The sequence below is a fragment of the Taudactylus pleione genome, unplaced genomic scaffold (genome assembly GCF_031769625.1).
Source record: "Taudactylus pleione unplaced genomic scaffold, aTauple2 ptg000089l, whole genome shotgun sequence".
In the NCBI taxonomy this organism is placed as follows: Eukaryota; Metazoa; Chordata; class Amphibia; order Anura; family Myobatrachidae; genus Taudactylus; species Taudactylus pleione.
In genome coordinates, this window is record NW_028284491.1 from 3,079,159 (window position 1) to 3,140,106 (window position 60,948).

The window sequence follows — 60,948 nt, forward strand, 5'->3', positions numbered from 1 at the left end:
CCCAATTGTATCTGAAACCACAACACACTCATCACCAGTATGTACATACCTTATGTACTTACACATCTAGTTTAGGGATCTGTTCATTATTACTTAATTTCTACAAAAGCAGATGAAACTGAACATTTTCACCTGCTTTTGTAGAAATTAGGTGTCCGGGCCATTCATCAAAAAGGTAAAGCAGGAGATATCACAGACGCCTCCTGCTTACCTTTCACTCCCGATATTGTCCGCTGTCCCCATACACTAGTATGGGGACAGAAATTCATCACTGCGAGAGCTTTCGCCACCTTCAGATGGCGTTTGCTCCCGTTCGCAGTGCACACCCCACTCTTCTCTATTGGAAGGAGTCCCGGGTTGCGAAGAGCGATCCTTTTGGATCCCCCCGCCCCTCTCCGGCTCCTTCTGCCAGACGCTGGGGCTTTATGCACCTGCATGAACTCTAATTTATACAAACACTGCAGACACATAATGTTACTTTATGAATAATAAAGTGGAGAAAGACTGGGACAAGTGAGAAAGGAAGTTACAAGTCACTGAAAGCAGAAGAGTAGAGAGAAAAGACATGAGATAAAATCACTCAACTAGGCCATGGTGTATATTTACTAAAGGTCGGTTTTGGGTTTTTGGTCATTTTGCCATTGGGTTTGCAAACCGACCATTTACTAAAGCCAAAACCGACTTTTGAACACTTTAGAACAGGGGTGGGGGAACCTTTTTTTTTGCCGAGGGCCATTTTGAAATATATAACATTATTCACGGGCCCGATGCAGGCCACGCCGCCTCAGTGTGATGTTACATCGGGGAGAGGCCACAATTGCCAGTGATTACAGCAATACCCGAAGCATCCTCAGGATGTTCCGTGGAGCTGTAAGGGCAGCACTGTGAGCGCCTGAAGCGTCCTAAGGATGCTCCACATGGCACTTCTGAATAGATTCTGGCTGCTGGGTGCCATTCTAGGCACCCTGCTAACCAGATAAGGCTAGCAGAAAAAAGCTCAGAGTGCCAGATCAAATGATTCCGCTGGCCTTATACGACAACCGGACAGGAGGTTCCCCATCCCTGCTTTAGAACATCAGACCAGCAATCAATATTTTCACATAAACAAGACTAGGAACCATAGATTTACTAACGGTCGGTTTTAAAACCAGCCACAATATGACCGCAAACCCACCCAAACAATAGACCTGTCTGTGGAAGGAGAGTTTAGGAGCAGCTCTGCTCAGATCACTATGACCTGTGCAGGCTTCGTAAGGTGTAAAAGCATAGAAAGACTTCAAATTAAAAACAAAAATGGGTGTGTTCCCCTCAAATCCATAACCAGCCCCGGACCTCTCAGCCAGGGCTGGAATGGGAAAATAGGGGGTAAAAACGGCTTAGGGTTCCCCCTATTTTCCCATAACCAGCATCAGGCTGAACCGGGGAGGCTGGTGCTATAGAATGGAGACACAGCATTATGGCAACAAGCCCCAAACTGGTCAGCCAAGGGCTGAATTTCCTCAGAAAGTAGGGCGTCCCCAGAAAATGTGGTCCCCTCTTCCGAGAATCAACCAGCCCAGGGCTATTTTCCGCACCCCTGGTATGAAATTCTCCATGTCAGTCTCCTGTACATCTGCCTACCTTGCTGGATCTGCACCTAGGACTGCTGGTCTCTCTCTGTTGCCGGGGTATGGTTCGTCCAGTGCTTTCCTGAACACATGCTCGGCTTTGCCTCTCAGCATTCAGCTCGTGTGTTTTCCTGAATACCTGCATAGCAATTCTCTACAGCATTCAGTATGGTCTAAACATATATATCAACACTGAGGCTTAAGGGAGGAGTGATTGATGTGAAGTGCCCTACACCAAATCTGCACCTGACATTGATGAGTCCGCTTATACATCAGTATTGAGGACGAATTACGGATTGAGAACGTAATCATGGTGACAAACCTTTCAAAGTACTTTACCAGTGGGAAGACACATGCTCAGAGGTTATTATTATATTTTAAGGACGTGGAATTAACACCTCTATGTCTAATCATTCACTTTGTTTGATATTAAATTGTATCCGTCATGTAGTATTATTATTTGGTCAATGTCACCACGGATAGCGTCTGTGTGGGTCTTTTTTTTAAGTATATATTAATGGAAGCTTTTATGAAGGATGGTGAAACTTCTTATTATTGTCCCTGTGGCTGCAGTCCTTTGCGCATGTTTTTAAGGGTGTCATTTTTTTCAGTGTTAGTACAGCAACTAGGCAGGTTTTCTGTAAAAGGCACATGAAGGGAAAAAAAGTTAAAAGATGACATTAAAGGCCAAACTACTACCACCACCTTAATTTCAATGTTTTATATACTGTACATAGGCTTGCCGTTAGTTCAGGACACATACAAATTATACAGATTCTGTGGCTGGCTGACTTCAGGGGAATTCAATTAGTTGCAGGGAAAATTAATTAGTCTATAGAAAGCTGCTGAATTAATGGGTTTTCCCACGTGTTAAACCCCTGATGGTGCCTTTTTCTCGCAGACTTTTCCTCGCAGCGCCTAAAGCAGTGAGGAAAACATTACCTCTGGGAGCCCCGCTAATTGAATTGACGGCCGCTAGCAATTAGCCCATCCACCCTAAGTCTCCATTACACCTGGTTTTAATCAGCCATAGAACCTGTGTAATCACGTGTCCCAAATTAATGAGGTGATATGGCAAGCCTATATTGCATGTATGTCTTAAGGTGGGTACACATTAGGCGACTGCCCGATGGTGCCGATGAACAACATATCGGGCGGTCGGTATACATTGCACGATCCAGTGACCGCCTGCCCGATATGTTGCTCACCGGCACCATTGAACTTGCCAGCATCGGCAGCTGGGTCGCTCATGCACGGACAACGAAACGACCCAGATGTTGAGCAGCAGGGTGCGCATAGTGGGTATACACTAGACAATATGCCCGAAATGTTGGCCCAATCCGTGGGATCAGACGACATATGGTTTAGGGTGTATCCGGCATTTCGCTGTGGGGCCCATTCTATATTTGCGCCTATAGTCCTTTCAGAGCCTGTGTCCCTGCATGTGCCAAATGATACATCCAGGCGACATGATCGCATATTGCAATGCAATCATGGGCGGTACTGTCATGCTAAAGATCGCATTGCAGTTAACAAATGGGGGCATGTGTGAGGAAACACCAGGACCATATGTAATGCCCCACGTTTGTGTGCCTTAAGCTTTTACTATTGCATTGGTCAAAGAAATGAGCTTTTCAGCAAAAGTGCAACTGGATGGTGCAGAATGTGCCCCATTACTGATATACACCTCCACTCTAGTGAGCTAACATTCCCCCTTCCCTCTATACAACCCTGCAAAACTTTACCAATACAGGAAATTTGGAAGGTATAGTATGTACTTTCCCCACAAAGCTCAGCAATATTGCACAAATAATATGTATGTTCTTCACACATGCCCCTTGTTATATACAGCTGCATTACCTACTACCTGGAATAATCCAAACTTACAGTATATAAGACAAAAGGAGGACGTGTGCACACACTTTACAATGCGTGACCCAGCTGTACCGCTAGTTAGCTGGCACTTTCTCTGCTCCTACACATTGCACACAGTGACAGAACAGATATACCGGGGGGCGGGATATGCGGCACCAATAGCTACTTTCCGGGACACGCGGACCAATCAGCGCGCGTTATTTAAGCTCTTGCTGTTCTGTGCTGTGCTCTTATCTTTATCAGGCACAGGGAAGTCACGTGACATGTCATTTGCCGCCCGCCCCCGACCGGTGCCAGGGACTGGCCGTCGTCAGCGGCAGAGGATAGCAGGGAGCAGCCACGCTTCTCCGGCGCAGTCCTGCTTTCACCAGAACTGCAGAGCCTGCCGGACGGCGAGTCGGATCACCGCTGCTAGGAAGGCAAGCTCTCCCTGCCCCGTGTCCTGTCCGCTTCATCCGGTGAGAACATAGGCTGCCAGATCTGGTGTCAGTGAGTTCAGGGCTGATTGGGGCTACTACCCTGGGACTACTTGCACTTTGAGGTTGGCAGAGCATGATGGGACTTGTAGTTCCACGGCAGCCGTAGAGTGTAGTATGGGACTGAGTGAGGCTTATTCTCTGTGCTGGAGGCTATAACAAATTTCTGTCACCCGTTGGGGTTACAGCAGGGGAGCCATGTACCTCCTGGGATTAAGCGATTGTAATGCAGGTTCGCTGTTCTTCTGTTGTGTCTCAGCACAGCTATCAGTCTGCAGCCAGGCAGGTGTCACTTTTCTGCTTAAATAAATATTTGTGGGATGTGAATGGCATGCAATGGGCACCATGTGCCATTGGAACTCGGGCTATGGAACCCTAAAATGCGCTGGGTTTTTGCCCGTAAACTGGGTAATTTTTTATTTATTTTTTTATAAAAGAAAAACAAATTAATTCATCATGTAAAGGCTACTACCTAGGAGTGCACTAAATTGGGTATTGCAAGTATTATCCCTAATGCAATTGACCACTTTGTATGTTTGGCAAATTGAGCTGTATTAGTATGACCTTGGATAAACCACACTGTTTATGAACTGCAGCTTTTGGGGAGATGTGGACACACTGGTGTCCAGATTACTATTCGTAAATAGGTGCTGCCATCAGATTTCTAATACTGCTAGTTGCTATAGGCTAAAGCTGCGGCCTTGCATGTTGTATGCACAGTTCTCATAAGTTTTTCTTTTGAACTGTAGTCGTAAATGAGTTGAGTTAGTATAGAGGGTGGCATCGCATTATGGCAGGAAGTTATTTAAAGGGCCTGTTTCAAAAACTTGGGAAGATGAAAATTAAAGCTTCATTAATCTGAGAACAAAGTTTTACTTATTGGTCCAGTGATACAATTTGTAGCCCTACATCCTACCAGTTGCTGTGGGAAAATGCTTAATTCTGTGATTTACTTCTCAATATGCACTTATCCTCTTGTACCCACTTCCTTTTACTTTCAGTTGTAAGTTTGCGAGCAGGCCACTCTTATCTCATTATTACCCAGTTTTGTTGTATTAGTTTTGTTCCCAATTGTATAGACTAATGGAATAGGCTGACACCTATATAAATGTTAGTAAATTTGGAATATGAGTAATGTAGCTTGGGTTCCCAAGCCCCCACCCCTTCTTTTTTTTTTTTTTTTTTTTTTTTTTTTAAACCATTACTAGGGATTTGAGGCTGATCATGAGTGCCAGGCGCACCTTAACTGCAGTGCGCCCCATGCTAAAGGTGCATACACACTAGACAACGTGTGTTGGCAGAGAAGCTATCTCCGCTGACAGGCGACATATTGAGTGGCCCGTACACACTAGACGATCCAGTGCCCGATAGGTCTACCCCTGCTCCCTGCCGCATCCTGTTGCATGAGGGTCATCAGCTGCATCGTCAGGTTGGCCTGCATGTAGGGTTACCGCACGACATAGTGGGTATACACTTAATGATTTTAACTATTTGTCGTTCCGATCCGTCGGTTCAGGCAAATCGTAAAAAAAATTAGTTTAGTGTATGTGCATCCTTAGTACGGAATCAGTATGGCCGGCGGTTTAAATCCCGACCCCGGAAGACCGTCGGGAGTGAAGATCCCGACAGGGGATTAAGGTAAGTAAAACCAACCCTCCCTTAGGGGTGCCTAACCCTCCTGTGGGGGGTGCCTAACCCCAACTCCCTATCCCCCTCCCTCCCCTATGCGGCTGCCTGCCTTCGTTCGGTATGCTGATCGTCGGGCTCCCGGCGTAGGGATAATGTTAGGTGTCGAAATCCTGATGCCTATCATTAGACCCCTGCCCGTCATTTGACCGCCGGGAAGCCGGCGGTCGTCATTTCGACCGTCTGCTTCCTGACTGCATCCCCCTTAGTACGACAGAAGCTGCTTGATTCCGTGCGTTAGTCCCAGAGAATGCAGCTGTTGTGATGAGCATGGGGCTTGTTGCACAAACAATTGAACTAGCTTTTGGTTGCTTTAGCCCAGGGGTGTCAAACTTGGGCCATCCAGTTGCAGTGGAACTACACATCCCAGCATGTCCTAATAGCAAACTGTGGCAGTTCATGCTGGCATGTGTAGTTCCACTGCAGCTTAATGGCCAGAGTTTGATAGCACTTTAGCCGGTAGTTAATTCAAACCATTGAATCTCCCCCTAATGCTGTGATTTGATAGCGCTGAGGCTTGGGATGGGAATTAAATCTGAAGTAATTGAAAACACTATTTACAAAGTGCAATTTGCTATCCATATTCTGTTTTTCACATTGGTGTGTATTTAAAGATCATAAAAACAAGGTTATGAAATGAGGTTCTCCACCCAAATGCACAGTTTACTACTCTGTGGGGGTAGATATATAAAAATAACGGTTTCTCTTCCCTGCTCATATTTCTTGCAGAATAAGAAGTATAATTTCACTGTGATCACATGATCAACATCCTGATCACTAGACACCTTCGCCGGCATAGTATCCAAACATAAATCACTCACCTGCAGAATGTCTCTGCATTCTAATTACAGCGGCTAAAACAATCTGAAGTTATCGGGACATAGTCTGGAAGCTGACTGTCTAAATGCCAGCTTCCAGACGTTCTAATCCCGGCGTGGTACTAATGACAGGCTCCAAACTCTACGCCTGTCATTAACCATACGCCGGAAGACCGATGCCCGGGAAGGTTAGGCTAGGGTAAGGGGGGGTTACGGTTAGGCAGCCCCGGGGGGACTTAGGTTTAGGCAGCGGGGAATTTTAGGTTTAGGCGCTTAGAGGGGGTATTAGGGTTAGGCACCCATAAGGGAGTAACTGGGGTGGTACACCTGTAAAAACGTAATGCAGGTGTCTTAAGGCGAGCTCAGGGAGGACAGAAACCTCCCGTGGAGCAAAAGGGTTAGGGGGTAGAATTAGCGACACCTACCTTGGGGACGATCACGATTTTCACCCTTGCCGGCTGCCGCTATTAGGTAATGCCTACTATATTTTGAGTTTTTAATGGACAATTTATTTTCCTGGGTTTTGTGCAGGAAGCTTATGTGGGACCTCACTGAGGCTATTAACTGTCTTACTGGCCTGGTTATTGGGTGTTGGTCAGTATATCATTGACTGCAATATGTTTTAATGCTTTGGAATGGGCATTACCTCCAAGATGGAATTTAAAGGAATAGGCAAATGTACTTAAATAAGCTATTAAAAGAGCCTTTTCCTTCGTAGTGTTGCTACATCACTGTAGCTGATGCGAGACAAGGTCGAGACATGGTGGATTTTGGAAAGTGGCCTTTATTCACGTTGCTTTCATCCCAAGAGATATTATCCATCCGGCAAACATGTGTTTTTGGTACTTGTGCCAATGAAGTGATTTATACTACTGACAGTAATGAGGTAAGATCTGCCTGATCCTGGTGTTCCTATACATCGGCTATGTTTGTTTTTTGCCTCAATCTATGTGGCCCAGGATAAATTCTGTTTTTCCTGCTCTTGTGGGGAAATGGGATGACTATAATCAAGAGGTATCGCCTACAGATCGAAGGAGGAGGGGGGACAGAGTTCGGTCAACCCAGCAGTATTTATTTATTTATTTTTTTTCTTAAACCAACTTCCCTCCTCCTCAATGGGTAGAAGGCTTTGGGACATTGGTGTTGCCCTTTCCTCAGAGGCTAGATAGAAGATGGTCAAGTGAAAAGTGAGTCCTGCATGGGTACCTCCCGATCTATGTGATCTTGTGCCTGATAGTAATAAGTCATTGGGGACTGGAGGTGGGTGATGTAAGAAACTCCTCCAGAAGGGAATTGGGCTGAGAATTCTGTGGGACTACTTTCATGTCCCGCTATCACTGAAGTTCTGACCGGGCCATGTTTGCTCTGCTGGGCTGACTGATTTAATTCTCAGAGGATCCCACTGAAGTATAGGGAGATCGCGTGACTTTTTTTTTTTTTTTTTTCATGGGAGGCTTTATTTGAGGGGGAACGGCATGTGTAGAATTGCCGATGAGCGTGGTTAAGGGGAGGAGGAGACCATGTACCACTTCTACTGTGGGTGTCCCTTTAACATAAAAGTTTCTAAAGCAGTTTCAAGACCTCTAGGTATCTCGTACCTTTCAGGGCCAAGTTACCCTGAATGGACCTATGGCGCATTGAAGGGATATAGGAAGTTTGCTTTGAGAACTTTTTTTTTTTTTTTTTTTTATTTGTTCGCTTAGTTATATTATGCATATGGAATGCAGTGTTGGGTTTCCCTTAAGGGTAAAGTCCTCCCCTGTGTGTGTTGGGGGTTGCATTTCTACACAAGATGAAACTGATGTTGATATGGGAGGGATGGATGCTGTCAGTTGGTCACTGTTGTGGCGCCATCTGAAACCCCCTTGAGTGGCTAGCCAAAGTCTCTTCCCTTATTGTGCTTGTGGCTTTCTTCTATCACATTCCCGGTTGTTGGAAATTTTAGTGATGGGAACGGTTTGCATACAACTAAAATGCTTTGCTTATACTTCCGCTACTTGGGGTTTAAGCTGGTAGGTGGGGACAGGTGTGGGGGTTTAGCTAGGGATAGGGCATACAGAGTGGGGTAGATTCGGGTGAAATGGTGATGTGTGAATAAATTTGCAATATTTTATGTATTGTTGCAAGTATTTTAAATAAAACAAAGCCAATACTTGTATTTATTTGCATTTAGTCTTTGTTTTTTTTTCCCTTTAAAATTTAATTAACTTTTTATTTTCCTTCTGACAGTTGTTAAAATCTGCATTCATGTATGCATTCCGTAGTTTTGACAATATCAAGAGGTGTGTGTGTGTGTGTGTGTCATCTAGTGTAGTAATTAAATCTGTGCTGTCACACAAATACATATATAAAAAAACAGAAACCTTCCAGAGATATGAAGTAAGATGGCTTATCACAGCAAGCTCCTCTTCTTTGATAGCGTATGATCCATATAATCCAAAAAACACGATGTGATAAAATTGTAATTATTAAATATGTCTTGACTCATCAATGCCCAGCCCAAACCCCTGGACCAGGAAACTGGACCTTTCCCATTTTGTAATCTGATATAGCAATCCTGAAATGGGTAACCCTTCTTTTGGGAAAAAGCCTGTTGGGTTTAAAAAAACCAGCCTGTAATGCTAACACTTTAAATATCAATTTAGAATCTTGTACTTTTCACTTAGTAACTGTTGCTCAGATTACAAGGATCGCTGCATATTTGTTTTCTCTTGCAGGTGTTTACATTTGGGCAGAATTGCAGTAATTGTCTGGGAACTGGAGATAATCAAAGCACTATGATCCCAAGAAGACTTGATGTTCTTTGTGGCAAGAAAATAAATGGCATTAGCTATGGCAGTGGCCCACATATCCTGGTCTGTACTGAAGGTATGATACATTGTCCATGGTTGTATTTCTTCCCTCTGCCTTAATATACTGCAGCTAATTAGATGGCTCTGTATCTTCTATTTTACAATAAAACTATATATTTGAACATTTTGAAAGGGCGCTTATAATGGTTAGTGTGAGCTGTAAATGGGTTCCTCCCTCTTGCTTAAGTTCCAAATTGGCATTTCTTTAAAATTTCATATTTTTATAGAAGATCCTCTATTAAGATGTGTCCAAGGAGACCGTAAATTGCATGTCAGTTATCAGAATATCATATTCATGAGATAAACAGTCAGAAAACCACTGCACTCGCCACTCCCAGATTTGGGGCGCAAACCTGCACTCGCCATTCCCAGGACTGGGGTGCAAGTGGCCTGTGACCACATTGCTTAAATAAATAAATAAATAAATACAGAAAACTCAGCACTCACAATAATAAATAATGGGGTTTTGGTTCATGGATTGATCAATGCATTTAAGCCTGCAGCCCTCATCATACTACCAATGCATTGATCAATCCATGAACCAAAACCCCATTATTATTGTGAGTGATTTAACAATGGTGAGTGAGTTTTCTGTTTTTATTTAAGCAATGTGGTCACAAGCCACTTGCACCCCAGTCCTGGGAATGGCGAGTGCACGTTTGCACCCCAAATCTGGGAGTGGCGAGTGCAGTGGATTTCTGACTTTATTTGTTTGGCTAATTTTTAATTTTACCTTTTTGTGATCATAACTTTCTCATGCACCCCTGTGCAAGCTCATTTATATTAACCTGTGTCAGCTGCCTTTTTGGTAGTATGATAGAAGCTATGTTTGGTGACTTTCCTTTTAAAAGCCATAAGTGGCAGGTAAGCTTTAAACCAGTTAACATTTTTTCAGTTTAAACTCTGATAGCAGCTACCAGGTTCCCATAGGTATGATAATGTAGGACCTGCAGAGAAATGGGATCCCATGATGAAGACTGCAGGCTTAAATACATTGATCAATCCATGAACCAAAACCCCATTATTTATTATTGTGAGTGATTTAACAATGGTGAGTGCTGAGTTTTCTGTTTTTATTTATATTCATGATATATATATATATATATATATATAATTTTTTTTCTCATAAGCCGCCTATTGACTGTTATAATAACTTATCCATAAATAGGGGTAACCAATGCACAAGTTTGATCATAAATTCTCATGATTATATAGGGAGTTCCCCAATAAGATCCACTTTCATTTTTTTTGTTTTACAGTAGTTCTTCTTTATTTCCCATATGGATACACACTAGGGTGATTGCGTTGCATATAGTTAGAAACCTCTTAAAGGGGTTTTTGTTTCTTTTCTTTCTTCCTCTGTTTCCACTTCAGTTATCTTTCTGCCTGAGTTTCAATCTCGTATGTCTGAAGCAAATATTCTATTTTTATCATTTACCTGAAAGGTTATAATTAGGATAATTTTCATTTCATAAAACATTGCACGCCAGATGTACTAAAGAGTGTATATAAACAAATTCATGCTCATTAATATTCGTCAACAAGTGTAAGGCCCCCATACACTGTGCAATATGCACCTAGTGATGCGATGGTCGACATATCGGGTGGTCCCCACACACTGAGCGATCTGGTGCCCGATATGCTGGCACACCCCGCTCCCCACATAATGCTGTATGGGATTGTTCATTGATCCCTCCCCAGATCAATTGAACAAGCCGATCAGGAGGAGTGATGGACGACCCCACGGGATGCGCACTGGCCGATATCTTACCCACACACAGAACGATATAGCGGCGATATCGTTCTAATCCAGCGGATCTGGTGCTATATCGCTCCATGTGTGGGGGCCTTTAGTGTGGTGTTAGGTTGTCATTCATACATACTATTATTACACCTATCATTTGGGACTGTAAACCATCACATTGTTTAAATTAATCTAGCATCTTGTTATATACTAATCAGATATAGTCTCACTGTCCAAATGCATATACAGATGTGCCCACATATATCTATCCTCCATGCACTACAAGTCGCGCCACAACACGGGAGCTCAGTGTGACTCTGTAGCACTGCGCATCTTTTCGTGCATCTTTTTACCTTCAAATGCATCTTATTTGCAGAACGATACGTATAGATAGCACAGGCAGCTTCTGCTGATTAAAATGATATGCAGCATGTCTATATTCTGAGTGCGGGTGTAGCTGCATGCAAAATGTTAAGTTAGGGTCAGCTACTGTAACGTAGTGTTTAGCATGCAGATACACCCGCAGTCACACACAGACATGCTGCATATCATTTTAATCAGCAGAAGCTGCTTGTGCCATCTATTCGTATTGTTGTGCGAATAAGAAGCATTTGAAGGTAAAAAGACACTCGGCGCTACTGAGTCATGGCATGGCGCGACTAGAAGGGCTGTTTAAAGCACCAGGAGACTAGATGTATGTGGACCCATCTGTAATAGAATCCCCCTATTCATATCCAACAATGGGATTTATTGCATTTAGCATATGATCCTCAGCTCTGTATTCAGGGCTCAAAGTGCTCGTGTAATATTGTAGCACACAGTCACTATCCACACGGGATGTAGTCAGGAAGCCGACTGTCTAAATCCCGACCGCCGGCTTCCCAACTCATATCCCACCCCGGGAGACTTGGGTTTAGGCTGCACAATGCCCACAGTAGTGCCCCTTATACAATGCCCCCAGTAGTAGGGCCAATTATGGAATGCCCCTTGTAGCTGTGCCGTTATGCAGTTATCCCTATAGTTGTGTCCATTATGCAAAGTCCTCTGTATTAGAGCCACTTATGCAATGTCCCTATAGCTGTGCCATTATGCAATTACCCGTGTATTAGAGCTCCTTATGCAGTGCCCCTTATGCAATGCCCTTTATGCTGTAGTGCCCCTAATGCTGTTCCCCAAGTAATGCCCTTAATGCTGTGCCCCCTCCCCTGAGCAGTACTTGCCTCCCTTCACGCAGCTCAGCGCTCCCACGTAGACGCTGCCTGCCACTGACTGGATCTAAGTAGATCCAGGCACGCAGGCTTATTGTGAGAGACTCAGATGACATCACCCGTGCACTGCATCACTGGGAACGCTGGCCTCTGAAGTGATCAGAGACTAAAGAAGCCTCTGGTCACTTCAGAGACCAGCGTCCCCAGTTCCTGCAGCTAGTTGGTCGCGATCTACCGACAACAGCTACTGGTAGATCGCTATCGACATATTGGCTGGCCCTGGTTTAAATTAATGTGGTGGTTTACAATCCCAAATAATAGGTGTATTAATAGTACATATGTGTGACATCCCAAGAATACACATACACTAGTTGACTAATATTAATGAGGTAGCTAACTACAGTATATGCAATGCAATCACTCTAGTGTGTATTCGTATGGGAGATAAAGGAGTACTGTATCAAAAATGAGTGGATCTTACTGGGGATTTCACTATCATGACAATTTGATTCAACCTGTGGATTGGTTACCCCTATTTATGGATAAAAGAATACATCTACCCTAAGGGAGATTCGTTTCATGTGTGATCTAAATGAACTATTGAGTAGTCAATATTTACAATCAGTCTTGAAAGCAATATACTTGTTTTTGTATCACGATTTAGCTTTATTTTAATATTTAGCTGGCATTTATTTTAGTAAAGTAAATTTTTTTTCTTTTACTTTATATTATGTCGTATTCCGAACTGGTTGTAGCATTGCTACCTGACTAGAAGTTATTGAGATTTGTGAATGCCCCATATAGGAATACTTTCTTTTCTGCTGATAACTATTTATTTTTTATTCCTGGGTGCACCTCCCTACCATGAGAATAGTAACAATAAATGCACAATAGGGAAGAACCATCTGAGGGGCATATTCAATTGGGTGCAAAAAGTACCGGACTTTTTGCATGCCGGACTTTTCGCTGACATCGCTGGTTTTGCATGCAAAACCATCGCTATTATCCCCGTATTCAATTAGAAATCGGCGAAAACTTAGCGAATTGCAAACAGGCAAAGTACTATCAGATTTGGGGAAATCAGCCTGACACCCCCTAAAGATGCACTGACATTGGGGATCGCTATAGATACCCCCGAATAGTAGTCCCAGAAAATTTGGGTTACACTAAAATGGGTGCAAGCATATTTTAAAGTTGCTAAAGTGAAGGTTTTTTTTTTTTTTTTTTTTTGTAACAAGAAAAACACCTGGGGGCATACTTGGGGACCTCCCTGGAGTCTATTTTGCTTGTTTTTAATTTTGTCCCCCAACTTTGGACGTTTTCGGCCCCAAAATGAAAGGTACTTTTTTTTAATCTAAAATATTTTAAAAAATTTTTTACGCAGGTTACCTTTTGGTGGGGGACTGTCCCAAGGGTGCAGGGGGGGGGGGGGTTTCCAAGGTTTGCACCCCAAAACCCCCAATTCAGCACTTTATTTTTTTTCGAGACCTATTTATAGGCGACAATTTATTTTGCCGGTTGCATTGAGTTTCCGCACTGGCGAATAGTTTCTTGAATTGAATATGGAGGAAACTTTTCGCATGACGAAATGACGTCACACGTGAAACTATCACCGAAAACTGCTTTTCGCTCCTAATTGACTACGGCCCTTAACTTTTAATCTGTGCATGTGTTTTGTTTTTCATATACTTGTCAAGTGAATGTTATGGACACAGTGGGCTCAATCCAGTTAGGTGCAATCTGCCATTGCAACGGTGTTAAAATACCTGCAACGGCCTGGCACATTGCACCCTTCGCAGCCTGACTCGACACTGAAATCGCCTGACTTTGCTCGCTGCCCTATGGGGCATCGAGCACTTTCAGGCGAAACCAGGCGGCCGTCAAGCAAAGCCACTGTTGCTATGACTCGCACACGTGAGTACATCGCACCTAATTGGATTGAGCCCAGTGTGTATAGCAGGCCTGGTAAGCGTCCTAGGGGTAAATTTACTAAAGTTGGTTTGTTTTTTAGAAGACATGTTGCCCATAGCAACCAATCAGATTCTAGCTATCTTCTTCTAGAAGGTGCTAGTTAAATATTAAGTAGAATCTGATTGGCTGCTATGTGTAACATCTCCACTTCTAAAATTTGCAATTTAGTAAATATACCCTCTAGTACCTAACAGTTTGGTTTCTGGAGTCTTTACAAGCATCTTATGTTTATGGGCCTAGAAAGTGTGAAAACAGTGTTTTACTATTCTGCTAGCAATGTAGATTGCCATGTGCGTGCCTGATCTTATTACATCCCCTGCTGTTATTTCTTGGCCATGTGGTAATAATGCTGCTGTTGAATGTTTGTGTAGATGGTGAGCTTTATGCATGGGGACACAATGGTTATAACCAGCTTGGAAATGGCAATACAGTCCAGGGCACTGCTCCTATTCAGATCTGTGTTGAGTTGCTGACAAAGAAGGTGACGCAAGTGACTTGTGGCTCTCATCATTCTATGGTCCTAACGGCAGAAGGAGAGGTAACAATACATTTAATATTTATGCCTGACTAACCAAAAAATTGTGGCAGGGCATGCTGGGAGGTATAGTTCACTAGCAGCTGGAGTGTCACAGGTTGCCTACCAATGGGGTAGGGTATTGAGTAAATGCAGCGGTGTGCGGAGCTTGATGGAGCATGGCAAAAAAGATAGATTTTAAAGAGAATGTAAATGAGAGGATGTGGTAGTGGCTTATTTTTAAAGGGCACGCCTTGGTTGGGGCACACCATCTCTTCTACCTTGCCAAAGAACATGAATTTTTTTTTTTGTACCAGCTCAGCTGGCAGTTTGGGATGTTGCTATTTATTATTGCTAGTGAAATGCACAAAATTTACAGGATGAGACACAATCAGTCTTATTGATGTATAAGTGATTTTACCAGGAATGTATAAGTTGAGTCCTGAACACAAATCCTTTTCTAAACAAAGTTCCTTACATACTCCAACACTTCCTAGTGCATATACCTGGGAGCATTATTAGGAAGCAGGACCAACATCTCTCCACCAATATACGTGTGATGGAAGGTCAAAGTTCAATTGTTATCTGCTGTACCCAATTGGTGGTCTACCGCTATCTCTAATTTTAGATGGTTCGATTGTGCCTCTACCCCACCTGCAAACATAGATGGAAGGGACTGGAGTGGTCAGTGATATCACACTGTTTGGTGTGAGCCCCAGAGGTTCTGCTTTGTTTTATTACTACTATATTGTGCTCCCAGAATGACTAACTTAAATGAGAGGGGTCTTCACTGTAGGATACAAGAGGAGTCTGAGATTGTTAATGTACATGTGTGCTGTGTTTTCTCAACCTACAACTTGGTCACAGCCAGTACATGTCAGTGCCATTGTATAAGGACACCCCTGTAAAATGTTTCTTCCAAAGCGTTGGGTCTTGCAAACTAATCCACACCAAACGTTCTGATCGATAATGTGGGAGGGGGAAGATTATCACACACTGGACTAACGCTGAGTTTCTTGGTATATGTAACACTGTATTAGTATTATTACATAGGTCCCAACTTTGATAAGTCATCATTTTTATCCTATATAGGAACACTCATTCTATGAAATCTCAATGTGCACTAGTTGCAAATGCATAATTAAATATAACTTGATCACTACATGATGATGATGATGATAATGATTCCTTTATATGGTGTCCCAGGGTTCCCGCAGTGCCTCAAATTGCATTAACAAGGAAACGAGAAAACAGTGACTTACAGTACAAAACAATGCAGGACAAGGACATAGTTTATAGACATTGCTGCAATAGCAGTCATAACACTCAAATAAGCAGTAGGGCGTTGGCAGCCAAGTGTTTGGTGCCCTTGTGGGGAGTTGGGAGTAGAAGTTAGTATGAGTGAGGGAAGGAGAAGCACATGAAGGAAGAGGGCCCGGCTCATGAGAGCTTGCATTCTAAAGGGATGGGGCTGACAGGAGTAACTCAGATGAGGTAGACGGTGGAAGAAGTATGGAGCACAGGGATAGGATGAGAACTGGAAGGCTTTGAAGTAGTGGGTCTTGAGAGTCAGTTTGAAGATTTGTGGAGAGTCAGAGAGTAAGTTCCAGAAGTAGGGAGCAGCACTGACAAAATCTTGGAGGTGAAGTGGGGGGGGGGGGGGCGTACATGTTGATTGAAGTAGGCGGGCAGGAGTGTGAACTGAGATGACATCTGAGATGTAAATGGGAGAAGATTGGGTGAGGATTTTGTAAGTGAGTGTAAGAACCTTGAATTGGGCTCTGGAGGGTAGCCAGTGTAGGGCTTGTAAGAGGGGGGAGGCAGATGTGGAATATGAGTCGAGCAGCTCCATTAAGGAGAGATTGGAGTAGGGGTGGGAGTCAGGAATGCCAGATAAGAATTGAGGCACTTAGTTTGAAAAGGATAAATTGCTCAATTCGCATAAAATTAATTAAAAATACATTTATTCATACAACATAATTTGTGCTGTAAAACTGGTCTCTCAATCTATATAGGTAACATTCAGGGGAACATACCAATACACATCTCAATTGGTTTATCTAAATCAAAAAAGAAATACAGGGAACATGTTGGAAATGTATATTGATCACACTGTCAATATTTTGCTGGTAATCTCTGATTGTTGTTCGTTCTCCTATGGATGTAACATAAGATGAACCCCAAAACGATGAAAATCCATAGAAGTCCAGAAACCAAAAATATGTATGTAAAGTTCTGTATCAAATAAGTCCTGTATTCAAAATGTTCCGTGCGAGCAGTATATTAAGACCGCAAATGAATTACTCACAATAGGTGGTTATATCAGCGTTTCAGCCGGTCCTCTGTATCTCCGTGTATGGGGTGCTTCCACCGCTCATCAGCGGGAGTGACGGCTTGGACTGTTTGGACAGCAGCTCGTCCCCCAGGGAGAGTAGGTAGGCTGTAAGTCTCCCTCCGACTGCACAGCCCAGTGTATCCGCTGGCTTGTGGAGAGGGTAGTGATGAACAATATAGAAGTTGCTGAACCACCAGAGTGTATGGATCGCTTAACTGCAATCCGTAGCGATGCTGAATACGTGGATGAACCAAATCTCAGATGAGAGCACGGACAAGAATCTTGACGCGTTTCTCCGGGTTTTAGGGCTCCCGGTTTCTTCAGAAGAAACCGGGAGCCCTAAAACCCGGAGAAAGCTGCCGTCCAAGCCGCAACTCCCGCTGACGAGCGGTGGAAGCACCCCATACACGGAGATACAGAGGACCGGCTGCAACGCTGATATAACCACCTATTGTGAGTAATTCATTGTGCGGTCTTAATATACTGCTCGCACGGAACATTTTGAATACGGGACTTATTTGATACAGAACTTTACATACATATTTTTGGTTTCTGGACTTCTACTACGGATTTTCATCGTTTTGGGGTTCATCATCTTATGTTACTATATTACATCCATAGGAGAACGAATAACCATCAGACAGATTACCAGCAAAATATTGACAGTGTGATTAATATATATTTCCGACATGTTCCCTGTATTTCTATTTTGATTTAGATATAAACCAATTGAGGTGTATTGGTATGTTCCCCTGAATGTTACCTATATAGATTGAGAGACTCCACACAGTTTTACAGCACAAATTATGTTGTATGAATAAATGTATTTTTAATTTTATGCGAATTGAGCATTTTATCCTTTTCAAACCAAGCGCCTCAATACATTTTTATTTTTGTTGTTTTTTAGTAGGATTCACAGATCCTATTTATTGAGGCAGCCATTTTTGAAAGGTATATTGACCATCTGGGAGGTGCACCTACCATTGTTTTAATGCCAGATAAGAGGTTACAATAGTCCATCTGGAGATGACCAGTGAGTGGATGAGGGTCTTGGTTGCCTCCAGGGTGGGAGAGGGTCTGATCCTAGAAATATTTTTGAGAAAGAAGTGGCAGGGCTGTGAGAGGTACTGAATGTGTGTTTTTGAAGGAGAGGGAGGAGTCGAGGATAACTCCAAGACAGCGCACTTGGGGGCTAGAGGAGATGGTTGTGCCGTTAATAGATAATGAAATTGTGGGAAGTAAGGTTATATGGGTGGAAAGATGATCAGCTCAGTCTTAGACATGTTAAGTTTAAAAAAGCGCTGGGACAAGTGGCTTAACCAGGATATTTGGAGTCCAGGGCAAGATGAAAAATGGAACCCAATATACAGTGCCCCCAGCAGTAGTGCCTTTTACACATAAGACACACCACACAATTTAGTTAGCAGAATCCCTGATCCTGTGGCCGCTGTCCGCTGCTCCCGTCCAACTTGGCACTGGTAGAGAAGTCATGACTTCTCTCCCTTCACGCAGTGCAGGAGCCAGAAATCGGAGCTCATGAGTAGGCTCCAGGCCTGGGTGCAGCAGCCAATAAGAGCGTGACTCTTATTGAGTGCAGTGCTAAAACAAACACACTGCCGGCAGCGTGTGGTTGGTTGTGGTGTGTTTAGTGACCTGGACTGTGGCCGACTGCCCAGGGCACATGCCCTGCTCAACCCCTCCATGTTACGCCACTGGCTGGGACATCCAGGATGTAGGAAGAGATGGCAGAGAGACAAGCGGAGATACGTGAGGGGAGAGGTTGGGTAGAGGATGGCCAGAAGAGGGCAGTATCACACAGGCCAAGGGAGTGAATGATTTGCATGAGGAGAGGGTGGTCCACAATGTCAAAAGCAGCAGAGGGGTCAAGGAGAATGAGCAGAGAGTAGCTAATCTATTTGTGTACAATATGTATAATCCAAGCAAACTCTCTACTGCTTTTGTAATATACTTAATTGAAATGTTAGTGTTAGGTAGGGGGGAGGGGAGAGAGTTTGCTTGCAAAATGGATTTATTTGTAATATTTCTAAGTTGCAAAACAAAATAAACACTATATAGCCTGTATGACTAAAATGCAGCTACGATTTGCTCCTATCTTAAACTTTTATACCTATATTAAAGTTTATTTTTCATTGTTTATTTGTGTTTTCAACTAGCTATTTGCTTGGGGATATAATAACTGTGGGCAAATTGGTTCCGGCACCACTGCAAATCAGGCAGTTCCCCGGAGAGTGTCTGCCCAGTTACAGAGCAAGATAGTCATAGCTGTTGCCGCTGGACCGACTTGTTCTATGGCAATAACTGACAATGGCCAGGTGAGTTCAATGCATGTTTTATAGTTTGTCTATATGCTGACAGAAAACATTAACTAGTGCAGGCCTGGCCAACCTGTGGCTCTCCAGCTGTTGTGAAACTACAAGTCCCAGCATGCCTTGCAACAGTTTTAGCATTCCCTAATAGCAAAACTGTAGCAGGGCATGCTGGAACTTGTAGTTTCACAACAGCTGGAGAGCCACCAGTTGGCCAGGCCTGAACTAGTGTATAACTTGGGGGCATGGAGAAGGCTGAAGCTGACAGAACCACATGCTACCTGCTGCTTGTGGACCTGGCTGGTTCAATGTGGGAAAACATGAATACAGCTCTGTATTTTGGGGAAACTGGGACGTTTTTGGCACGCAAAGACCTTTTTTTGCTTCTATTAAACGTTAAAAGGGATGCTGACTGGAATTGTTTGCCTTTTAAGGGGGAAATTCCATTGTTTTCTGGGCGGTGATAATGGGCACCCACTGGAGCAATTCAATTGTTTTTGGATGCCCATTAATTATCATGCTTGTCACACCAGGTTTAGCTGGGTTGGGTACACTATCCTGGTGCACAGAATCCCTGCAGCAGATTCTGACTGCTGTTGGGATTCCGGCGTCTGGATTTGGACCGTCGGAATTGTGTGCGACGGCATGATGACCGCATACAGGTATAGCTGTGTAAGGCGGCACACCCATATAAAGTCATGATTAGGGCACGAGTCCAAAACACTGATTCTTGGCACATTTCTGCTTGCTACATCAGGAGGCTGCGAGCAGAAATGTCTGCGCCAACAGCACTAGCACCCGATCGAAGCAACAATTGAAGTGCTTCATCGGGGGCCATCAAGAGATGATGGTGGAGTGAGCGATAGAAAATCTGAGTGGGTGGGACAGGTGGTAGAGCAGCCCCATCAGGTTGGCCATTGTGTACATGCCTATTCTAGCAGAGTGATCCCTGGGATAACCCTGTCCTTCACTGTGGAATATATCTGGAATAGACCAAATGTCTTGACTTATAAAGTGAAGAATCGCTTGATGTATTAGAATGATGAATATGTGGTTACTTTAATGTTTAGTGTATGTTGTATAACTTCTAAACCTGTTGCACTTTCTACCAGGTTTATGGCTGGGGATATAATGGTACTGGGCAACTTGGAGTGGGCAGTACTGGAAATCAGCTGATCCCCTGTAGAGTGGTGTTTGTTCAGCCAGTGTGTGTGGTTCAGGTAAATTTTGATATATTTCCTAAATTGATCCAGTGTATTTGTCATGCTTTCCAGTGGTACAACGGCTGCATACTTTAACTTTTCTAGGTCTTTTATGTAAAAATGTAATTAACTTGCATACTAGACCAGTGTATGACTTTTTATATTAAGTTGTGCAGTGGATAGCCCACATTGGTAACCTTGTAGGAATGTTTATTCTATTCTCACGATTCATCTGCTGGAGATTGAATTATATACTGCATAGCTCTTCAGACAATGGTTTGATATATTCATATGCTAGAAAAACAAGATGTACTGTAGTTATGAGACCCTCTCAATAACTACATCGGAATCCCGGCAAAGGACTTAACGTTGAAATACCGGCGTCTATCTTAATCCCAACGCCGGAACGCCAGCTGGGACAAGGAAAGTCCTGGGCGCCCTTAGCATTAGCCGCGGGGTGGCAGAGTTAGGTTTAGGGAGTCTACCAGGGTTGGGGTTTGGGGGGGTGGGAATAAGAGGGGGAGGGATAGAGTATTTACCTGCTCTGTCGGGATCTTCTCCCTTCGGGCTGCCAGCGTCTGGATATGAACTGGAGGCTATTCAGCCACCGAAACTTCATACCCATTCTCTGAAAAACAATTGGTCTCTTTCCATATTGAACCAACTAGAATTTTTAAGCTGAGTTAGGGTTTTTTTTTTTTTTTTTTCTTTTCTTTCTAGCAGCATTTATGGCAGTCTCCTGCAAATAGGAGTGCCCCATCTGGACTCCTGCTGTGTATAATTGATGTGAGTGCTGACTAGTTACCTTGTGTCTAACAGCGTAAAATATATCTGCACACAGGGATGTCAAACTAGACACATAAGCATGCATCCTATCCATTCTAGCTACTACTGAATTGCCCGAGTATTTGTACAGTCCACAAACAATCGCATAGACCAGAGCTTCCCAGACTCTGCCATTAAAGTGCAGGTTTTAAGATTATCCATGCTTGAGTTCAGAGGGTTAAATCAAATTGACTTGGACTAATTAAGTCATCTGTGCTCAAGCATGTATATCCTTAAAACACTGTTAGAATGCCTTGAGGACCGAGGTTGGGAAACGCACACTGCCATACACTAGGCAAGATTCCCAAATTCTGCCATTACAGTGCATGTGTTGGGCACAGGTGATTTAATTGTTAAATCAAATTGACTGAAGTACCAATCTGTACTCAAGCATGGTTTGCGTTAAAGCCTGGACTGTAATTGGAGCGTTTGGGAACCACTGCACTAATCCAATATCATTCCGACCAGCCAACTAGTTGGCTAACTGGAACAATCCACGTGTTGAACTTTTATAAACAGTCTGATTTCTCCTGCAAGTTGGACAAGTGTTTGATTTCTCCCAACTAGTTTCACAACTATCGTTAGTGTAGGGGGAAACACCTCCATCAGGCCAGCTTGTATTAGGTCTGGTTTCCACAGGGGAGTCGGGCAGGCATCAGCTGGATAAGTGCCAGTTTTGGGATGTGTTTAAATTGCAGACCGCAATCTCCTCCCATAAGTAACTGGTGTAATCTCCCACAAGGTGCATAGAAACCCCCCCCCCCCCCCCCTTCTGCACTGCTCTCTATAGTGTGATCCTACATGTACCATGCTGGAGTCTCCACGTTTGACAACTTGCTAAATTAAGACTTTAAAACTTGATTCCATAAAAACAAGTGTCCTAACTGCAACAGTGCCATTAAAAACCCAAATCTAAATGTCATTTGTAAATAAACCCAGGAGTGATGTATTGATGTAGCACTTTCTGTATCGGCGTGTGGTTTTTAACCTTCCAATTATTTCATTATTTATAGCTGGTGTGCGGCTATAGTCATACCATGGGTCTATCTGATAAAGGTTATCTCTACTCCTGGGGAGCCAACACTAATGGGCAGCTGGGGATTGGAAACAAGAGCAACCAGCTTTCCCCAGTCAGAGTTGCTATAAGTGAAAGGTACTGTGGTGTATGTGTGTGTGTTTTAGGATCTAAGATGCCCCATCACTTTCTTGATTAAAGTAATGTATTAGCCACCTCTCTCCAAGATCCAACAAGGAGTTTTTGGCATGCATGTCGGCCAGACTCTCCTTTCCAGGACCCCACTGTTCTGTGCCTGTGTTCTAGACCAGCCACAGTTTGCATCTTGCTATTGTACAGTACATGTGCACCACAATTAACTGTACCATCTGAGACTCATGTGCACTTCATACACATTGCGATAAAGGTGACCAGAACAGGGGTGCCATGCTGACCACTAAACTGACACATTTGCCTGTACTGCAGGCAGATCACTTTCAGATTCTTGGCCCCCTGGTGAAAAATACAAACCGTTGATTATCAGTGGCCACATCTGATTGGCTGAATATATCAGTCTAATATTATTGGAGTGGAAAATTTTAATTTAATTATTTATTTTAGATTACATCTTTGCAGTGTTACTAGTTCAGTCCACAATGTCCAAGTTATTTGACTTTATCCACTTAACTGACTATTTTTTCCAGCAAAACCGGTCAGAAATTGCCGGGTCCAGGGAGTCAGGATGTCTGTTCTGCATATGTGTACAACAAATTTCCTCTTCAAAAACACAGCGGGGAGGTGCAGTCGCACCTTGTCAGCTAAAGCACAGCTGGCTGCATTTGCATCCCATAAGGCCACGTCTGTTAAAGGGGAAGGCGACCTGTGTATATTAAAGTCTATTTACACTTGGTATTTGAATCTTGTTTGATTTTGATGGACATGTTTATTGCAACTTTTTATTTCTTTGTATTGTGAACATCTCCTCTTACCATGGCTCAAGCCATATATGCTTGTGGTGGTTGCAGACTGCATATGCTGGCCTGCCAAGTTGGCTGTATCCTGTGTTTTTGACCAGCCCGGCAAGCTTAGCAAAACATGGAGGTTCTTTTGTTTTATACATGTGGGTTAGAAGCAAATTCTGCATACTGCCACATTGTGAGTATTGAATGGTAGCAAACTGTTTTTGGCTACTTGTCTCACTGCAGCACAATGAACATCAGCACTAATGTTACAGAAACAGTCTGTGCTCAGCCAATAATTTATAGCACTAATATGGCCACATTGAAAGTAGTAAGCCCATATCCAACCTGATAATGGCACACTGCACATGGTGTAGCCTTGAAGTTGCTTGTTTTGGCATATGTGTACAGTTCTAAAAACACATGTTGTAACAGGTTACCAATATCAGTCCTGAAATACCAGCACAAAGAATTGGCAAGCTACAAATATGTAATAGAAAAGATTAGAATTTACTTAGTAAAGGTATCCTAATTATGTGCAACATAGGCTGACTAGGCCCTCTCTATTCAATGGCAACTGTGGCTGGGTACACACTTGGTGACCTGCCAAATGCCCAGTGGTGCCTATGAACAATATATATCAGGTGGCTGGTACACACCGCACAATCCGATGAATGACCGCCTGATATATCGTTCATCGGCACGATTGAAATCGTCTGCAGCTGGGTCGTTCCATCAGCCGTGCACGTAGGCCGATGGAACGACATCAATGAATATCCTGCAGGAGTACGCACACTGGGTACGCTAGACTATGTGCCTGATTCACAGGATTGGACGACTCCTCGTCTAGTGTGTACCCAGCTTAAAGGTATAGTCTGATCCTCTGTGCAATGCCTTCTGTGTTGTGAGTTCCTCTTTGAATCACTGTTTCATCTTTATAAAAAATCTGCTAGCCGCCTAAAAATCTAAATCTATTCTGGATTTGTTATAGTATGTCCATTTTTAAAATGTGCGTGTATACATCTTTATACAGGATTGCGGAAGTTGCCGCCTGTCATTCCTCCCATACCTCTGCTGCCAAATCCCAAAGTGGACAAGTTTACATGTGGGGCCCATGTCGTGGCCAAATTATTCTTGCTCCTCACCTTACAAACTTTACTAGCACAGATGACGTCTTTGCCTGTTTTTCAAACCCGCCTGTGATGTGGCGAATGCTCTCTGTAGGTAAGTCGTCACTGGGACAATAAATGAAGGAATGTGAGTGCATTATGGTTAGTGACATGCTGTCTGCAACCCGCTACACACTGCAGTTTTCATACAGTGTGTGATTTACTATGCTGCAGAATGGCGTTGGGAAGACTCAAACCTGTGTGTGTGTCACATTTTTCAATCCAGCCCAAACTGCAGGATGTATGTACAATCTGGCTTTACCCCTTCCGTCATGTACGAGTTCATCCTACTGGGCAGCAGAAAGGTACTGTAGGAGAAGGGGGCACCAGAACAGTAATGTTAAAATATATTGTGCACTCTTTGGTATTACTAGTACCAGCATTTACATATAGCAGCGCATGCTAGCCCTTGTAGTGCTGCAAGAGTGCGTATGCTTTGGTGTGACTGATTATACCTTCACCCAGCACCTCACTCTGTTCTACAAATCAGAAGACTGCCAGCTATTGCTAGACCACCCAATAATGGGTGCACTGTTATGATAAGCTTACTCAGTACCACTTTTTGGTGAAGGAAATCAAAGCAAGGCGCTGGCGATGGGGTAAAGTTGGCTATTGCTGGATGGGTATCAAATATATATTTTAGTGACTCTTAAACAGACTGGTGGCCAGTGAAGGGGCAGGAATGTATAGTCATATTGTGTAGTATGTATTCTAAAGCCTATATTCTGCCTTTTTAGTCTGATCAATTTCTATTGTTGTGTACTTCATATATCACATGTTACAATGAGCAAAGCTGCAGGATATTGATCAGACTTCTGCTCCTTGTTACCTGCAGAACCTGAAGACTTTCTAACTGTTGCTGAGTCTCTGAAGAAGGAATTTGATAGTGAAGAAACTGCAGACCTGAAGTTCAGGGTTGACGGCAAATACATACATGTTCACAAGGCCGTCTTGAAAATACGGTAATCCTGGTGATCGCTGTAACAGACCCAGATTTACACTTTGTAGCAGCCTGGTGTTTAGGACCCTTTTGTAAGCCGCAAATCCTAGGGTCAAATCTTCCTCTACTACTACTACTCTGACAGCTGGAAAACTTTTACCTGTTGTCAGGGCTCGCCCCAGCTGCATGGGTGTGATCCAACTATTGCAGCCTCACATGTAGTCTGTGCCCCAAAAGCAATCCACTAGAATAGAATAGATTAACCTGTCCTAGTGTGAGAGACATGTGCTGGGTTTTGCTTTTGAATAGGTACATGGTAGGGAAAGGGTGAATACTAATTTTTTTTTTTAACACTAATGCTTGTATGGCTCTTGCTGATGGCGCTTATTCTCAGAGCCCAGTTATGGGAAGGAGTTCTGGGGATGTGAAGAGGGATCGGAGCAGATCCCTCCACTGCCTCCCTAGAGGCATTGCTCATGGGTGACCAAGTCACACATACGCAGAAGCTGGCGTCTGGGACAGGTAAGTAGCACTGCTACAGAAGTTGTAGTGTTAATGATCCAGGGGACAGCTGCTTTTCAGAATTGCTCTGGTGAGAAGTATCCCCCGTGGCCATTTAGTAATGAAAAAGATCACTCTTCATTTGTGAAGGCTTTCAGGGGCCTGAATGCCATCTCAGGATGGAGCTTGTTGAATGGCATAATTTCTACGTCCCCATACTAAAGTATCAGGAGAATTGTAACCAGGAAATATGATATCCTGCATTACATGACTGAGTGTGACACTGTATATGCAAAAGTAAGTGACATATAAGTGATTTATGAATAGACCCCAGAGAGCTGACAGTTCAGTCTCTCACCCCTGAGTCTGCAGCCCCAGTGAGATCCATCTGGGCCATATCATACAAGCTCCCAGGCACATTGTGCAAGCCAGTAATATACTGCACTGAGCCCGGGGAGTGTCTGCCATCTACACGTCCATCCACACTTAGAGGCTCCATTTTTGCTTTAGATCTATACAGAGCAATAAAACACTTTGGGAAGCTTTCATATTTATAACAGTGACCTATCTTCACTTATCAACATTAAGAGACTGTAAAGGACAAAATAAGTGGACCTACAAATGTGTCCTTGTACATCTTTGCCAGTCTCGCTGAAAACCTCTCTGCACGTCAGATCCTGTGAGAATTTGTTGGCATTGTGTTTTGTTTTTTGTTTTTTTTCTTGCCGAAAATTTGTCTCAATGCGATGAGACTAGGGTGCACCAGCAGACACTACTGAGTAATTTGATGTGACGCTTGTATATCTGTGTACTACTGAGTCTATATGATCCACAATGGAACTTGGAATGAACTTAGATGCCGCTAAAGCGTCTGGACTCATTGCTGTGTCAGTCTGTCCAATCTTCACTAAAATATTGGAAAGTGTTTAGCATTACAGAATATTCTTGTGCGATTTTTTTTTTTTTTTTTTATTTATTATATATGTAAATAAGCCCTGTATCTAGCAGTGCAGTCATGAATAAACCTTCTTTAATAATCATTACTTATTTATTTATTTTTTTTTAGGTGTGAGCACTTCCGTACAATGTTCCAGTCTCATTGGAATGAAAACTCTAAGGAGGTCATAGAAATTGATCAGTTTTCATACCCAGTGTACCATGCCTTCCTGCACTACCTGTACACTGATACTGTGGACCTGCCGCCAGAAGATGCTATAGGTATCATCCGTTACTATAATGGATTTGCACATTGCAACATAAATGTAATGTGCCTCTGGGTAGAAGTATCTGGTCTACATATTTAACTACACTTTTTAGAGACTTCAGATGTTTTAGCAACATTTGCCTTACTTTGTGTACTGGTATGCGAGTGTTATGAAGGTTATTTTCACAAATATGCTTTTAAAATGTTTTTATGTGTGCTTAGTAACTGTGCCCCAGCCTTTCCAGATTGGGCCTGTTTCTGTTTCTGTTTTTTTATTTGTATCTATTAAGCATTTACCGTGTATGTGTGTGTGTGTGTGTGTGTATGTATATATATATATATATATATATATATATATATATATATATATATATATATATATATATATATATATATATATATATATATATATATATATATATATCTGGTGTTTTTGTGCTAAATGCCCATCCCACAAACATTTCTAGACTATTTCTGTAAACACGTCAGTATGCCCGTTGTGTTAAATGTTTCACTTGTTGAGTGAATTAATGTGTTTGCAGCAATTGCTACTTTAATGTTGCACAAAATATCTGGCTGCATAACTAATGGTGTGTACACACATAGCAATTTTAAAGAACTATTTTAACTATATCGTTATCATTCAAATCGCTCATTTAAAAGGACTACCAACTTATACCCCTTTTACACCGGAGCTAAAACCCGGGTTATTGCAGGGTTAACCCGGGCAGCTCCTTGGTGTAAAAGGGGTGAGGGTTGGATCGCCGGGGCGAGTGACCCAGCAATCCAACCCAGGTAAATAGGGTTTAACACTGGCGTAGCCCGTGAAATCCTGCCGTGTACGGCGCACTCTGGGTCTTGATGACCTGTAGTGCGCCACAAGCCGGCCGATTTGGTCTGGCTTCAGTGGCGCTTGGCGATGCCGTCATCTCGAAGCGTTCACGCCGGAAAAGCCGGGTCTATGCATACCCGACTGCTGTGTGAGCGGCGCCGACTCTGGAATATCCTGAGTCGCCGCCGGCTAAATTCCTGGTCTGATCCTGATAGGATCCCTGTTCCAACTCCAGGTCAGACCCGGAATTTAGGTGGAAAAGGGCTATTACAGTGCATCCGGAAAGTATTCACAGCGCATCACTTTTTCCACCTTTTGTTATGTTTGCAGTCCTATTCCAAAGTGGAATAAATTTATTTTTGTCTTCAAAGTTCTACACATAATACCCCATAATGACAACGTGTAAAAAAAATTTAGATTTTTGCAAATTTTATAAAAAAAAAACAAAACAAAACTAAGATCACCTGTACATAAGTATTCACAGCCTTTGCCATGGAGCTCAAAATTGAGCTAAAGTGCATCCGGTTTCCACTGATCATCCTTGATATGTTCCTACAGCTTAATTGGAGTCCACCTGTGGTCAAATCAGTTGATTGGACATGATTTTGAAAGGCATACACCTGTCTATATAAGGTCCCACACTTGACAGTGCATATCAGAGCACAAACAAAGCATAAAGTCCAAGGAATTGTCTGTAGACCTCTGAGACAGGATTGTCTCGAGGCACAAATCTGGGGAAGGGTACAGAAAAATATCTGCTGCTTTGAAGGTCCCAATGAGCACAGTGGCCTCCATCAGTAAATGGAAGGTCGGAACAAACAGGACTCTTCCTAGAATTGGCCGTCCGTCTAAACTGAGTGATCGGGGGAGAAGGGCCCTAGTCAGGGAAGTGACCAAGAACCCGATGGTCACTGTCAGAGCTTACAGCATTCCCCTGTGGAGAGGAGAACCTTCCAGAAGGACAACCATCTCTGCAGCAATCCACCAATCAGGCCTGTATGGTAGTGACCAGACGGAAGCCAATCCTTAGTAAAAAGCACATGGCAGCCTGCCTGGAGTTTGGCAAAATGCACCTGAAGGACTCTGAGACCAATTCTCTGGTCTGATTAGACAAAGCTTGAAATCTTTGGCGTCCATGGCAGGCGTTATGTTTGGAGGAAACCAGACACCGCTCATCACCATGCCGATACCATCCCTACAGTGAAGCATGGTGATGGCAGCATCATGCTGTGTGGATGTTTTTCAGCAGCAGGAACTGGGAGACTAGTCAGGATAGTGGGAAAGGAAGAGTGCAGCAATGTACAGTACATCCTGGATGAAAACTTGCTCCAGAGCGCTCTTGACCTCCGACTGGGGTGACAGTTCATCTTTCAGCAGGACAATGACCCTAAGCACACAGCCAAGATATCAAAGGAGTGGCTTCAGGACAACTCTGTGAATGTCCTTGAGTGGCTCAGACTTTAATCCGATTGAACATCTCTGGAGAGATCTGAAAATGGCTATGCACCGACGCTTCCCATCCAACCTGATGGAGCTTGAGAGGTGCTGCAAAGAGGAATGGGGTGAAACTGCCCAAAGATAGGTGTGAAAAAAGAGGATTGGTGAGCGCTAGGTAAAGGATAATTTATTTTATTATAAAACTCTTAAAAAATTAAAACTAGGATCTTATTAAAATATGCATAAACACATACACTAGTTATGTAACATATCAGGCTAGTGAGACAGATATTTACAGATACATTACTGTTTAGCGAATATACATTTATCATCTTTGCTCTTCTAGATCTGTTTTGCTGATGTAAGAAATTAACCTGTTTGAAATTAGTATTGACCAACAGATCTGTAACTTAAATAGGTGTTTAAAAGTCCAGCTTAATAGCAGATGCTGTTGGTCTCCAATTAGAAAAAAACCCAGGTCATAGATCATGAATGGTGTAATAAATCGGTTACTGTCTTAGAGCAAAGCATGCAGTTTTAATGTAAACACAGTAACAAAGTTTGTAGTCTCCAATTACAAAGCATGCAGTCCTAGTCAGAAGCATATTAAACAGGCTAGTAGCATATGTGAGGTAAACTCCATATTACCTGGACACAGGTCTGCCGTCCCTGATCAGTGGTGGCCAGCTGCGACACTGAGTGACTGTTTAGGCAGTCAGAATAGTGATTCCTGGAGTCCAGGTCGATTCAGGGCTGCTGTTATGAATGGGCGCTGATTAGGATCATTCCAGCATGAGTATGGAGACTGGTCACAAACCTTGTGCACAGTCTGTCCCGTTGTGAGTCTCGGGGGTACACACTCTTTGCGAGGAGGGGAATCCATCTCTGTGAGGGAGACAGTGTAAATGCTGCTGCATCCTGGTAATCTGTGAAACACTCCCTGGTATGCTGAAGTCAACTGACGCGTTTGTCGACCAATCACGTGGGTCGATTCTTCAGCGGCGTTCCATGCTTGTGGCATCATATTCAAAAAGACTCGAGGCTGGAATTGCTGCCAAAGGTGCATCAACAAAGTATTGAGCAAAGGCTGTGAATACTCATGTACATGTGATTTCTTAGGTGGTTTTATTTATTAAATTTGCAAAAATCTCAACTTTTTACATTTAGTCATTGTGGGGTATTGTGTTTACAATATCCCATAAATTAATTTATTCCATTTTGGAAAGGCTGTAACCTAACTATGTGGGAAAAAGTGAATACTTTCCGGATGCAGTGTACTGTTGACCAGCGATGCGCGGCCACGTATGGACAATAACTATATCGGCCGTGCATGCCGGTCAACTTGCTCGATATCGAGCAAGTTACTATAGGGACCCGCGATTGTTGATCGCGGGTCGCTACTATAGTTGCCGGTAAGTATGTGATGTGCTGGGTGATCGATATCAATTACCCCAGCATACCTGGGAGGGTGCATGACTATCATCCAGTGATATCATATAGTTGGCTGATTGCTATGTGTGTACACACCATAAGTCTCTGATGCAATAATTTCCTGTTGCAGTGGATGCCTTTTGTATTCATCTTGCATGTATGCAGTTGCTGTTTCGTGCCCCAATTGTCTCATTGGAGAGAATTCAATTCAGCGTGATAGGCTGGCACATTGCACCCGCCAACATCGAAAGTTTTCCCTTGCACACCATAGAGGAGTCACGTCGTGTGTTGAATTCACCTTAAAAAAAATAAAAACTTGCCCCTCCACAATCTAACTAACTACCTTATCTCTCCTCTCCCTTTTACCTTCAAAATACTCGAGCGGCTTGTCTACAACATCTCATCTGCTACCTCTAAATCCATCCTTGATGATTTCCAATCTGGCTTTCACTCCCACCACTGCACTGACACTGCCCTGGCCAAAGTCCAGCTACTCTGCCAAATCCATGGCTGCTACTTTCTGCTAATCTTACTGGACCTCTCTGCGGCCTGTGACACAGGCAATCGCCCTCCCCTCCTGTTGCTCACCCTTCAGACCACTGGCTTAGTATATACGTTACTGGTTCACCTCCTAACTCGTCAACCGCTCCTTCTCTGCCTCTTATTCCATCTAACACCCCCCACCCCTGTCATTCTAGTGGGCTTCCTGCAGGGTTCTGTCCTTGTCCCTCTGTCTCTTCTATACCTCCTCTCTGGGGCAACTTATCAGTTCCTTTTGGCCTCTTGTATCACCTCTGTGTTAACAACATTCAACTCTACCTCTCTGTAATCTCCGCCTCCTGGATGTTCATGTGCTGTCCTCTCTCCCTAAAATGTCCCCTACCTCCCCCTTCCCCCTCCATTTCTCATCTTGACCACTGCAATCTCTCTTTTTTTTTTTTTTTAAACTTTCCTCCTTTGCTCCCATCTCACCCCTGTATCTGTATTTAATGCTGCAGCTAGACTTATCTTCCCCCTCTCACCACTCCACATCTGCCTTCTCTGCCAAGCCCTACACTGGATTGCTCTCCCCTACAGAACCCTTTTCAAACTGCTCCCTACAGCTGACTTCCTATCCCTACATCCTCCCTCCTGCCCACTATGGTTGGCTAATGAATCTCCTTTCCTCCCTTCTGGTTTATAAATCACTCCCAATCCAAGAATTCTCACGTGATTACCCCTTACCCGCTGGAATGTTCTTCCTCATTCAATCAGACTATCCCCTAACCTGCATAGCCTCAAACAGGCACTGAAATCTCTCATGTTCATAAAAGCATACCATCCCACTGCTTAACAATGCCACAATATTCGCCTCACCCTCTTTCATCCTCCAAATTCCCCGCTCTTGCTATCTGTCCTCAGCTCTCCTGTGTCATCTGTCTCCCCAACCCCTTAGTATGTAAGCTCCAATGAGCAGGGCCCTCCTGTCTCATCCACTACTCTTGGCCACTAGCTACGCTCGTTTTACCTCCTCCTTGGGCTCTCTGAGTGGGACTCCATTATGTCTTTCCATCGTGTCCTCTTGCAGTAGCTCTAGATCTGTTAGTTGCACCCCAGCATATTGGTATTGGTTTCAGCTAGAATGAATATTTCCCTTTCCACACTGGCATCAGCAGCATTATTGAGAATTGTAGTGTATTAACTGTTTCTTATTGTATTGCCATTTTTCCTTTTGTACAGCGCTGTGGACAACATGTTGTTGGTCCCTATAAATAAGTCAGCTGCTTCAGTTTTTATGATGGCAATTTGCATATACGCCAGAATGTCATGAGTGGTGAGATGAATTGCAATTAATTGCAAAGTCCCTCTTTTTGCCATGACGGTGAGCCTAATCCCAAAAACATTTCCACTGCATTTCAGCCCTGCTACAAAAGGACCAGTTGACATGTTAGTGATTCTCTTGTTAACACAGGTGTGTTGACGAGGAAAAGGCTGGAGATCACTGTCATGCTGATCGAGTTAGAATAACAGACTGGAAGCTTTAAAAGGAGGGTGGTGCTTGAAATCCATTGTTCTTCCTCTATTAACCATAGTTACCTGCAAGGAAACACATGCAGTCTTCATTGCTTTGCACAAAAAGGGCTTAACAGGCAAGGATATTGCTGCTAGTAAGACTGCACCTAAATCAACTTTTTATCGGATCAGCAAGAACTTCAAGGTGAGCGGTTCAATAGTTGTGAAGAAGGCTTCAGGGCGCCCAAGAATGTCTAGCAAGCGCCAGGACTGTCTCCTCCTAAAGCTGATTCAGCTGCAGGATTCGGGCACCACCAGTGCAGAACTTGCTCAGGAATGGCAGCAGGCAGGTGTGAGAGCATCTGCACACAGTGAGGCGAAGACTTTTGGAGGATGGCCTGGTGTCAAGAAGGGCAGTTAAGAAGCCACTTCTCTCCAGGAAAATCAGGGACAGACTGATACTCTGCAAAAGGTACAAGGATTGGTCTGCTGAGGACTGGGTTAGTTATTTTTCTCTGATGAACCCCCTTTCTCTTTCATCCACTAGGGGACACTGGGAACAAATACACTGAGTTAGAGGGGTGGTTAGTTGGAGCTGGCACTTTAAATAATTTAGTGTGAAGCTCCTCCCCCTCTATGCCCCACCAGCCCTCAGTTTAGAAAAATGTTCCTAGGAGCTGGTCACTCCAGGACAGAGTTGAAGCATTGTTATTTTAATCTAATCTCACATTACATAGGCAGACTGCCTACAGGGACCCTTCGCCACCTATTCAAAGGTTGGGGTCCGGGTCCCTGGCGTAGTGACTTCCATCAGGCGGGAGTGCTCAGGGCTTATCTTAAAGCTCCCCTCCACCACACACATGAGAAGTCACTGGGAGTGCACAAGGTTTCTCCCTAAAGTCTCGACAGCTCCCATCCGCAACAGGAACGCAGTGAGTACGGCTAGAACAGCCACTCATAGAAGTACTGATGCGTGTGAGGAAACACTTATTTCCCCATTACTGCTCAGGTGGCACAGTCACACCAAGCAGCACAGTGGCTCTCATATGCTCTTCTGTCAAATGGAGAGCTTTGCCCCACTGCTTCTGGGACATGGAAGCAGTAGGAGATTAAGCTGGGGGGCTCAAGCATACCCGGCGCTAGCAGCAAGGTTTACAATGGCGCCGGGATGTAGTAGGCTAGTGGGCGGAGCTTCATAGGCAGAGTGGACGGAGCTTCATAGCCTGTGTGCCAAAGAGGCCACGCGATCACATGCAGCGCTGCGGCTGCCCACATGCGCTCCCCCGTCCTCTTTAGCCGCCCGAGACGCTGCTCCCAGCACTGTTACACTGCTTCCCTGTTACAGAAACAGTGGGGTATGCCACTTAAGATAACTGCCCTGGCGGAATTTTGGATGCTGCGCACTACAGACATGTGACATGTCAGAGGGGCTTGAGGCGGAGCTTCAAGCAAGGGCTCTCCTACACAGCGACAGCGCTGCTTCTGATCACCGCAGACGGGTTGTAGTGGCAGTGCTCCTACTGCTCACTCCACATAATGCTGCTTTCTGCACACAGGCTGGGACTACAGCACTGCTGCTCCCACTTTTTTTTTTTTTTTAACATCGTTTTCCTGTCTCCTCCCACAGGCGCCAGGTTACTTGAGTCTACACGTCTTCTGACACTGGTGTTTGGAAATCCATTGATTGGGCAAGGGACTTGGTGTGAATCTCCCCCTTGTCTCCCATTAACTTCTGTCTGTATATCCTGTTTGTGTAAGCGGGTTGTGTGCCTCTACATGACAGGCCAGGTAGCCACCTAAGGTTCCCTTAAGTTTTGTCATTGCTTAAAGAGCAAACTAACAACTTAACGGCCAAATCTTACTGATGCCACAATCTGATGTGTGTACAGTGGGAGACTCCCCTGTCACTGATTTCCTTGCCTACTCCTCCGTGGGCTGCAGCCTTAGTGGGTGTTATGATTTAGCTACCAAGACTGTACCACAGGATTGAGGTCTGGTACTGAAGGGGTACAGCCATTTATCTGGGCGGTCAACAGGTACTTAATTCCTCAGTAAATATCATACCTTGGTTAACAGCAAGAGAAGTCTGTTTTTCCTTTTTTCACAGTAACTTCAGGTCCAGTTTTCAGCAACCAGACAAACTTTTCCAGATCCTGAGACGTTTCAACTCCAACCATCAGTTTCCTTGAACAGCAGATAACCTCTTCACCAGTGGATATGGTTCTCTGTTAGTTCCAGGTGTAACGTCCTTATGGACTTTCGGATTGTAAGTTTAAAACACACCGATCTGTGTACTGTTCTGCAGGAGCACAACCAACATTAACTGTTGGGTTCCAAGGCTGTAGCCTGCTGAGCTGCACACTTCATAGTGAACCTGGACACTGGAACTTTCAAAGCAGAGTTACGATTCCTACCAGAATACATCAGTGAATCTGTGCTGTACCTGGGAGAGGTTTCCAGGGATATCGGCCAGATTATTGCACGTATATCTGCTTCTGTTAACACAGCCCGCAGAACTCTTGCTGCGCTCTTGGCAGGCGGTCCTCACAGTACCCGGGGATTTTTTTTTTTTTTTCATCCAGATGGACTAAGGTCTATTGCAATCCACCGGGGGAAAGTCTACTTTTTACCCTTCAAATGCCCTGCTTTTCAGTAGAACTTACACTGGTCCACAGTTTCATTATTTTTCGTGCCCTGCAGCCCTTTCCTGGTGGAGCCAAGGTTGTTTTCATACACGCTAGGGATGGCAGAAGTGGAAGTCTCCAGACTGTAACACGTCAACTGGAACCACAACCAGTTGATATCAGGTGGGTGACTGTCTCCTGTTCCACTTGGGGTCTCCTACAGCAGGAGCCCACTTATGGACTTTTCAACAGACCTCTTCGGTTCAGATTTGCAGATTACTCTACAGGATACCTGGATAGATTCGAAGTTTCACTTTCAAATCGTTCTTTGCTGACAACGGAAGTCCCGTAGCGGGCAGAGCCAGAGTTTTGCAGGAGGAAATTCTGTCTCTCCCACAAATCGGCAGTGTTGGTTACGGTACATTATCGGGGTCTGGGGCTCTACTCAAATTTTTTTTTTTTTTTTTTTTTAAAACCAGTATCACTTGTGAGTTTGGAACCAGTGTGCTTTCTCATTCTCCAGATATGAAATATGTCTCAATTTTGGGAACTGCATCAAATTTTCCTGCATTTTGTGTTCATTCACTATCATTTGTGGGCGTTGCCGCTTGATATATAAACCTCGACTCCCCATGTCTTCACCAAGGTCATGTCTATCATGATTCCACACCTTTGGACAACAGGTTATTCCCTACTTATTTTATTTATTAACCGTTTCTTATATAGCGCAGCATATTCCATTGTGCATTACAATTTTAAACATTAATTGAACAAAACTGGGTAATAGACAGATCTAGGTAGGAAGGCCCTGCTCACAAGCTTACAATCTATAGACTTTGTTGATCAAGCATAAGAATATCTTCTTAGACAGCTCGGCTACATGCTCCATTAAAAGAAAATCCAAACTAATTCCGGCTCAAAGACTACAGGTTCTGGGAATGATCCTGGGTATGAGATTAGAGTATGTTCCTACCGGAATACAGAGCCCTGGACATTAGGCTATTAGTTCAGAGTTCAGACCGACGAGGGTGTCTTTTACATCCTTGTCTTTGTCTCTTGGGAAATCTGGTAGCTACATTTTTGAGGCATTACAATTCGGACGGTTCCAGCTACAGCTTCTAACCCAGGGGTCAGGGCCTCACTTATTCCATTGGAGGATCTGGTTGGCCTCAACAACCGAAGTGCATCCCCTCTGGTGGATGCAACCCGTCAGCTGTCAAAGATTTGGAGTGAGATTAGTTAATTGTGACGAAAAACAGTCTCCAAGGATGAGGAATGGTAGTCCAAAACTGTCAGTTGCAGGGCTGTTAGTCTCCACAGGAAAGATGGTGGCCAATAAATGTGTTGGAACTCGGAGCAATTTACAACACTCTACTTTACGCTGTACACTTCCTGAGGCATCCACCAGTAAGAACATGACAGCCATCGCTTATTCAATCACATTCCCAACTAGAAAACTGCTTAGTTCAGTCGCCAGGATCTACATCTCGGGGAATGGAGGCTTCACTTCAAGATCAGTGTCCAGCGCTCTGGATCCGGCTGCAGGGACAGTGAACATTTTAACAGTTCCATAGCTCTGGCATGGATGATCTCCAATTCCACTACTTCCTCGTCTACTAAAAGCGGATCCAACACGAGCCTACCTCTGTCATACTCGTAGCACCGGACTGGCCTCGGAGGAGTTGGTTCTTTGGCCTGTTTTAGCAGATGACCGTGGCCACTACCACTTTGTCTGGATCTTCTTTAACTGTGTCCTTTCGTACACCCCGTCCAAGCGCATTGCATTCAAACGGGGTGGCTGTTGAGGCTATTTTTCTTAGGACGAAAAGTCATCCCTGAATCTGTTATCCCCACTATGCTTCTGGGTGCCTCCACCATGCATATTTGCCATACGGCTAATTAGACAACTGCACCAAGGGACAAGTTTGATTAGTTGCGGCTTCAACTCCTAGGGTTGACCGCCTTGTTTTGCAGGCTCCTCAGAGCGCTCCCGCCCTTGAGGAAAACTTTGGGACGTCCCCAGTGTACTTTTTTCCTAGTGTATGAAGGGGAAAATGGGATTTTGGTACTTCCCTGTAGAATCAGAAAAGGATTTACTGGTGACACTGGACACCCAATTTGGCACTCAGTCTGCCTGTTCGGTTCGTTCCGTGCATTGTATAGTTCTGTTATTGTGTGACCTTCCCTTCTCTTTACTCCTGTTCTTCATCTCCTCTCTGTCTTCATTTTTTTTTTTTTAAACTGACAGCTGGTGGGGCATAGAGGGAGGAGCTTCACACTTCTAAATTATTTAAAGTGCCAGCTCCAAATAACCACGACCCCCTATACCCCAGTGTACTTGTTTAGTGTCCCCTGAGGAATCTGAGAAAAGGATTTACTGGCAGGTACCAAAATCCCATTTTTAGGTTGTTTGGGGCATCTGGAAAAATGCTTGTCCAGAGAAGGAAAGGTGAGCACTACAATCTGTCTCAATGCTTTACTGTTGGCATGACAGACTGTGTGGGGTTACTTCTCAGACAAAATTGTGAGTGAGCCCCCTCCCTTGGCTAAGAACACAGCCATGAATAAAGAATGATACCAAAACATCCTCTAAAAGCAACTTCTCCCAACCATCCAAGAACAGTTGGGTGACTAACAATGCCTTTTCCAGCATGATGGAGCACCTTGTCATATGGCAAAAGTGATAACTGAGTGGCTCGGTGAACAAAAAATCAATATTTTGGGTCAATGGCCAGGAAACTCCCCAAACCTTAATCCCATTGAGAACTTGTGGTCAATCCTCAAGAGGCAGGTGGACAAACAAAAACCCACAAATTCTGACAAACTCCAAGCACTGATTAGGCAAGAATGGGCGGCCATCAGTCAGTATGTGGCCCAGAAGTTGATGGACAGCATGCCAGGGCGAATTGCAGAGGCCTTGAAAAATAAGGGTCAACACTGCAAATATTGACTCTTTGCATAAACTTAATGTAATTGTCAATAAAAGCCTTTGACACTTGTATGCTTGTAATTGTACTTCAGTATACCTTAGTAACATCTGACAAAAAGGCCTAAACACTGAAGCAGCAGACTTTGTGAAAACCAATACTTCTGTCATTCTCAACTTTTGGCCGTGGCTTTTATTTTTATTTCATGTGTTTTTGATTTGAAATTGATACTTTTGTATTCACTAATTTTCTGTCTCTCCTAAGGGCTCTTAGATCTTGCTACATCTTACTGTGAAAACAGACTAAAGAAGTTGTGTCAGCATATTATCAAGAGGGGGATAACTGTGGAAAATGCTTTCCTATTACTCTCTGCTGCAGTGAGATATGAGGCACAGGTAAGTGTGTTTTTTTTTTTTTTTTTTTTTTTTTTTTTTTTTTTTTATAATAAATGTGGTACTTGACCAAATCTATACAAGCATTTGGCTGTAAATGTATGGAGAGTCTACATCTGTACATGATGATTTTAATTATTTCAAACACAAATTTACAGGAGGCTGGCTGTATCCACCTATGAAAGGAAGGGACTAACCACTTGCCTGGCATGGTAATTGTAGCCGTGACTTCCATTGATCGGAAGTGGGCTTCACTCCCTCCCAGCGTGGGTTCAAAGGAATCTGTAGCTGCGGCTCCTAGCAGTCGCAGCAGCTGTCATCATGTCCAGCCGGCAGCAACCCCATTCCAGCTTGCACTTGCGTGACAGCTGCAGCTTCTAGGGGTCTATTTATCAAGCAGTGAAGTGTGGAGAAGTTGTCCATAGCAACCAATCTGCTCCTACCCATTATTTTATAGACACTACTTGATGAATGTTACTTCAAAGCTGGTTGCTATGGGCAACTTCTCCAGTAGTTCACTTCTCCACACTTTTCACTGCTTGATAAATAGACCCCATAGTATCAGCCACAGCTGCTGCACTACACCCCCTGGGACCTCCCTCCTCTTCCTTCCTTTCAGGACTGCTTCTCTCTTCTGATGCTGTGTCTGCACTAGAAGCAGACAGCAGTTTTAGCAGCTGCTCCCCGCCTCCATATTTTACTGTGCATGTATGCGCGAGTACATACATACATACATGCATACATACCTCTCCCTCATTACGTCCCGAAGAGTGGTGTGTTTGGGTTTTTTTTTTGTTTGGTTTTTTAAACAAACGTTCCCAAAAATGGTTTTTATTATCACATTATGTAATGAATAGCTATTTAAACATGATTTGTACTATATGGTATCCACAGGATACCTTGGGGTATAAGCGATGGCGGCAGCATCGGGCACCACAGAGTTAAAATGTACAGCCTTCCAGGATGCACTGGGGTCCCTCTGCTATACCCCACCCCCTAGCCAAGGCTATCAGTTTTTGTCGGTGCCCAGCCAGGAGTCGGAGCACCTTTTGCAGAGTGGGGCTGTTACAGCTCCTGAAGATCTTTTCAAGGCAGCTGTGGCTGCACATCTAGAGCAGTACAGCATGGACAGTCTGTACAGACGTCCATGCTGTCGCTCCTTCACCCCGCCGGTACCGATCTGGGGGTCTGGTTTCACGGCTAGCGGTGACCCCGGACTGTAGCCGCCTCCTCTCTGCTCCTCGGCGGCCACTTTATTCTGGTATGCAAGCGCTATCGAACGCTGAAGCTGGTGGCTGTGTGGTCTGGGTCCCCCGCATACCTCTGTTGTAAGGTTAGTGTATGCAGCGCTGTTCCCTACCAGGCTCTGGTCTGTGTAGTTGATCATAGTGCTGGTGGTGCAGGGGGTTATTTCTGCATTCTATGTGACTAATGCTAGCGCTGTCTGCCTGTACTTTCATTTCTGACTGTCAGCCATTTTACTATCCCTGTTCTTCCTCTGCTAAAGACCTTGCGGTGCTGCAGGGTAGTCATTGCCTCACTATAAAAGCCTTTATTTGTGTGGAGTCACATACACTCCGTTACACATGTCTGAGAGGGAACGTGAATTTCCTCTACTGCTACAGGGTACCACATGTAATGTACCAATAGCGGAGGGTGATGTAATCACCTGAGGGTTTATGCAGGGCATGTTTCTACTTCAGGGTCCATAGGGGGTCCACGGGGTTGACCTTGGGGTATAGCTGGAACTGGATCCACGGGCACCACGCAGTTAAAGCTTTTGCTACTCCCAGGATGTACTTGGGTCCATCCTCCTCTATACCCTGCCACCGAGCCACAGGCACCTCAGTTTTAGTTGGTGCCCAGCCGGAGTCAGGCCACCACTGGCGCAGTGGGGCTGCATAAGCAGCCCCTAAGCTTATTATTTTTTAAAAGAAGTTTGTTTATTTTTACTCTTCAGAGCGGCAGCATTAGACTGTCCATCTGGACGTCCACGCTGCCGCTCCAACAACCCCGCTGGCACTGCGACGCCAGTACTGATCTGGGGATCGCAGTGGGACCCCGGAGTCAGTACTAGCAGAGCTCCAGGACCGCCCACAGACTGCTGCCGGATTCGCTGGGGACAGGTAAGCCGCGGGCAATGCATTGCGTTGCCTGCGGGGAAAAGGCAGTCTTTAGCCGCCGGTCTCTGTGGACAGACTGGCGGCGCTAGTTAGCGGCGGCGGGCTACTCCTATCAGGAACACCCCGCGTGTCCGCTAGGCCACCAGGGAGTAAAGGCTGGAGCAGGAACCAGCGTCCCCGTAGTTAATTACTAGCCAGGGGAATGCGCCTTTCCCTGTCTAGTGGCTCCTCCCCTCAGCATGCCTTCTCTCATGTGTGCTGGCGTCGCTGAGCTGTTCCTCCTGTGGCCACTCCTCCTCTGAGATCTCCGGTGGCCATCTTCTCTGGCAGCAACGCAGATCTCCCAGGCGGTGCATGGACTGGTCCCCCTGCGTACCTCTCACCTGCTAAAGGACAGTGTACACAGCGCTATAGCCCTCCCAGACACTGAATCTGGGAGGTTGATTGTAGCGAAAGGTGCAGTGAGTATTACCTTTCTGTATGGTATGTGACTTTTGCTAGTGCTACCTGTCTGTGCTAATCTCTACTAACTGTCAGCTTATACCGATCCCTTTCCTTCTCCTACGGCCCAGCAGGTGTGTGGGGGGAAGGGCATTTTTCTGTGAACCTCACTTATATAGGACAAGTATTTGTGAGGTCAGTCACATACAGTTGTGCTACACAGTACCATATTGTGGGCTGTTTGTGTTGCATACTTGTGAGTGCGCAGGTGTTATTCGCCATACCTCTTTGTGATACATATTTATTGAAAATTTGTCATGTCTGATGAGGAGATTGAGCACTCCGTGGCTCCTGTGGTGTTTTCCTGCTGGGGTTCATGGGGAGGATTCATCACAGGATGGTCTGTGCGGGCGGTGCCAGCTAGTGCCTGGCCCCTCTAAACCCCCAACGTCGGAGGATCCTCTTTAGGTAATGTATTCACAAGTGCTGGCGTCAATCGCGGACCGTTTAGCGGTCCCGACTACAGTCCCTACTAGGGCGTTGCCCCAGCCTACCATTCCCCGGGTATTCCGCAGTTATTGCAGTCTACCCCCAGGTCTCAGACTGTGGGTCCTTATGCGGGGTTGCCTGTGTATGTTCAGTCTCCCCCAGTGATGCAGCAGTCCGTGGTGCCCTTTCAGGGGTAGCCTCAGGCGGTTCCTCCACCCTGGGTGGATGTACACTCCAGCTCTGTTCAGAGTCTGGCGGCCTCGTCTTTGGCTTTTCAGTTTGTTACATAGTGACATGCCCCCGAAGGCATCCAAGCGTCCCGTTGTGGCTGCACTGGCTGCGCAGTTAACTGACACTGATGTCTCTTCAGATGACTGAGAAGTACAGGAGGACACAGTCTCCATTCCTGGGCCATGGCATCCCAGTCAGTCCTCCATTAATGTGCCGGCACTGGTTAGTGCGGTGCAGGCCATCCTTCACATAGAGGATGATGCGCCGGCTCCTAGGTCGAAGTACCCTAATTTTAAAAAAGCTAAGGTAACTTCGAATGGTTTTTCACCTGTCTGACCAATTGACGGAGACTGCCAGGCCCCCGTCATATGATCCAAGTAAGAGATTCCAACCACAAATGGTTGGCATCCAATTATCCTTTTCTTGAGGCTCGTTGCAGGAAATGGGAATCCCCACCTGCGGTGGATTCCCATGTCACCCGCTTAATTAAAAGCGCTACACTGCCATTTCAGTCTGTCTCCTCTCTGAAGGATCCCACGGACAGGAAGGTGGAGACTTATTTAAAGTCTATCTACTCTCTCTCAGGGGCAGTGGCCCGTCTGTCCATGGCCATCTCTTGTTTGGTGGCTAAAGCCGTTGAGAGCTAAGCCAACGCATTAGAGGATACTTTTCCAGACGATGCTTCGGATATCCAGAGAGCGTTAATAGGACAGATGAGATGCGGCTTCCTATATTGAGGAAGCGTCGTTAGATGCCAGTCTGCTGACCTATAGGGTTTCGGCTGCAGCTGTATCTGCTCGTTGGTCCTTGTGGCTGAGGTCCTGGAGAGCAGACGCAGACTCTAAAAAGGGTCTGGAGGCCTTACCTTTTAATGGAGTTGCTGTTTGGTCCAGACTTGGACAAAATAGTGGATACTCTGGCTAAATCCAAGTCAGCCTTCCTCCCTTCAGCTTCAGCACCTGCTAAGGTGAGGCACTCTGGCCTTACCCTGAACCCGAAAGGACAGAATGGCAAAGGTCAGTCCTTCCTGAGGCAGTCAGCGACCAAGGCCGCCTCTAAACCCAAGAAGCAGGCCTGGAGTGCTAGGCGCCCTTTTTCCAAGCAGGAAGATAAACCTTCTGCCTCATGGGATGGGACCCCAGAGTAGGAGGCCGACTTTTTTCAATTTGCCCACTGCTGGCACAATACCACCACGGATGCCTGGGTTCGAGAAGTGGTCTCCCAGGGGTACGCCCTGTCTTTTCAGCACAGACCGCCCCACCAGTTTTTCTGCACGAGTCCTTCTCAGGACAAAACCAAAGCTTTGCAGATTCAGGAAGCTATAGAGTCCTTGCTGAAAGCAGGGGTCATTAGTACCCCGTCCCCCATTGTGACTGAGGAACGGGAACCCTCTACTGTTTCTGGTGCAGAGAACAATTTGGTTTCATCGCCCTATCCTCAATTTGAACTCTCTGAACAATTTCCTCAGTTCCCAAGTTCAGGATGGAAACGTTACATTCCATCATTCTGGCGATGGAACCTGGGGATTACATGGTCTACCTGGATATCCAGGACGTCTACCTCCATGCTCCGATGGCACCCTCACACCAGCGGTATCTGAGGTTCGCTATCCTACAACATCACTACCAGTTTCGGGCGCTACCCTTTGGCCTCTCCACGGCACCAAGGGTATTCACCAAAGTGGTGGTGATTATGGCCGCCCATCTTCGGAGCCAGAATATATGGCTGCTGCCGTATCTTGACTACCTCCTTTTGGTGGCAAGCTCTCTGGAGGTGCTTCTTCAACATCTCCACCTGACGATTGGTTGTCTGCAAGCACCCGGGTGGTTGATAAATTGGAAAAAGTCCTCTCTGATTCCATCACAGCGGATGGTTCACTTGGGAGCCCTGCTAGATTCTCATCAGCAAAGGATCTTCCTGACTCCGGAGAAGGTCTCCTCCCCTACAGCTGCAGATAGTTGCCTGAGCAGTTGCCGACTGTCGATCCATTCGGCAATGAGTTCTGGGGTCCATGGTGTCTGCATTCGACATGGTGGAATTTGCCCAATTCCATTCCAGGCCCCTGCAGGGGCTGATGCTATCGGAATGGAACGGGTTACCTCACCGGATCCGGTCTTGGATGCTGGTGTTGTCCCCGGAGGTTCGGCAGTCTTTAGCTTGGTGGCTTCAAACAGCTAATCTAGTCGAGGGACACCCCTTTTGGATCCCAGACTGGGTCCTGCTCAATTGGGAGACGGACTTCCTCAGCCGTCATGACGTGCATCCCGGGGAATGGTCGCTTCACCCAGAGGTATTTCAACTACTCGTGGACAGATGGGGGCTACCGGAGCTGGACTTGATGGCCTCCCGTCACAATCACAAGTTGCCCGTGTACGGGTCACGGACAAGAGACGCAGGCGCAAGTCTGGTGGATGCGCTGTCGGTGAAATGGACGTTTCAACTGGCGTATCCATTACCTCCGATGTCCCTGCTGCCTCGGGTCCTGCGGAAATTCAAACAGGACGGCGGCACGCTCGTGCTGGTGGCTCCAGCATGGCCCAGATGTCCTTGGTACTCCGATCTGACGAGCCTCTCCATCAACGCTCCGTACCTTCTTCCTCAGCATCGGGACCTATTGTGTCAAGGGCACTGCCTTTACCCAGATCTGGGTTGGCTGTCTTTGACGGCGTGGCTCTTGAGACAGCCGTCTTAAGGTCTCGGGCTTCTCTGGTTCGGTTATTAGTACAATGCTCAGGGCACGCAAGCCTGCTTCCGCACTGATTTACCACTTACTTTCAGTGGTGTGAGTCCAGAAACTATGGTCCTCAGGTGTTCAGAGTTTCTAGGGTCTTGGAATTTCTTCAGTCAGGTTTGGACCTAGGCTTACGTCTTGCCTCCCTGAAGGTTCATGTGTCCGTGCTGTCTGTGTGGTTCCAACAAAGGATCGCTACACTGCCAGATGTTCACTTTTTTTTTTTTTTTTTTTTTTCCCCAGGTGTTCTCCGAATCCAGCTCCCTTTTGTCGGTGGAACTCAAGTGGTTAACGTTTAAGACTGGGTTTTCTCCTGGCAATTGTTTCTGCCAGGAGTGTGTCAGAATTGGGGGCGCTTTCCTGTCATCCCCCTTTTCTGATTTTTCACCAGGACAGAGCGGTGCTTCGCACTCGTCCTGAGTTTCTGCCTAAAGTGGTTTCTAAGTTCCACATCAATCTGAAAAGCTGGCACAAGTTCCTGTCACCTGATCTTTCAGCTGGTGAGGCTTCCTTGGGTGTAGTCCGTGCTCTCAGAATTTATGTGGACCGGACTGATTCTGTTAGGAAGTCTGATTTCATTTTGTCCTCTTTGTTGGCAGGCCAACCCCTCCTGTGAAAACCAAACAAAGTTTAGCCCGTTTGGCTTTGTTCTGTTATTTGTGAGGCTTACGCAGAGGAGGGTTTACCGGTTCCAGCCTCCGTTAAGGCTCATTCCACTCGGTCTGTGGGTCCTTCTTTGGCTGCTAGACGTGGCGCCTCTGCTGTTCAGCTATGTAAGGCAGCCACCTGGTCTTCCATTCAGACATTTTTGAGGTTCTATGCGTTGGAGACACCTTTGCCTCTCAGGATGCATCCTTCGGGCACCGGGTTCTCCTTTCTGCACAGGAGCATCCCCGCCCTTAGTTGAACTGCTTTGGGACATCCCCAAGGTCAACCCCGTGGACCCCCTATGGACCCTGAAGTAGAAAACAAGAGATATGGTAAGAACTTACCTTTTGTTATCTCTGTTTCTACGAAGTCCATAGGGTCCACAGGGCACCCGCCCTGACGCACCTGGCTTCATATGGCCTGTGTGGCTGTTCACCGTTTTTTCTGTCTCCCATTTCTGAGTATGGTTTTCTTGTGTGTTCCAGTCTTCCTTCTCTCTGTTTCGTCTCTTCTTCCGGCCTTGGCTGCTTACCAACTGAAGGTGCCTGTGGCTTGGGGGCGGGGTATAGAGGAGGATGGACCCAAGTGCGTCCTGGGAGCAGCAAAAGCTTTAACTGCGTGGTGCCCGTGGATCCAGATCCAGCTATACCCCCAAGATCAACCCTGTGGACCCTATGGACTTCGTAGAAACAGAAATAACAAAGGTAAGTTCTTACCATATCTCTTGTTTTTCTGATATCATGCCCAATTACTGTGCCTGTGCAGGAACCACCCTGGCCTTGTTTTGCTAAGGCACTTACAACCCTTGTGGGTCAGCTGGCCACACCCACTGCGTTGTCCCAAATGGTGTTATCACTGCAGTCGGTTGGGGCCTCACCCATACAGGGGTTCCCCAGGCAGCTGGTGGTACCCCGGTGTCTCCTGCTCTCGCCCACCCAGGTCTCGCAGGAGCCTGCGTGGGTGAGTTCACTGTCCAATACGGTACAGCACCTAACAGACGTGTTACAGGGGGAGTCGTCATTGCGGCCTGTAGTGTCTCAATGTTCTGCATGACGACGACATCTGATTGTGAGATTTTGACCTTTCAGACCAGAAGTCAAAAATATATACCAGGCCTTATACGGGCAGTCCGTGCAGTCTTGGTTATGGAAGATGACGACCCCTCCGTGGCCAAACTAAATATGCCTTCTTTAAAGGTATTAGAGGAAATACAGTGGAATCACCTTTATCTGGTCAGTTGGTGGATCATTTAGAGGAAGCGTGGGGAAATATATGGGTAGAGGATTCTCATGTAACACTCCTAGTGAGGAGTGCTACGTTACCCATGCCCTCCATGTCCTCAAAGGATGCCACGGATCGTAAGGTTTAAATATGCCTAAAATCCACTTATTCCCTTGCTGGAGAGGCGTCCAGACCGGCTATGGCCGTGTGCTAGGTGGCCAGAGCCATGGAGCACTGGGCTGATAGCTTGGAATTGTCTCTGGACTCTGACTCGGAGTTTATGGGCAATCCCAGAGACTCAGTCACGTATATTAATGAGGCAGCCTTGGACATGGGTCTCCTCTTCCAGAATTGCCGTGTCAGCTCGCCGCACCCTGTGGTTGCGCTCTTGGAAAGCGGATGCAGATTCCAAAAAGGGTTTGGAATGCTTGCCCTTTAAGGACAGGTCCTATTTGGCCCTGATTTTAGACAAAATTGTGGCTACTCTGGCAGCAGTCTGCCATCGGCTACGGTCCCATCAGGGTCTAGTGCTTCGTCCTTTCGCCCCTATAGGGCACAGGGTAAGTCCAAAGTGCAGTCCTTTCCTAGGCAGTCAGCAACCAGGAAATCTGCCAAGCCAAAGAAGCAGGCTTGGAGTACAAGACTTCCTACTCCCAAGTCGGACGATAAGCCTTCAGCCTGACTGGACGGGCCTCTCCTTGGGGGACCCCAAAGTGGGATGCCGGCTTCTTCAGTTTGCCCAGTGCTGGTATCTGACTACCGTGGACACTTGGGTCAGAGAAGTGGTCTCTCTGGGGTACGCCCTCTCCTTTCAGCGAAGGCCTCACAGCTGGTTTTTGACTATAGGCCTTCCATCAGATCAGGTCAAGGCCATGGAACTCCAGAAAGTGCTGTACTCTATGCTCCAGGCTGGAGTTATAGTGACTGTTCCGTTATCCCAGCAGGGAACGGGATATTACTCAAATCTTTCTGGTACACAAACCCAATGGGTTTTACCGGCCCAACCTCCGATCCCTAAGTAAGTCTTTGAGTGTTCCTCTATTCAGGATGGAGACCCTCCGTTCCATTATATTGGCAATGGAACCTAGGGATTTCATGGTCTCTGGACATTTAGGAGGCCTACCTGCATATCCCTATTATCTTTGCAGCTTCGCACCTCAAACCTGAGGAATTGCTGTTGCACCATTTCCAGTTTCAGGCACTGCCCTTTGATAAATACTTGAGGCGCAGTGGCCAGACCAAAGTCATGGCAGCCCACCTGTGGATGCAGGGAGTCCACCTGTTGTCCTATCTGGTTGACCTCCTGTTAGCAGGGTCTCCAGAAATCCTTCAGCACCATCTGCAACTAACAATATCTGTTCTACACAATCATGGCTGGCTGTTTAACTGAAAAGTCCTCCCTGTTTCCTCACTGAGGATGCGCCATTTCAGAGCCCTGTTGGACTTCCAACACCAGTTGATCTTTGTGACACAGGACAAGATCTCTGCATTACAGGCAAGGATACGCAGTTGCCTTAGCAGCCGACAAGTGTCTGTGCACTCAGCAATGAGGTTACTGGGCTCCATGGTGTCTGTTTGACATGATGGAATATGCCCAGTTCCACTCTAGACCTCTGCAGCAGCTGATCTTCTACAGATAAAATGGGTTGCCTAATCTGATAGACACAGACAATTGTGCTTTCCCCGGAAGTACGTCTGTCTCTAGCCTGGTGGCTGCGGCCTGCTCTCCTGAACAGGGGGTGCCCCTTTTGGATTGCGGACTGGGTCCTTTTGACGACTGACTCCAGTCTCCGAGGCTGGGGAGCAGTGACTGGTCCACACTTTCAGGGAAGGTGGACGCCAACAGAATCTGCACTTCCAATAAATCTCTTGGAACTTCTGGCAGCATTTAAGACTCTCCAACAGGTAACGCATGTCCTCAACGGACGGTCCGTGCAGGTACAGTCAGACATCGCCACCACAGTGGCTTTCATAAACCGCCAAGGAGGAACCTGAAGTCGGACAGCTCTGACTGTCCTGCATTCTGGCTTGGGTGGAGGCCAATCTCCCTGCCATATCAGCAGTGTTCATACCATGAATCCTCAACTGGGAAGCAGACTTTCTCAGACGTCAACACGTGCATCCAGGGAATGGTTTCTTCACCAGGAGGTATTTCAACAACTGGTGCCTTCCAGCGATAGGCAGCTTGTTCTTGTGTCGGGAGGACATGAGGTCTGTGTACGGGTCAAGAAAAGGAGACGCAGTGCATCCTGGGAGGCTGTAAATTTTAACTCTGTGGTGCCCGATGCCATAGCCTATACCCCAAGGTATCCTGTGTAACCCTATGGACTTTGTAGAAATAGAGATAACAAGGGTAAGTTCTTACCATAGCTCTTAATTCAATATATATTTAACAAAAATTTTAAAAAAAAGTTTAAATAGCTTTTAACATAATTTGACCATTTCTGAGTGGTTTTTGGAAGACAAATTCTTCAGTTAAGTGGTTAAATAGCCAGTATAAAAAAAGATTTCTTCGACTCTTCAAGAGAAATTTTATATAGTGTGAATTGGCTCTGACATGGTCACAATGTGTAACATATATTCTATGTTTGTATTACAGGACTTGGAAGACTTTTGCTTTAAATTTTGTGTCAACCATTTAACAGGAGTGACGCAGACCACGGGATTCTGGCAAATGGACGGCACGTTGCTTAAGGATTTTGTTGTGAAGGCTGGGAAATGTGGCGGATTTAAGAACTGACATCTGTGGTTTTGTACTGGACATAATCCGTTTTAACCTATTTTGTGTATTGGGCATTAACATTCCCCACAATATAGAAGGACAACAATTGTTTACTGAAGGAGCAGGCTACAACTTACCGTTGTACTATTATTCCTAGAAATGTATCGCTTATATATGCCATTTTTAGAATGTGAATGATGAAGTTCCTGTTGAGCGTTGGTCAGCCACACCGGTGATGTGGTTTTGTGCAGCGCAGTTGGAGTCTGAGACTATGCACTTTCAGATGGCGATACTGACACAACATTCTATAGTAAGAATAGTTTACTTCAGTGTTAACACTTCTCTTTTTGTTCTCTTTATAGCTCATTATATAAACTGTATCTAGATGTGAATTCTGACTTCATGCAATTGTATACTTGCCCATGGATACATTGAGTATACTGGATATGATCTGTCATATCCAGGGGATAAACAAATCTGTCTGCACAATGTCGTTATCTGAGGATGCCTTCCTCCTATAACTGTACCTGCACTTTGTTCAGATACTTGTTTGCCTTAGAAATGCAGATAAATAGTACAGCACACTGTGGGAGATGAGGTCTGGCTCCACACACTGCAGGTATTTGCAGGAGAAAAATCTTGCTCATTTTTGTTTCACGATTCTATGGGGGTCCATGAGCAAATGCCAGTAAGGTTTCCTCCCCCAGATACCCCACGTTATATTAATGTGCGAGGTTTCAATGGAACATTTGCAAATGTAATCTCGCCCTGTCTGCTTTAAAGCTTATTGCACAGGCATACATGGCATTATCCATATACTTAATTGTGTAGGCACCTGGACCATTTCCCCTGTGCCAGTCTGACCTGTTTGGTGCCACTGCTTTGTGCAATAGGTGAACAAATCTCTGCACAATTACACTATTTGATCTGTTTCACAGGTTGGGTGCTGAGTATCACCCATTTTGGCCAAATATCTATTTTAGAAAACATTTCAATTGGTAACTAATTTTAAAAATCCAAAAAGTGCACTTTATACTTTTTTTTTTTTTTTTTTTTTGTGATCCGGTTTGAATTGTACCTATCTACGAAACAGAGGCAGCCATATTGTGTCCGGAGGCATTCGTTCACTTAGTTTCTAGTTATTTAATAGGCTGAACTCTTCGATGTCATTGGTCCTAGTGAGTTGATGGGAACTGGTGACCAGCAAAATGGCTGCCTTCACTGTGTGAAGGTGATGTACACTTTTACTGCATATGTGGAACCTGTCTTCTATCTGTAGTTTGTCAAATATTCATGTTAAATAATATTTTGAAAATAAAATCAACTTATTTTATTTGGTGTTTAGTGAAGTTTGCTCTCCAACCTATCCTTTATACATAATGCCTCCTTTATTCTAAATCAGTGGTTCTCAAACTCTGTCCTCAGGACCCCACACAGTTCACGATTTCCAGGTCACCCAGCATGTGCACAGGTGTATTCATTACTCACTGACACATTTTAAAAGATCCACAAGTGGAGCTAATTATCTCACTTGTGATTCTGTGAGGAGACATGGAAAACATGCACTGTTTGGGGTCCTGAGGACCGAGTTTGAGAACCTGTGCTCTAAATGATTAGAATTGTTGGTCACACTAGAAAAATGTATTTCCACCTTGCTGACTGAATATTAGGTTCACTCTTCCTAACTCTGCTTTTCATTAATCAATTTCAGAAAGGTGGGAGCCAGAGCAAAATCAGAAGTTGTGCCCCAATGGTCATTTTTGATACATGTATCTATGTTTGAGCTTTGGTAACCCCAATTCTTTATGCTATCGGTAGTTTAATGACCCAAGACCATTTCCCAGGGTATGAGAGGCTAAGTCCCTGATTTGTGATACGAGTCCATTAAGCCACTGTTACTTCATTCTGCAAAGCTGCTGCTTATTTACAAACGCCAGCCTGTCCATGTCTGTTATAGAGCTGCTGTAAGTTGACATCTGACTTAATACACATAGAGGAGTTCAGTGACTAGACTGTTCTTTACACTTGGGAGAGGGGAGTAAATTTACTAAGGTGCTGGTTTTTAGAATTGGAGATGTTGCCCATAGCAACCAATCAGATTCTACTTAACATGTATCTAGCACCTTCTAGAAGATAATAGCTAGAATCTGATTTCTATGGGCAGCATCTCCAATTCTAAAAACCTGCACTTTGGTATATTTACTAATGTGGGATGCCTCAAGCATCACATGCTGCCACGTATTGCTTAAATGTATATTCATACTGTTACTAAATGCCGCTATGCATGCAAAGGACACCTCTTCCGATAAGAGCTGTCCTTTGTGTTATGGGAACTTCCAGGTTTATGACCTTGGAGACCACTGCGCATGTGCAAGGCGCGGGTAACCCGGTGAGGTATCCTATTGGATCCCTCTCCTGGAAGACTTTGCCTAATAGTAGCCTAGTAGCTTTATCGCAAGCTCTGTCCCTGCATTTTTTTTATTTTATTATAATGCATCCTTGTGATCTATTCAAATATTGCATTGTGATAGGCTGTGATAAATTCACCCAATATCTGTTTCTCAGATGTGGATTGTGATTAACTATGCTCCTATATAACAAATTGTGGCCTGTTACCCTTACCCATTCAGACATCTCCCTCCATTGTATCTGCTTTATCCATTGCTTAGAAATTGAAAACTGCAAATTATTAATTTGATATGACTCTGCATGACTTAAGATGGGTACACACTTGTCCAGTCCTCCAGGGATCAAACTGCAGATCAGACTGTTGACATAAATGTATTGGAGAACTGGACAGATTCAACACCAAATATATGCCTCCACACCTGCCCAATTTTGCAGCAGATCTGCAGCTGCTAAAATAATTAACTGGAAGAGTTACCATACACAATTTTTTTTTTTTTTTTTCAATCTGTGGCAGACAATCTGACACTCACAGGCAAGAGCGTAGATGCAATAAGTGCAGAGAATGGGGCTGCAACGGGGCCCAGGCCACCTCTGGTGCATGGACCTATCTCTGCACTGATTTACACAGCCATCTCCTGAGCCCTGGCTTTTCTATACTTACCAGTGTGCTGCTCTAAGCTACAGCCATCTCTAGCTGCTGCCTGCATGCACTGTGATGTCACAATGCAGATCACAGCCCTATGTAAAGGATGCCCAGCTACTAGCAGCTATTTTGGAGACTTTGGATAATGACTACTAATAAGAACCTGAATAACATCTTCAGGTAAGGACTAGGAAACAAATTTTAACCTGTCAGCCTTACCCCTTTAGACACCTCCCTCCTTCTCATCTACAGTCTTTAATTTAAAAACAATGTATAAAGCAAATTATTCATCTGATATAAGATTGCATGACTTAAAATGGGTACACACTTGTCTAATCCTCTGTGATCCAACTTCTGACCAGGCTGTTGATGTAATCCTACTGGAGACCTGGATGCAGATTCAACAACCAATATATGCCTCCACACCTGCTGAATTATGCAGCAGATCTGGGAGCTGCTTAAACAATCTATTGAAAGGATTGTGTCGCCCTACACACACTGCCAATCATTGGCAGACCAGCTGCCACTCACAGGCAAGGGTGTAGCTATAGTAGATGCAGAAAATGAGGCTTCTATGGAGCCCAGGGGATCTGGCCCTCTCTCTTCACTGAGTTACACTGCCAGCTTCTGAGCCCCGTTTTTTTCCTTCTCCGCAGAGTGCTGCTGCATGGCATCTGGGCCCATAGCTGATCTAAGCTACAGCCATCTCTAGCCTGCATGCATTGTGATGTCACAATGCAGATCACATCCCTACATAAAGGATGCCCAGCTACTGGCAGCCATTTTGTAGTGACATTTTGTCTTCCATTGATGATCTCTGTTTTTTTTTTTTTTTTTTTTATAAGCGACATCAGATAACCTACAGAGATGGACTTTGGATGACATCTTCCAATAAGGTCCTAAACAGCATCATCTTCAGAAAAAGAATCTGAACAGGTAAGGACTATAACTGGTCAACCTTACTCTTTCAGACTAGAGACTAACTGTTCAAATTCCTTGGAATCTGAACATCCGGGATCCAAGCCACAGCTCGGATCGTCCTGTCTGCCTCGAATCCCTATCCGAGTCAAAACCTTGAGTTCCTGCTGTCTGATCTTGCGGTTTTGACTTGGGAGCCAATTTCAAAAGTCCCAGTGAAATAAATGGGCTGACAGCTGATTGGCCGAGAGCCGTCTATCATGGCTATCAGCCAATCAGCGCTTCCACCTAGACTTTAATGGGGTAGTCGCATGCAAGATGGTTGTCCCCACTGCACCGAGGACACCACTGGCACCCTCTGTCAAAGTAAGTGCACCATTGGTGTATCCAACCTGCATTGTATACAATCCACTCTCTATCCTGCACTGTATCCGACCCGCAGGTACGGATGATGTTTTTATGGTTGAGATTTTGGAGAACTGCTCAACAAAAAGGCTGATATATCTGGGCTTTCCATGGGCACGGAGTGTCAGCCATCAGCGGCCCAGGGTCCCCAGGAGGGTGGTACAGTGAGCAATGAGAGTAGGCATGTGCTGGGTGCATGTGCACTTGTGTAGGGGGCATCAACGTCTGCTGTTTAACTACTACTACTACTGTAGAGCAATAATATTCTACACATGGTTTTTCGGAAATTTCTGTGTTGGATTGTTTTCTATTGAAAGTACTTGTGTGTTGGTTTGATTGGTTAGTGCTAATACATTAATATTTGGCAAAACCTTTTTAAACCAAAATAACTAGTGTATTTCTGCCGCTGCTCGGTTTAGTTTAGCCAGCCAGCGTTTGGCCTATGTTGGTGAACAATATTGTGAGGTTGTCAAAATTGAGTGGAAATGACTGGAAATTAAAGTTACGGAGGTTAATAATGCTCTCTGAACAAAAAAAAAAATATATAGAGTTATGGTAGACTTTCATAGATGATGCCTTTTTCTTTGAGGTCCACAGGGATACCATGGGGATATTATGGTTGGAAGACCAGGCACAATACAGTTAAAGCTTTTGGCTCCCAGAATGCCCTGGGTCCTCCTCCATATATACCCCACCCCTAGCCATAGGACTTAAGTTTAGTTAACCTAAAGGCAGGGAAAGGAAAGAGGAGAAGGAAGAACAATCGTACACCAGAAACACTAACACAAAATGAGGGAATTTGTGACCAAAAGAAAATCACTTACAGGTTGGGTGCCCTGTGGACCCTATGGACTTCGAAGAAAAGGAGTTATCTAGGTAAGTCTACCATAACGCTATATTTCTTCTTTGGGGTCCATAGGGATCCACAGGGATACCATGAGGATGTCCTAAAGCATTTGCCCCCCCCCTAGGGTGGGAGACACTCCCGAGCAGAAAGGAGAACTTGTCACCCAAAGGAAGCATCCTGAGAGACAAAAGTATCAAAGGCATAGAACCTAAGAAAAGTGGACAGAAGACCACGTGGCAGCCTTGCACAATTGTTCAGCAGAGGCACCACGACTGCCTGCCCATGATGGCCCTACAGACCGAGTAGAATGTGCTGTCATCATGCTTGGGACAGGAAGATCAGCCTCTGTGTACACCTGAGAGAGAGTCATACGTAGCCATCTCGATAGTCTGCTTATTAGCTGGCCATCCTCGTTTGTGAAAACCGTATAATACAAAGAGAGAATCTACTTTTCTAGTTTGTATGCCCCACATAGATCGGAGAGCACGAACTACATCCAGGGAGGCTTCACTTATAGAAAGGTTTGGAGCCTGAAAAGCTGGAACAATTTCTTCATTCACATGATAGCGGGGCACTACCTTAAGAAGGTAACCCTCCCTACTACGAAGAACAGTTTTATCCTGGTGAAAAGTAAAAAATGGGGAGCGATGACAGAGCGCTGCCAAATCCGAGACTCTGCGAGCAGAAGAGATAGCAAGAAGAAACAGAGTCTTTGCTGTCAACCACTTCAAATCTACAGAGTCTAAAGGTTCAAATGGGGAAGCTTGTAGCCCCATAAGAACCAAAGACCAATCCCACGGTGCTACCAGTGGAACAAAAGGAGGCTGAACTCTCAGAACTTCTTGGGGAAAAAAACAAATCTAATATCTGGTAATGAAGCAATCTTCTTCTGGAACCAGACAGGTGCAAAAACCTGCAGGGATAGCCAGGCAGAGACCACTGTCTAACCCTGCCTACAGAAAAGCCAGTATCCTGGAAATCTTGAATACCTTAGGATCCTATTCCTTATGGGAACACCATTGACCAAAAGAATGCCACACTCTGAAATAGATGCGGGCAAAAGAAGGCTTCTGAGCCCTAAACGTCTAAATTGCAGACCTGGAAAATCCCTTCGCTCTTAGGATGAAAGATTCAAGAGCCACACTGCCAAAGCCAGATGGGGCAAGTCTGGATGTCGGCAGGGACCTTGCGTTAGTCCATATCCTCTTCCTCTGACAGAATCTGCTGTCTACTGACCGATTCTATATGTCTGTGAACCAATGACGTCTGGGCCAAGACGGAGCAACCAGTATTACTGTTCCACTTTCCTGCTTGAATTTTCTGAGAAATCTTGGGATGAGAGAAATTGGAGGAAAAAGATATGCCAGCTTGAAGTCCCATTTTACTGCCAGTGCGTCCACGAAGGCTGCTGATGGGTCTCTGGACCTGGGGACCTTGCAGTTGTGGCGTGACACCATGAGATCTATATCCGGTAGACCCCATTTGTTTACCAGGAGCTGAAACGCTCCTAGATGGAGAGTCCACTCTCTGGCATGTATATCCTGGCGACTTAGGCAGTCTGCTTCCCAATTGAGTACTCCCGGGAAGGAATATTGCCGAGATGGCTGGAAGATGATGTTCTGCTGAAATGTGAATCTGTCACTTCCTTCGTGTCTGCATAACTACTTGTGCCTCACTGATGATTGAGGTAGGCCACTGTGGTCGCGTTGTCAGACTGGAGCAGGTCCTGTGCCGTGAGAAATGCTTTGTATGCTGCTCGCAGTTCCAGAATGTTTATTGACTGACTACTTTCCTGATTTGTCCATCTGCCCTGAAAGGTGTGAGGACCTGTCTCTGCCCTCCATCTGCGAAGACTGGCATCTGTGGTGAGAAGCATCCAATTTGGAATCCAGAACGGCCACCTTTGTTTAGATGCTTTTTTTTTTTTTTTTTTTTAGCCACCACGGGAGGGAGTGATTTAACTTCTAGAATGAGAAAGATCATTTGGAATCGTATTAAATGGTGCTGTCCGATCCACCTGGAGAGAATTCACCTTTTGACGAGACCTGGAATGGAATTGAGCATGCCCCCAACACCTGCATTGCTGAAAGAATGGATACTCTTATCAAGGCGGATACACAAGCTGCTACGTAAGCTAATGGAGCGTACACACGGTCAGATTTGTCAGACTTGTCAGATGAACGACTGAACGATTTGAACGATTTGACCAAAGTTTTGAACGATTAGAACGATTTGAACGATTGAACGATTTTTGACTGCATTAAAATGAATGGAATCGTCCAAGTCTGACTGCAAACCCATCAGATGTCAGATATCGTTATCTGACAAACGGGAACGCGCATCGTTGATCGTCCATCGTTCAGGCATGTCAGATATGAACGATTTTCCTTCAGATATGAACGACTGAACGATTTTTAAATCGTTATCGTTCATATCTGAAGGAAAAATCTGATCGTGTGTATGCACCATTAGGCCACAATCTTGTCCACTGGCAAAAACACCCTTTGTACCTGAGAATCTAGAAACGCTCACATATGTACCATCTGCTGTGTTGGAAAGTGGTGATTTTTTCCAATTGATTATCCAAACGTGCCTTTGCAGGCAGGCTTTGGTCAGTTGAAGATGGTGTTGCAAAACCACCAGAGTCTGTGCCAATATCAAGGTTGTCCAGATATTGCAGTATTCTGACTCCCTGACACCTAAGATAAGCCGTCATGACTGCCATTATTTTAGTAAATACCCGGACCCGTAGAAAGGCCAAAGGGTAGAGCCTGAAATTGGTAATGTTGCTGAAGGTCAGAAAACTGTAAAAATTGCTGGTGGGATGGGATAATTGGAATATGCAGATATGCATCCTGAATATCCAGTGAAACCATGTAATCCCCTGGCTCCATAGCCAAAATAATTGACCGGAGAGTTTCCATGTGGAATTTGGGAACATGGATAAACCTGGTGAGGGTTTTTAGATTCAGTATAGGGCGATATGCCCTATTCATCTTCTAGACCAGAAATTGATGAGTAGTAACCCCTTCCTTGTTGAAACACAGGAACTAGGACTATTACACCTGCCTGTAGCAGAGAGTGAATGGCTTCCTGAAAATCCAAGGCTTTGTCCACATCTGATAGAGGCTTTGTGGAAAAAACGTCTGGTGGGGATGTCTCCTGAAAGTGAGAGCATACCCTTGAGAGACCACTTCTCGGATCCAGAAATCTGTAGTTGTTTGATGCCAATAATCCACAAATTGAAGAAAATTGCCTCCCACCATTGGATCCCCCAGGAGGAGGCCTGCTCCATCAGGCCGAAGGCTTGTTGTCTGGCTTAGAAGCTGAACGTCTTGCCCGGCCAGACCTCTTAGTTTGTCACTTTGACTTACGAAAACTAGTCGGCCAAGAGCAGGGTCGGCCAAACTCGAGATCTACCAACAGTTCACATTTTATAGGTCACCCAGCAGGTGCACAGGTGTAGTCATTACTCACTGACACATTTTGAAAGATCCACAGGTGGAGCTAATTATTTCACTTGTGATTCTGTGAGATGACCTGGAAAACATGAACTGTTGGTAGCTCTTGAGGACTGAGTTTGACCACCCCTGGCCTAGAGGAAGTCTGAAAAGAAACCTGCCTAGATTTACTATTTGATGTAGATGGCAGACCGTCTGACTTTGTAGCCGCCAGAGTAGTAAGTATGTTATCCAACTCAGCTTCCAGTGCCCTATTTGATTCTGTATCAGCCTTCCAAGATCTTAACCAAAGGGTCCTGCGTGCCACTATGAATGCTGCTGATGCCCTAGAAGCTAAAATTCCAGCATCTGCTGCATCTCCTGTCAGATAGGAAGCCGCTTCCTGTATGTGGGTGATATTATAATCTGTTCTCTGGTAGCATTTTGTAAAGAATTGTCCAATGCCCCTATCTATTCTTCAACAGCTTTGGCTACCCAGGCTCCAGCCGTAGCTGGACGGGTAACTGCTCCAGATGACAAAAATATTGCCTTAAGACAGGCTTCAATCTTTTTATCTGTGGAATCCCTCAGAAAAGACGCTGATGGAATAGGCAATGTAGCATTTCTGATTAAATGCGTTACATGAGCATCCACAGTAGGAGGTATCTCCCACTTAGTACATACAGAAGATGGGAAGGGATACAATGATGATGTTCTCTTAATAACATAAAATCATTTATCAGGGATACCCCATGCCTCCTCGATAAGCTCAGTGAACTGTTCAGACACAGGAAACAACGTTTTGACCACGTTCAGGTGGTGATAAAACATTGGAGCCTTCTTACTATGCGCTGGTTCATCATCCTGAATATCTAGGACTGATTTAACCACCCTCACTACAGAAGTAACATCAACAGTAGATGGCTGATCCTCCTCCCCAGAACTAGATCCTGGAGAGGAACTCTGTGCATCATCCAATTCCCCTGATGATGCGTCTGAATCCATATGTTGGACAGACTGATATAAAGACAACTTGCATTTAGGCAATTTTGTCACTACTGGTCTGTTATCAACATCAGATTGTGCCATACTTTGGCTAGAATGGCCATCAACATCCTTGGGGCATACCCCTGACGGGTGATGCATATGAGGTGTAAACATAGCAAATGGCCACCCGATTCAAGGAGGCATCGTTGGAGAAGCCAAATGATCCACAACCTGCATCTTAACCTGGGACAAAGAGGCAACCCCGAAGATGGCTCTTGTCCAGCGACCAGTAAACCGGACTGGTGAGGTGGCTCTTTATAACAGACAACACACAAACCATCCTTTATGTCCTGTGGGGACACGTGCTGGTTTCATGTAAATCATGTACAGCTTAAGTGGCTCTTTTACCTTTTATCTTTTGACATGTTCAAAGTAAAGGCAAAAAATTGCAAAGTTATGTGACAGCCTTCACAAAATCTCAATGAATGTGAAGTACGCAGAAAGAATGTATACACTCTTCCAATCTTTGTCAGACCAGCTACCATTCACAGGCAAGGGTCCAGTTACAATAGGTGCAGAGAATGAGGCTGCAGTGGGGCCCAGACAACCTCTGGGACCTGGCACTCTTCCTGCACTGAATTACACTGCGATAGGCTGAGCCCAGGCTTTTTTTTTTTTTGTAAATTCTTCGCAGAGTGCTGCTGCTGCATGGCATCAATGCTTAGTACTGATCTAAGCTACAGTCATCTCCAGCTGCCTGCATGCATTGTGATGTCACAATGCAGGTCACAGCCCTATATAATGGATGCCCAGCTACTCGCAGCCATTTTGTAGTGTAATTTTGTCCTACATTGATTACCGCTTTGATAAATTCCTAATTTTATGAGATTTTGGATAACGACTACTAATCTGTATTTTGGATTACATCTTCCAATAAGGTCCTAAACAGCAACATCTTCAGAAAAAGAATGTGAATAACATCTTCAAGTAAGGACTATATAACAATTTTTAACCTGTCAGCCTTACCCCTTTAGATACCTTCCTCCTTTTTATCTACAGTCTTTCATTTAGAAACATGGATAAAGCAAATTATCTGGAATGACGCTGCATGGCTTAAGATGGGTACACACTTGTCCAATCCTCTGGGGATCCAACTCCAGACTAGACTGTTGACACGATCTTACTAGAGACCTGGATGCAGATTTAATACCCAATATATGCCTACACACCTGTCCAATTATGCAGCAGATCTGCTGAAATGATTGTGTCACTCTACACACTTCCAATCTTTGTCAGACTAGCTGCCACTCGCAGGCAATGGCGTAGCTATAATAGTTGCAGATAATGGGACTGCAATAGGGCCCAGACTGCCTCTGGGCCCCGGACCTATCCCTGCATTGATTTACACTGCCATTTCCTGAGTCCCGGCTTTTCCATACTTACCGCAGTGCTGCTGCATGCCATCAATGCCTAGAGTGGATCTAAGGTACAGCAGTCTCTAGCTGCTGCCTGCATGGATTGTGATGTCACAATGCAGGTCAGAGCCCTATATAAAGGATGCCCAGCTACTGGCAGCCATTTTGTGTTGTATGTCCCACATTGATACTCTCTGAGCAGGGATGTAACTAGGTATTTGAAGGCCCCCATAGCAAAAGTTTGTATGGGCCCCTATGTACCACCCAATGGCAAAAAACACGTAACTTTGACAAGGAAGATGGCCCCATAGCAGCTGTACCCCTTGCACCTATGGTAGCTATGCCCATGTCTCTGAGGGATGCAATTTATAGACTGGCGGACTAAATGCTGCTGGTCTATATCCCATCAGGAGAAGCCCAACAGGGGACTTAAGAT

General features: G+C 45.0%; 1 protein-coding gene across 1 annotated transcript; it reads left to right on the forward strand.

Annotated features, from left to right (window-relative positions):
- The first annotated feature begins 3,730 nt into the window (after positions 1-3,730).
- Positions 3,731-50,781, forward strand: RCBTB1 (RCC1 and BTB domain containing protein 1). Its single transcript, XM_088469101.1, has 12 exons — positions 3,731-3,940; positions 7,181-7,348; positions 9,180-9,330; positions 14,609-14,775; positions 19,261-19,419; positions 20,526-20,633; positions 22,454-22,593; positions 24,427-24,617; positions 25,398-25,524; positions 27,070-27,221; positions 38,715-38,845; positions 49,326-50,781. Exons 1-12 carry the CDS (start codon positions 3,746-3,748, stop codon positions 49,464-49,466), a joined length of 1,830 nt encoding a protein of 609 aa, XP_088325227.1. The 5' UTR covers positions 3,731-3,745; the 3' UTR covers positions 49,467-50,781.
- The last annotated feature ends 10,167 nt before the right edge of the window (positions 50,782-60,948 follow it).

Bases quoted from the DNA above. Each gene is read 5' to 3' on its own strand.
- RCBTB1 (XM_088469101.1), top strand. From the start codon at position 3,746: ATGTCATTTGCCGCCCGCCCCCGACCGGTGCCAGGGACTGGCCGTCGT. The intron at 19,420-20,525 runs GTGAGTTCAATG...ACTTTCTACCAG, and splicing joins CAATAACTGACAATGGCCAG to GTTTATGGCTGGGGATATAA. The intron at 24,618-25,397 runs GTAAGTCGTCAC...TGTTACCTGCAG, and splicing joins GTGGCGAATGCTCTCTGTAG to AACCTGAAGACTTTCTAACT.